The sequence below is a fragment of the Aplidium turbinatum genome, chromosome 10, assembly GCF_918807975.1.
Source record: "Aplidium turbinatum chromosome 10, kaAplTurb1.1, whole genome shotgun sequence".
Classification (NCBI taxonomy): Eukaryota; Metazoa; Chordata; class Ascidiacea; order Aplousobranchia; family Polyclinidae; genus Aplidium; species Aplidium turbinatum.
Genome location: NC_137481.1, coordinates 3942178 through 4014266, shown reverse-complemented (window position 1 = coordinate 4014266; position 72089 = coordinate 3942178). Strand labels below are relative to the sequence as shown.

Sequence of the window (72089 nt, the reverse complement as noted above, 5' to 3'; positions counted from 1 at the left end):
TTCATGATGTTGTGCCCCTGTTGTTGTACAATGTGTTATTTTTGGCCTGCAGACACACAAAAATCATATAAATTCAACTTTCAGTTTTCGGAAAAATTATTGTGGCTGTTGGCCCCCGAACACTTATTATCAAATCTGGCTCGCGTGGGAAAAAGTTTGGACACTCCTGAATTAAATGCTTGGTTGAACTATTTTCGTTGCCTGTAGGCCTATTGTGTGTTTACAAAGCTTTCTAGACAAAATAGTTTGCCTCAATGGCATTTTTGCTGCAAGTGTAATCCAGTGATTATATTGATGATTTTTACATTGAACGAAGTTCTTTTCATGCTGAGGAAAGTAGGCTGATTTCAGCTTAACACCAACATGCAACTCAAGATACAAATTAGTTGTATATTTGCTAAAAAACATTATGGGTGCCCATTTTTCGTATTGTTTCCGGACCAGTGCTGACTTCTCTCGGAGGCCCTGGTCTTGGCAACACAAAGGTATGTGCTCCAGACGCCAATTAAACCGAGGTCCTTCCGAATGTCACGTTGGTGTTTCCACTACTCACCCGATCAGTAGACAGAACACTAGACCTACCATCTTAGAAAAGTAGGTCTATGACGACTTAAGTGGTTGTAATATTCAGTGGCGCACGGTGACGATTTTTTTGGGAGTTGCTTCTTTTAGCAGACTTTAAACACACACCAAGTTTGCCATTTTCTCAATAGCTGTTAAGATCTTATCAAAATAAACTGACATGATATAATCACTGTGCAAATCAAGCATATGATTGAAGCTTTCTAGAAAATATGAACACCCAAAAAATAGTCATCATACGCCAATGGTGTGTTTCTCGGCAGTCGAGTGTAGCAGGAACTCAGCGATAGACACGTGTTTCGCCCATGAGGCTGGGCTCATCAGTACCGCACCACTAATTCCTGCCGCATAGTTCTCAACCGCTGCTTTAGTGGTGCGGTACTGATGAGCCCAGCCTCATGGGCAAAACACGTGTCTATCGCTGAGTTCCTGCTACACTCGACTGCTGAGAAACACATGTTTTAGGAAAAGTCTTGATGGCTAGTGTCGAGGCTACACCGGTATGGTTAGCGAAACACAATGCTCGCTGTTCTATAGTGAGTAGTCAGGTAGTGCTGACGCCAGGAAGATCGCTCTTTTTCAACACATACGCCAATGGTGGTAAGCTTATCCCAATTAAGACGGCAAATATTTCACGACATTTCATACTTAACTTTCACATCAAGTCAAGTCAATTTATTTGTTTCAATGAATATCAGCTTACTTACCATGCTCGGTCAGTGAAAAATAGTTTGTATAGTGTTTTAGTTGAGTTTTTTTGTAGTGGCTGAGATTTGAGTGACGTAAAGTCATATTAGGCTATACCCAATTAGTTTGAGTCAAAGAGTCACAGTATACTCAGTAGCAAAAATATCGACTTTTGCTAGCTGGGTAGTTCAATGAAAGAAGTTTGGGTTATATGTACAACAATGGAAGACCTGAGTTGTAGAAATAATTAAGTCACATTTTTTTGAAATTGAGTTATTGCCAAAAGCATGTTATATGATAGTCAATGCCTGTCCCCACCCAAAATCTGATTTGATAAACGGCTTAATTTCGCTATAACACACGCTGCTGGTTGCATGGAAAGAAAAGATTAAACAACGTTGAGAAAACTTTAACTTGCTTTTATGTCAAAAGTCGTATTTTGGACTTACGTAGTTCTTCAACTCAGGTCTCCAATCAGCATTGTTCTTTTCAATTGAATCAAACTTACTTCTTTAGAAGGATCACAATCACCGCAATGAGAACAATCCCACCCAACACAGCAAGCCCGATCACTCCATTCTTTCCCAAGGAACCGAATTGATCGTCGTCATCATCTTCATTGTCAATGTCGCCTAGGTCTATGACGACACAATATTGCCTTGTCGTTGTTGTTACACGATCGCTTATTATTACACAACAGTTTTGGTTTCTGGCACATTAATAACAAAATCATAAACAAACCGACATAAGCTGAGGCTTTCAATAATGCTTATCAAAAGCAATAAGATTATGCATCATAGATGATGCAGCTTTCAAAATCGACACCTTATTTTCGATGATGCCATTTTTGCACCCATATGATCACAATTCATCATGCTGTATACGGTACAAAATGTTTCTGCTCAACCCGAACTTAGTAGTGTAAAGTCTTTCAACTTTGCAGTATACAAAATTTTCTGAATGTTTTTTACAGTGCACTCCAGTCAGTTAGAATTTTAATCTAATTAAAAAATACAATGAAGAAAAAATTGGTGATTGATAAGATTAAAAATAAGTTACAACAAAAATTAATACAAAGCTTTTTGTCTCCAGTATTTTGCATTTGAAGAAGAATGCTTCTAAAAATTGCCTCAATTTATCCAAACTGGCGTTATTGAAACATTACCATGCAAACATGCAATGTAGAAATATGGCTGCAAGGCTACGACCAGATAGTTATATTAGAATAAGAAAAATATGAAACTATTTGCAAAAGCTAAAAACTCGCTTTTTAGCACCGTTTATCAATATTTTTACATAAAAGCGTAAAAACATTCAAGTGGGTTTTCGGTTTCCTGAATCCAGATTGGATGCGTCCCTTGATAGAGCGTAGGCTACTGCATATAGGATAAAGTAAACAACAAATGGATTTTGTTTGTTTGTCATATCTTTATCCTGCATTGCGGGAAAGCGGACGAGCGCTATGCACTGGTGTACGCCTTCCGACGTACACCTGACCCACGCTGCAGCCGACTGCAATGTCTGTTTCCGGTTGTCTACTCTACTTATGACTTAAATTTGGTACTACCCATTACTCGAAATCGATCACTGGGTAGAGGCAATTATCGTAAAGTTTCTTGCCCAGAGAAACAAGAAACTTTACATAACTAACTGTGCGTAAAATAGAAAGAAAAGGTTTTGAAAATGTTTATTAAGTTATTGCATCTTACCTTTTCCTTTGTTCCGTTTTTTTCCTTCCTTTTCGAAGTCAGTTCCTCTACATCAAATAGCGAGGATTCAGTTTACAAAAACTGGTTTTGAAATCAGGCGATCATGTATAGCGCACATTTTATTACTCACAGTTATGACAATTGAAGAAGGAATCACTGTCGAACTTTTACTCAAAATAGTTCTTAAAAATTTTCAAAATGAAATGCTATCATAAAGTTAAGAACAAGTGCTTCCGGAATTTCAATTTGTTTTAAAGGTCTAAATGGTTTCTATTTGTAAGTTATATATACAGTATAGTAATCTTTAGACTTCAAATGCGAACTCCCTGTTTTTTGCAACTGTTTTGGCTTATTAAGATTTCTCATTAATAAAATAATTCTGTCTTCTATTCTTTTTAAAGTTAAAATCTTTTATGGCCTACTGTATACATGGCTAGTGAGAGGATAATTTGAGTCCGGTACAAACGAGATCCTGGGATCTCAAATCAAGAAACTTAGGAGAAAAAAGCACTGAATCTAAAGAATAACCTGTGACTTTTTCAAGCCCCCTGGCCCCTTTGGAAATGTTACGGGCCCCTTAAATCACCTGCGGCCTAGGTCTAAAAGTAGCCTACCCCCTGGACCTCATGTCAGTGCTACTGAATCTACCGTATATGTTCAACTAACCAAGCGATATACTTACATTCCAAAGCTGTTGGAGGGAGGATGGTACTTATCGTAGGCGATCTTTTGTGCTATGTAAGATCTGTTAGAACGAAAAAAATAGTTGTAACAAAAGCTATTTGCACAGTAAAGTGGTCACCTGTTCAGCTAAAGCATAGCTCAATATGAACACTGTTAAAGCTCGGTTTTGGCAGAACTGATAATAATAATAATGTTGTAGCTTATTTATTGTCGCTCTACAACTGCTAAGATCTTTCAACGACAAGGCTCATGTTTAATTTTGCAGCATACTCACGATGTCACCACATTATTACCCGACTTATTTTCACTGCGTTATGCAAGAAACACAATCGATTCCGCTTTTAAAGTCTGTGGTATGACCCGACCTGGAATCGATCTCAGGTCTACCAGCACCAGAGCGACATCTAAACCACTCGGCCACTGAGCTGGTGACAGAGGTGGCATCTTTCACTCCTCGTTTGTTTCAGTCTACGAGCAGCCGTTTCCTCTCGAGACTTCGTTTGGTAGGCAACTTAAAGGGATAGTAAAGGAAAAACCTGACTTGGCGATTTTCCACGTTCTTTGTGTTTAACATGCTACCACAAAACGATTTTCAATAAAATTTTGCCCCATTGCGGTCTGATCAGCATTGCGAGCGTGCGACTGTACAGTCTACGTCACTATAGTCTTCTAGCAATCAGTTGATCGCGCAATGGTTGTCACTGGGAGCGATTTAACTGTAGGCTATGTATGTATGTACGTCAAAACTGCAGATTTCACCATCAAAACATCAGACAGTTTGATCAAAACATCAGATCTGATGTTGAAACATCAGAAGTGGTAACGTGGCTGTTGTTATTGCTGTCGATAGTGACGTGTTCTCGAGCAGTGTTTCCACTTTTTGGTCATTTTGAAAAAAATTAAAAACAAATGAAACATTGGACTTTGGGCCTTGCCAGTGCTATTAAAAACAATTTTTTTTTTTGGTAATTTGTTTTGAAATGTATTCTTGAACGTTCAGTTTTCGCACTTTAATGCTTAATTCCCGTTTGAAAATTTCATTTACTATGCCTTTAACATAGGACAGCTTTCCGTGCGAACCAGCTACCACCATTGCGCCGCGGCGCATTGGTTAAGAAAGGTAGGACAATTTTCCTTATAAACTCAATTGATTAGGCTACAGTCATTAAGATCCTTCTTGCACTCAGTTCAGTTGCAGAAGAAAAAAGAACATTAGCAGAGGGTGGGAATCGAACCCACGCAATCGAAATGATTATTCCCTTGCCCTAACCTTAACCCTGCTTGTGGCGATACATTTACTTAATTTTCTTTGTATCAAAAATCTTTCGAGTACATCATCAGTCAGAATATCACGTGCTGAGTCGCATGACTGAAATCAGCTGATTCGCAAGGAAAACTGTCCTATGTCAAAGTGCCTACCGCTTCGTTTGGTGCAGAACTATTGTTTCCACTCACCAGCTCAGTGGCCGAGTGGTTTCGCCTTCGGCTCTGGTGCTGGTAGATCTGAGATCGATTCCAGGTCGGGTCAAACCGAAGACTTTAAAAACGGTACCGATTGTGTTCTATCCTGCGTAGCGCAGTGAGAATGAGTCGGGTGATAATGTGATAACATCGTAAACCAGATATAAATTGAAAATGAGCCCTGTCGCTAAAAGACCTTAGCTGTTGTAGAGCGACAATAAATAAAACCATAACATTATTATTATTGTTTCCACTCAATAAATTAAAATTCAAAACACGACGCCCGACAAAGCTTGCACTAAATACATCTACAGTAGGCTATATGCTTTGTTTATATCAATGTCCTCACAATTTCAGCGTTAGTTGCTACAAAGGCAAACCGCGCGGAGATAACATTCTTCAAGGTCCACACTACTTGCGTGTTGAAATGCGTTTGTTTGAACGTTTTCTCTTTAAGGCTTTGTGGTCGTTTGATATTTTGATGGCAAGCGATAGACGTGGTACAATCTGTGTATTGCACAGGCTCAGGCATAGATGTTAAAGTATCCAACGAGTATTGCCTCTTTGGTACCTTTCTCCAGGCAGTTGTTTCGTAACTCCCCTGTAACTGATGATAAATGGATTCTTTCCTTTCGTTCGGACAAGATTAGCAAGTCCTCCTTCCCCCTGGACGTCCAATCGAACGTGGTCACCTGAACACATCTTTAATAACTAACAATAATCGGTCCAGATTCTATTAATAGTGTACAGTCTTTCAATCTTTGTTGAGCCACGAAACACTTTATTCATAAAAATAATCTTGCGAAACACTATACCAAGTTATAATAATGATAGGCTACAATAAAACTGGTAACACAACAAAAATTTATTCACTTTCAGTTTTTCTTAGTGCGATATCTAGGCCTGTTTGGATAAACACAAAGTTGATATTCGGGCAGAAATTGCAGAATAACAAACACGAAGCTTTTGTGATTTTGATTTTCGACCGTTGTTTCATGGAATACTAGTCTAACTAATAAAATTCTTGCAGAACACTTGATGATTTTTTAGTGCTCCGCGGAACACCTGTTAAAAAACATTGGTCTACACCAGGGGTCACCAAACTTTTTTCTCTGAGGGCCGGATTGCTGCGAGATTAACAGCTGTGGGCCGGATGCAAATTGCGAAAAGATATACAACTATTTAGAATCTTCATTGACTTGAACTGAGCACTATAAATAACAAAGTCAGCGGTGGAATAGCAAAGTTGTGATGAAAATCAAAAGGTTGCTGGAAAAGCTATCCCCTGCTGTGATGCACTACAGGGCATCGTGCTCTTGAAAAAACATTACATCTTTCCAAATTTGGCCTGGGCTGTCCCTATTTGTGGTGGCCTAATGATAAACAGCAACGTCAGTCCTTTACAAAAGTTTGGTAAATTTTTTCCCCAACAATTGTAGTGCAGCTGTTATTTCCGCAGGCCGTAGCGGGCCGGATGAAATCAGTTCGCGGGCCGGCTCCGGCCCGCGGGCCGTAGTTTGGCGACCCCTGGTCTACACTATACATTGACAATAATGAAATGCAATTATGACTAACAACATCACAACAAAGAAATATGTGACCAGTAATAGTCATTAAAATGGTAGTTATAGTTATGGAAGAAAGTTGCACCGTGTTCATATCGTTCACATCTTAAAGAATTATGCCTAAGTTTGATTTATTGAATTATCTTTTGCAAAGACACAGACCATACCTATAGTGACGTAATCTCCCGGTTTATGAAAATCACAGAACCTCCCTTGAGTCTTTCCGGTGTCTATTATCTAAATAGATGCCACAGCTGTGATTAATGACGTCTAATAGACTGCGAAGAGATACGATTTCATTCATATCTTTGCCAAGATTGGGTGTGAAAATTGTTAAAAGTATAAATAAAATATTCATATACCCTATTATGGAAAGCGCTTACGCGTCTCTCTTTACTTATCTTGAGCTTGCTGCAGGAACAAACTTTTTGTCAAAAATTAGTGGAACATTAAAATGTCATACTGTGCCAAGCATAATATTATTAAAAATTGAACTTTGCCTTTAAAACAACGTCAATAAATATAACTTTGTGTATGCATTGAACATGGGCTATAGAAACTATGATCGTGCACTAATCTTTTATAATAGTCTTTCTATCAATCGTGATTGACAACTTCTTTATTCCACTTGACTTCTGTTGCGTTTACAATAGATAGTTTGTTTATCAATAGAGAGATAGATAACTATATCTTCTTGGTTCGAAATTTGTTTATAGCATGTCTGCAAATACAAATTAATATTCAAAATTCGAAACAAATAGAACTCACAGCAGTGGCCGATTGTGGCTATTTTTAATGGATAGGTTGCAAAAATGTTTTACATTGATTTACGTTACATTTACATTCACCAATTTTGCGAGGGTAGGCTGCAGCCTTGCAGTCTATTAGGACGAGCCGCCACTGACTCACAGTGGTCGCCAGTGCAAACACTCGAAGGAGCAAACACTTTTAATCACCAAATGAAAATTTTTGAGAACAGTTAAATTTGTTTTTTAAAAGCATTGTTATGGATAAGCGAGGTTAATAAATTAGTCTATTTTTCCACAGGTCTCCCTTTGTCGTTCCCTACTTCAGTAAGCCCGGAGTCATGGGCTTTCTTTTGCTAGAAAATACCTTACTTCTAAAAAGTTTAGTCTGCAGCTTTTGTCTTGCTTGTTTCCCAGGGATAGTTTTCGAACGGAAATCTGAATCTGCTGATTTGCTGAAACGGCATTTTGCTCCAACGAAATCCTAAAACAACAAACAATGAGCGTTTATGGACCATCCCAGACAGCCAAAGCCGTCATCAAACAAAATCTAGAAGCAAAGAAAGAGCTATGGTATAGAAACGAATTTGGGAAAGGGGGTAGTTACAACCGAGTCAAATAAATGTTGCAGTGGTGAGTTGATACGTAGTTCTGAACTACGTAGTTTAATACGTAGTTCTGAACGTCCCTTTTTGAATGCATTGCAAAAATTTTAATTCTTGAATTTTATAATTAGATGCAATAAATATCTTCAAACATTTAATTAATTTCATGTGATTGTAATATATTGTACCTCTGTCACTCACTAGAGTTAAAAGGGGCCTTAATCTATTGGTATCTTTTTGATAAAGAAAGACATTGCAACGTAGGCTAGTGTACTTACATTGTTAGCCACGTTGTACTGAAAGAATCAAATGCAAACAATATGTTGTACTTACATCCACGTACACTGGAATTGTGTTGTTTGGAATTTAAAGCCTTGAGAAGAAGTGATTGCCCTCCACTGGCTCGTAGCTACGACATTCCTTATGCAGTGAGTCCCTGGAATGAAGACAGAATAACTTATTCCAGATCTCTTTTATGGCTTCGTTCATAACTATTAGGTTGATCTGACTTAGCGTTCTATAGAAATTGATTTTATTTTTCAAATATATTACTGAACAACACCATCATGTAAGCTACACTGCATCCCGACACCAGCAATTTTTCAGCTGCTTGCTTCTAATGTACAATTGGCTTGAACAACCAAGTGAACAATTTCACCATCTCAATGGTGGAATGGTTGTGCCTTCGATTTTGTTTGTAATGCCTGTTGTCTCCAGAATGAGGAATTATGCAAGTCAAAGCAACGTAGCCTAATTGATAGTAATGCTACATAATATCATTACTGTTTAGTAGCAAGATAATATTAGGGCTTACCTTACACGGTATTACATGATCCGAAAAGGTTATTACTTAATGCTTTTATTACTGATTCAATTCGCATAACTTCAAACAGGTCTCAAGTGGGGTTTTGAAGCTATGAACCCCTCTTGGCTGCTGCTACTGGTAGCCTGTACACATGCAGTTAATCTAATATGTTACACAATTAAGAAAACTTGGTAGGTCTATCTAAGCTTTCCCTGCGGTAACAATTATTTAGGAACTGACAACCTAATTTGAAAACTTGTTTCAAAACACTAAACAAATAATCTAAAACTGAACAAAATTAAACGAATAAACAACAACCCAGTTAAGCTACTTACAACCAGGTGGGGGAAAGTAAGGCTCCTGCTTCGCAAGTCTGAAAGGAGGACGAATCGAAAAAGGATTTCTCACTGAAAACGAGTAGAATAAAATTTAATCACACTTAACATATCTTTCTTTTTATTTTATCAGCCTCAAACTTACAACTTTGTTTATGTTGTAATCTTATCAAATCCGATCAGTGTATAAGAAGTTACTGTAGACCTACCTTTCGATCCAGCTCGCTTGATGCGGACATTATTTCCACTTTGAACCAAATATGCTAAGCAAGATATTAACAAGCTTAGCCTCACTAGTTCACCCATACTTCAGTCATCACACAAGGCTGCAAAATTGTATATTGTCAGTATACTCGCAGTTTGTTGTAGGTCATGTTAAGTCTGACGTTGCCTCAATTTCTATGTAATCTAAATTGACTAGCCGGATGTATCATGACCCCTGACCAGTGCATTCGTTGATGAATTAGATACTGAACCTATATACATCCCTCAAAGCTCTAGTTGTCGTGCAGTGTCTCGAAGTATGTGTGGTCTACAAATTGTTTTTTTCTTGAAAATTTACTGTTGCTAAAAGATAACTTTGCGTTAATACCTAATCTATTTCGTATTTTGAATGTTTTTTTTTATATTTTTACTTAATACCGAATTTATTTTGCGTTTGTTAACTTGCCTCTCATAGTAGGCCTAATTGTTTTTTGATACAAACTCGCCTTCATAATTATGCAAATTGTTATTTTTCACTTCAAAATCACTTCTTTCCTAACTTATGCATTTATGCAATCATGTTGCTGTGCTTATTTCTATGCAACACTTCAGCACAAGTGAAACAGCTAACAGCACTTTGATGAAAACTCATGCATTGCCTGAAGGGTTTAGTTTGAGTTGCTTAGCGGTCAACTGTGATCCATTGTGGGCAACGTGGGCTAACTGTTGCCTGCTTTGTTCATAACGTATTTTTGAAAGTTTCATTAAAACTGCGTTCAGATCCATGAACAGATATCGACGGTCTCATGCAGCGCGAAAGCGACCACAAGGTTTAAAGTTCGATACTCCCCTAAAGTATATTGCGATGTTTTGTTGGAAAGGGGTTGCCGCTACTCTGCAAGCGTGCGATGGTGGTCAACCAGCTCGGTAGCTAATAGATAAGTGGATCTCCCATTGCTTCTGTTGGGATTGTGTTCGATTCCAGGTCGAGTCACACAAAAGACTTCTCAAATCATACCAAATCTGTTCTTTACTGCATGAAACAAGCAAGATATAAAGTGTTATGGCGATGTCGTTTAGTTAATCTCTCGTATACGAGGAAAAGAAACATCACTGAATATCGTGAATTCGACCACAAATGTGCTACAAGCTGATAGGAAACAAGTCGCCCAAGAACCTTAATGTTAAAAAAGTTCCTGTCCTTGATATTACTTTGTCTATGGTTTAATATGACCCGCTGACCAATCAAGTTATTTGTCTTTAGGCACAAATGACTTCAGCAAGTCACGTGATAACTGAAAACCGGTTTTTGTCTCTCTTTCTAAACTAACGTGGATCATCACCAAAGCTTTGTGTAGTTTGCGGTTTATTTATTAAAGCTTTGACATTTGAAGCAATCACTTGCTTTCAAACGCTACGACGTTTCTGTTTTCCCGTATAAATAAATGACTTTTATCATAAAAAATCTCGTATAGTTTTGTCATTAAGCAACTAAATTAATAAAATTTACGGATGTTGATTTGTTTTTTGTTGTGCAGTTTGGTTCTTTTGAGCAGATTTTCCCTCCACATTAAGATGGAAGTAGAATAGATGTGTAGATGCAATGATGATGATGATAATGATTAATAATGATATCACCATGATTTGTTTAATGTTGCCTGCTACAACTAAGATGAAGGCTAAACTTGAACAAATCTTTGTTGTCTTCGGTAACTTTGAATGAGCAATGCTAGCTGGCATTGTGAGCGTTCATAAGGCTTGTCCTGAAAGTCATAAAAAACATCTTATATAAGCCTACTATAAATTCACAGCTAATGGTCAATTTGGTCATGCTATGAATTGAATATTTGATAATCGTTTTCAGTTTATTTTTGTTGGAAACAGGATTAACATATTGTTAGCATAATTAACATATGATAAGTGTTAACATAAACATTTATCTTCAATATCAATTCTTTTTCTCTTTTAGTCTTCTTCTTTCGCGTGAGACAGGGCTGTTTAGATTTCAGGGCAGGTGATGAAAAGCCAGGTGAGTGTAGCTTTGTCCAGTTCTGCAATACTATGCATTCCATTTGGTGCCTTGTGAATGAGACATTCAAGAACAACAAGGTCAGCAGTTTGTTCCTCTGCGCAGCATCTTAGTGAAGAATACTGATAGCCTACCAAGTTTATCGGTAAATACTTTCGTTGCTTTTCATTTCGAAATACAAATAATTTTGTCTTTTTGTGAGGTCGAAACGAAAGCGTAGCCTACATGGTCGGAATACAGAAACGCCATAATTGCGTGAAAACCGGCAAAATGAGCTCGTGGTTTGAGTACCCGCTTCTGCGCCGGTAGATGTAAGTTCGGTTCCACATCGGGTCATACTAAAGACTTTTCAAAAATAGTACTAAACTTTCCTGCTTGCATTTTGAAAAGAGTTGGTTTAAGATACTAACGTACCAACCACTGAGCAACTTTGCTCTCGGTGTCAGGAAATAAGCCCGCTCCCCTGCAAGCTGAACAAATTGCGTGCGAACAACAAAGAGAATCCTTTCAAAACCCAGTAGTTGCTTGCGATTCAGCACCTCTCAACGTTAGTCCTGGGAAGAAACTCAAACTACTCAAGAAACACAGAAGCAAAAACGTCATGAAGTTTAAGGTGACATGACCTCGAGTAGTATCAGTGTTGCCAGATATTACAAAATAAATTTCTCCACAGCCGCTTAAAAAACTTCTCAACCATATTTCATTGCACAGAGTATTATCATATCCCCTTTGCATGTGTTCTTGTGCTTGAATTTTTAGCTTTTATTTTATTTTTTTGTAATGATGCAAATTGCTACCTAACAATAATTAATCAATAGTTAAGGTTAGCCATATTCGGGCAAGAATTCTTTTTCATTTCCACACACTAGCCTACCTCTACTTCACTATGTCAATCTCGGTAACCGGCCCTGCGTCAAAAGCCTTTACAAGTATGAAGTATGCGAAACTACCAGGCAGTGGCGGCTGGTGGCCTCCTGAATTGGGGGGGCTGCAAGGCAGCATATCCAAGAATTGTTGGAGGGCGATATCAGGCGAACCTTGCGGGCGTGTCGCCGAAGGCGACACCCACGGCGGGGGGTCTGGGGGGCCTCCCCCAGAAAATTTTTTACAATTACATTTAATTTGGTGCATTTTGAGAGCATTTTCAAAAGAAATTTGGGAGTGGAATAACAGTCAAAAATGCTGCTGTAGAGCTTGAAAAATACTAATATTTCAAATTTTTATATTCAAAATCAGTGCTAAATACAAATCAAACTATGTTCTATGCACTTCGTCGTTTTCTCAATAGTTCGCTCAGTTTGTTGTCTGCAAATATTTATTGTCGATCGCCGGCATCGGACACGATTGTCCACATACGATCCACACAAAAAAATACACAGAAACAAAAGACAAACAGAAGTACATTCACAGGAATGACGCTGAAGTAAGCAATAAATTTATTAATCAATCGTCCATTTCAGATCATGCGATCCATATCACACAAATTAAACATGCGAAACAAAAATCAATATTCAAAATGAAATATCATACTTAATCTGTTCAAACACCCAACTATAAAAAGAAATTTAAACTTTATCAATCGATGAATGTTGATATCACTGCTGTGCCATAGCAGCCATCAAGGCTAGGTAACGGCATAGCCTACATAGTGGTATTATAATGAAGGAGGTAGTTTGAGTTACGATAGCAGTCATACCTTATCAGGGAATCAACAATAGAGTTTGACGATGATTCACATTACCCAACAAAAAAAAGGCCCTTTTCCGTTGTAATGCATCAAATGTTATATGACATACAATGTTACACAAGACTTGATGTTCACGTAGCCTACGCTATAATGTTTGGGCAAATGGTGAATAATTCTAAATGCATTATTGAATGCAACACGCAAGCGATTAATTCACGTTGGTGATAATTTTCCCATGGTGACATGCATACATTGGGGTACAATATGAACGGAAGAGAACATTTTTAACTTCACTGGAGCTCTTGTAAAATTTTAATTTATTGGTAAAACAGTATAATGATCGTACTTGTCGGTTTATATCCTTGTCATCACACATTGCCGTGTCAAGAAATACACCCAAGTATCTGACGCTATCTACAGATTTGATTTGACTTCCGTTGAGCCGTGAAATTGGATTTAAATTTAACTTTAAGTGATTAGTTAGAAAATACATAGCAAACGACTTTTTGCAGTTAAAAACGATCTCATTACAAAGTACATAATCTTCGCACACACACAGTATATTGCAGTATACATGTAGTATCACCGTAGCTACATCTTTTTATGGAGCACCCTGCATGTATGCACCCACTGCTCCAGAACTAAAAATGCTTGGAAGTTAACATTTTTTATTCTTTCCTACAAAAATTATCTTTTGCCAGCTGAAGCCAGCTAGCAACCCTGCATGTATCACAATACAGAAGGACAAAGACAAAATCTCAATTCTATCACAAGTATAAATGCCCACTGGATGGCAAGTATAATTCAGTTCAATTCAAATTATTTTTCTTTGACAGAATGCAAAAGAAATGATATTGTAAAAAAGAAATACAGTAACAAAACCAACAAAAGAATCAGTCGCCTCCTCATTCCAGAAACAATTGGAGCGCCAATTCTTAAAGCAATGAGAACACGACTGAACCTAACATTACAAAAACAAACAAATACACACACACATATTGTAATTATAACCATTGATCTCGCTCAAGCCATAGGTGCCACATTTACTCTTTGCTACACATTACTGAGCATCACATATAAAGGACAGCGGACCTTTATTTATAGATGAATTCCATTCGGCGACTTTTTGCCATGGCAAAATGGTCAATTACCCTCTCGTTGAAATCTTTGGTTTCAGTTATTAAGCGATTTTCTATTGACACCATGGCTAATGCAGAAAGTCTTTCAGTACACATGGTGCTGCGGGAAAAGGTTTTAATCCTTTTCAGTGATGAAAAGCAACGTTCTGGTTCTGCTGTTGACATTGGAGTGGTAAGTAGAATTTTAGCTAGCTTTATTACTTCAGAAAAAGTTGATTGCATTCCTTCCAGGTTTAGCAACGAAAGCAGCTGCACAAGTCCACTCACTGAATGCATGTCATTTCTAGAATAGAGAACAGACAGCTCCGGTTTGAGCTTGTCTTTGATTAACATAGGGTATGCTTCACAACATTTTTCTAAAGCTTTTTCTGGAAACTGTCTTGCATATTGTGAAGCATTTTTCAAATTAAATAAAGTGCTTGCTTCAAGATGATTAGTGAACTTGAACCTTTCTTGACACTGCATTAAGACAACATCACATACTTCTTTAGCATCAATGATTTGGGATTCAGGCATTCTCCGTGTGGGTGAAGGTGACTCATTGTCTGCAGCAATGCCTTCCCTTATTCTTTGTATTGCTGACAGAAAATTATCCAGAGAGCACTGCACTTTGAATGACTCAAGCTCCACAGACTGCAGCTGAGCAAACAGTATGTCAACATGAGGCATGATTTTCGAAAAGAAATCTAACCAAAACACAAATTTTGGATCTATGAGCATTCGTTTTATACCAGCAGCAGCAAAGCCAGTCACATTCACCGTCCTGCTTTTAAAATTCCATCGTGTTGCTGATGGGCGAGGAATACGCCTTTGAGCAACTTGGTCCAAAGCAGCCATTCTTTGAGGAGATTTGGAGAAAAAACTTGGGATTCCCGAAAGACTGTTAAAAAAGACTCTGACACTGGTATTCTGCGAAGTGGCTTTTTGTATAACCAAGTTTAGCTGGTGTGCATAACAATGGACAAAGTGTGCATTGCTATATACTTGCTTGATTCTTGATTGCACACCATTTCTTGCACCACTCATAGCAGCAGCACCATCATAAGTTTGTGCTACAAGTTTGGATGTATTGCTCCCAAGCAAAACTTTAAGTTCCTGAAATAGGATTGAAGACAGAGCTTCTGCTGTCTGGTTAGCAGGATTAAAAAAAACCCAAAATCTTTCAACAGGCTTCCCATGACTTTCATACCGTAGTACAATCACCATCTGTGTCTTCTCTGAGATGTCAGTAGTTTCATCACACATGATTGCTACAAATTCAGACTGTGATATTTCTTCTTTAATTTTGCTTTTGCAAAGCTCAAGAATCGTTTCCAAAAGCTCATTTTGAATAGTTTTGGATGTACCTTTGAATACCTTTGCAGAATTAAAATGATTTTGGAAGCGTGAGTCAAGATTGGAAGCAAAATCAATTAACCCCATGAACACACCAGGATTTTTTGAGCCTTGACTTTCATCATGTCCCCTTAATGGCAATTCAAATCTGCCACAAAATTTTATACAATCTATAATCTTTGACAATACTGTTCTGTTCTTCGTTACTTCTTCATTATGTTTAGTAATGGAGAGTTGATATCCAGAATCTATAAGTGTAGCAATATTAACTCTGCCAAGCACTGAAAGACTCAAAGTATTGTTCATGTGGAAAGTTGATCTACTATGCTTCTCTGTCTTTCTACTGAGATGTTTCAGGTCTTTCACACCTACTTTGGTCCAGGAATGTTCTTGATCTCCACCAAACAGTAAACAGGGAAAGCAAAAGAAAGCATTTTCACTGTTGCAGCCACACAGCCAGTCATGATCATCATACACATTTCTGTTAAACTTCCTTGCATAAGGGTTACCTCTACTGGTGGATGATTGGGAAATGTCAAGGTTTGGAGTGGGTCTTCCTTGTGCTTTGATGCTAAGTTTTTCTTGCAGAGACAACTGGGAAAACCTAATTTTTTTCAATGACATTACAGAATTATCCATTGTATATAAATTGCAAAATGTTCCAATTAAAGTGTAAATTATTATAGCATAAACCTGTTAAGACAAATGAAATCATTGTCAATTTTTTTAAATGAAGGTAGATTCAGAGTCAAAATAAGAGTATCCATATATATATGATATTTTTTTTTTATTTATTTGCATCAGACTCAAGATGAAAGTAGAAACAAAGCAGATACTCAACTCCGAAGAGCTGAGTCGTAATGTACCAAATACAAAGATTGAGTGTAACAGTCTGTTCGCATTAGTTCATATATCCATTGGTTGGAAGACAAGTTACAGCGGGTTACAAACTGATATAATTTTTTACAAATGAAAGCTTGAAAAATGGTGATATTGTTATCAACGAATGCAGAGGTAATGCTGCATCGTCTCTGCAGATTAAACAACATTCTGTAACAATTATTGTATCCAACACGTAAGCGATTACTACTGGATAGAAGATAGTTACACCATAGTTGACAGGCATATAAAGGCATACAATAGGAACGAAACAACACATTTTTAACAGCAATCAAACGTTTGGAAAACCTTGCTTTTAACATGTTTTCAGAACAATACAATGACCGTAATTGTCGTTTCATGTCTTTATCATCAGGTAGAAGCGTTAATTATTACTCCAATATATTTCAAGGGTCTCAAAGCAGATACGATTTTTATTTAAATACCGTATTATATATGATCGGATTATAGCCAAATTTCAACATCTAGGCTTTATATAAAACACCAACAGTTTTGTTGCAATTAAATATAATGTCATGAGAAACTACATACATTTGACAAACATTGATGAGTTTCTGGAGTCCCTTGACACTTGATGCAAAACAACACAAGCCTTCAGCATACATTAAATGATTGAAGACAGGAGTTGCCAATGCAGCAGCCAACAGAAAGACCGTTTAATTCAGAAGATAAATCATTCATGTAGATGCACTTCTGCAGCATACCGGTACTAGACCTAGAGGGCAGACACTAGTGAAGCACCTAACTTAACTATCTATCACTCCTGACGGATCACTGAGTGGAAACAATTATCGTTCCTTGCCCTAGAAAATACTATACCAACCCTCAGCAGCATGGAGTCACATGCAAAGATCAAAACTGGGCAAAGATCAAAACCCTAACCTTATTCCTAACTCTAACCCTTACCTTAATTAACCCTACCTAACTTTAATCCTAACTCTGGCAACACCTGATTGTAACTATGGCAACAAGTGTGTAAAAATAGCCACTTTGTAATAACAATAATAGGATGGATAAAGAAAACCGGACATAAAAGAAACCCATCCTCAGGCAAAAGCAGGTTTCGATGTGGCCCAGGAGAGCAGGTGTTGAGCTCTTTTTATGGTCAGACTGCACATCACAGTCACACAGTAGCCTAAGACGATTGAGGTTCGAGATCCAGTGTAAGTTATTGTTTCTTGTCCTAGCACTATTGTTTCTTGTCCTAGCACTGTTGTTTTCTTGCCCTAGTACCGGTACATCCTATAACCTGTTGAATACCCTAATCCTACAGCTATCACATTTACAGTCATGTCTCATCGCTACTCTGCGAAACAAAACTTAACTTTAAAAAGTCTGTAGAATTATTCGGTTAGGGGGGGGGGGGCTGTTTTCCATGCAGCCCCAACAGATTCAAAAATTGCTGTTACGGTATGTATTCTGTAAAATACCAAAAGAGGTGGAGCTTCAAGGATATTTTTTAGCCAATCAGAGCACTTGAAATCCAAAATCTGGGGCTGCAAAGAATGTTGTCCCAAAGCCATGTTTCCAAACAAATTTTTAAATATTTTAATTTTCAATCCGCAATCCATAAGTGAAAAAAGTAATCGGGTCGGACAAACACAGAGGAAAACATATCTTCCCTTTTTTCTCTTTCTTTCAGGGGGGGCTGCAGCCCTGCAGCCCCATGGCACGAGCCGCCACTGCTACCAGGAATAATCTATAGGCTTTGTCAGTCCGAGGATAAACATTCAAAACCAACCACTAACCCTTCCCTACACCCATGCACAACAGGCAGCTCAAAGCAGCGAAGGGCCATGTAGTTGTAGACTACATGATGTAGTCATCGAGTCAGACACTTTAAATTGTTTTGGTATTTAAGTATGTTGCAGAGTCACAGCCGCGTGCTCCGGTGCGGTGTCGAACCGATGTCCTTTCGAACGTCGCGCAGACGTTCTCATCACTCGGCCAAGCAGCCGAAACACTTTTCACACAGAGTCACATCATGTGTAAAACCAGTCATTTAAAAGTATTTATTTTATGAAGCAAACCATGCTGCAATGCAATCAATTTTTATAAATAAATATTTAAAATCAAAGGTTTTCTTAGAAGTCATGATCAAGTTGGACCATCTGACATGACAGCATGCTTTGCAAAAGCTCTTGCTCTTTCATGTGGCCAAGAGTTTATCTATTCTTGATGTAATCGATGGATACTGCAAGAATTTACAGTTTTTGCTATAATATTATTTTTGGCCTGTAAATTTTGTCTTCTTTGAACAAACGTTTAATTGCACTATTTTTTTTTAAATATTTAGCCTTGATAAAATCAAAAAAAAATTTATCCAAATTTCTCAAGTTCTATTAGGCTATAATTTGTAAGACTTGCCTGTCACGTTTCCACTTAGACATTTTCTTGAAAAGCTAAACAGCGTTTTCCCCTTGTACAACAATATTAATTATTGATTGTTTTCGATTCAATTTTCATTTTGTATTCATCACCTTCAACGGTAACAAAGTGCTCAAATAAATATATTGCATTGTAGGTAGACCATCCTTGCTACCTGCTTGTCGAAAGAGCTCACCCGTGAAAACCAATTATGACGTCACTTTTAATATAAATAAGAAACACAATTACCAATGACGAAGCAAGATGGTGACGTCAATGGGAAAACATTATGCTCCTTCAGAATGGATCTAACGAGCACACTTTTGATAAAAATGCCCATTAATTTATGCAAACATATTTATAACCCAACAAACAGTGGTCACAGCGGTAAACCACAATCTCTTCGTGGGAAAATTGTAACATAAGATTCCCAGATCCGTTCGTCTGTATGTAATGACCAAAAAGAAACACTCTTCAGGAAACGTCTATTCGAGAATTGTATTTCTGTAAAAATAGCCTCAAAGCTGTCAAAAATGGGGTGCAACGCAATACACCACTAAAAACTTGTCACTACAGAACAGATTACTTGGATAAAAGACGGAAATTTTCGTCCAGCTGACAAGCACTAAGCAAAACAGTCAAACATGCGACCAACCTCTTCAAGCAACAATTTTAAAATGACTAGAATAATTTGCGATATCTCAAACTCACGTAAACAGTAACTGTGACGCAATAATCAAAGACATTGTCACGCAATTCAAACAGGTGTTCAAAGGTGGTGATGCCATGTTTCATGTTTAAACAGGTTTGACACAAGTCTTACGAACGATGGTGCAATTTTGGCTCATTTTTAGGAAAAATTCCATGACGTAATACGCTAAGATTCAGTAGACCTGAACGGTTTTTATATGACGTTTGATTAGGTGAACAATTGTCTGGAACAAAGAGGAGCCTAAAGATTATATGTAGCCTTGCATCAGCCATTTCATGTTTGTAACACTTGACGAGGATTTATTCATAAAGGATTGTTGTTAACATAGAAATAAATCTTTTATTGGTGAAGTTAAATGCAGAAGTTGTTTACAGTAAAATCAGCATGATGTAAGAGGATAGGCGTTTGATTACTAAAGAATTACGAATAAAAAGGCACTTTGAATATCTTCTATCTTTTTTTCTTTTGTAGCATCATTTTGAAACTGTAGTCAAATTTGATTTTCAAAATAATCTAACAAACAAAAGATCATTGTGCAATAATGGCTGCTTCAACATAAGATCAACTACTGTAAATTTCACAGCAAAAAAACAAATACTTGAATTTAATAAATCGTTTTGGTGTGACTTTGGAAAAGCAACCCTGTTACAAATTGGTCACAGCGGTAAACCATAATCTCTTCGTGGGAAAATTGTAACGTAAGATTCCCAAATCCGTTCGTCTGCATGCAATGACCCAAAAATAAACACACTTTCGAAACGTCTATTCAAACAGTGTATTCCAGTAAAATTAGCCCGAGGCTATCGAAAATAGGTGTAACGCCTACACCTCTAAAAAAACTGTCACTACAATACAGATTAATTGGATAAAAGACGGAACCTTTGTCCAGCTAGCAAGCACTAAGCCAACAGTTAAATGAGCGGCCAACTTTCAAGCAATCATTTTACGAATGAATCAGAAAAGATATCAATATCTCAAATTCACGTAGAAAGTAACTGTGACGCAATAGTGAAATCAATTGTCACGCAATTCAAAACAGGTGTCCAAAGCTAGTGAACCAATGCATTCATGTTTAAACAGGCCCAAACAAGTCCTAACAAGTTTGACACAAGTCTATGAACGATGGTGCAATTTTGGCACATTTTCTAGCAACTTCCATGACGTAATATTCAGTAGACTTGAACGGTTTTATATGACGTTTGATTTGTACAGAGATTGGCCGTAACACAAATATATAAGTCGACTATGATGCAGTCACCAAAGAAACTATCAGAAATAAAAACATCTATTGAATGGCGCTGAATCACAAGAATCAATCACTTTCTTAGCACCACTTATTATATCACAACAGCAGTGCATAATTGACGATGTCATAATATTATAACAGTAGGCCTACCTAATCACGACAGCAGGCATGTGTTGGTTGGAAAGTTTTTTCAGCAACTTTGTGACAATCACACAGTTCAATTCAGTTTTCATCAAGAAGGAATTGAATAGGATAACAACTTTCCACAGCTCAATATTATAGTTGCAATTTTCAAGTTTTGTATTTTGTACCACCAATCAACTCAATATTAGGAGCGCTTGAGCAAAAAGTTTAACTTATCTCTTTCAGAATTGTGATCGACAACGGACAACTATCAAAATAGCTGCAATTTCTGCGTGAGGGTTGCCCTTTCAAATCCAACTGTCTTAAATTTGTGACGTCATAATTAGTTAACCAAAATTGAAAGTGAAAAGGTTGCAAGTTGAAGATGACCGAAATATCTTTTAACTTGTAAACTGCAGCTCTTTACGTCACACTGAAGTTTGCCTTGTATCAGTACCAGTCGTACAAGTAACTTCGTCGTGATTGGTTGAAAGAATACTCTTCGTCAATCTTTTTGCACTTGCTCCTAGAAATATAAAAAATCTGTAAAGTGAATAAATTAACCATAAGTTGTATCTGAAAACTTAGAAGAAAGGCCATTTCCATCTTTATTTATTGTTTTAAAATGTAGTGGTTGGCCGTTTGATAATATTTTCACTCATGCATTATCAGTACAGAAAAATTTCAAAACCATTTTTGTAAAAAAACAAAAAAAAACATGGGTACAATATGTACATGCGAATTATAATCCACCGACTGATAATCTCAATGATCCTATTTCAACCAGTTACTAGAGCCCCTCTGCAGTGATTCCCCAACATCACACATCTTCACATTTCAGAGGTTGGGCCCCTCAAGGACACAACAGCTCTGGTTTTGTAAGAATAAAACAAACCCTTGAAGTTCTTTTAGGGCTTATACGTTGTTTATAAATATTTTTGAAAAAAGTGGAAGCCTGGTTGGTGCATTTGAATCTTTATTCTCGGACTGACAAAACCTTGAAAAGTTATTCCTGGTTGTTTCTCATAATGCATACTTGTAGACTTGTGGAGGCTTCTGACACAGGGCCGGTTACCGAGATTGGCAGAGTGAAGTCTCCGATTGTTGAAATTTTGTTGCTGGGTAATTGTTCCATCCATTAGGTGCCGCTGAATGGAGAGCAGTCCTGAAATGCGTTGCTCAAGAGCACACCCCAAGGGTCGAACCAGCGCCGCTTGATCTTGAAGCTTCTTCAAACACGAAGTCACGCGTTGAGCTATAAGGGCGATCTTGCTTGATAAAGTCAAAGTTTTCTAACAAACGATAAGGTGCAATTTTTCAGTTCTTTTTTATTTCTAGATGAAATTTTGTTGTTGAAGCTATAACTGCAATTGCGGCGAAGTTTCTATTTATTCACCGACGCTTATATCTGGTGAATGCATTTTCCGCATTTTATTGCATAGAATGCATTTTATTTCTCAATTTTTCGGTTTGAGGTTAACTCAAAGCAGAGATACCTCTAAGATTGGTTTATTGAAGATATGAATAACCACTAACCATATTCTCACAACCACCACTGCTACTGACACCAACCCTAACAGAATAAACGTCACCAACAGGGGAAGTCCCATATCGTCGACCGTCACTGCAAACAAGATAAAACTTAATTAAACTAAAAATTGATGTAATCTTAAAAGTAATAGAAAGTTGAGGTTAAATGTGATGAAGATAATCCTTGAATATTGCATCATAATGCGTCATCTATTTCTATTGATTTAGTTCTCGAATACTAAAACGTTCATCGTGACTCGATTATAAAATCGATTGTAAAGTTAAGTTTTATGGTAACTCCAAACAGATAATCACAATGAAAGTGCTTCAAAGCTTATCACGGAAAACAGTTCATGCTGAAACCAAAGAATGGCTGTTCTCTTGCAGCCTTCCAATGTAGTCCGGGAACATCGTGAAAAACAATGCTAAAACAATAGACCCTTGGCATCAGATGCTCATACGACAACGACCAGTGTTGCCAAATATCTTTCGAAACTTTGCTTCAAATTGCATTAAAAACGAGCGAAAAATAATCCGATATGGCCGAAAGGTCAGTTTAACTTGTCAATAAAAAGGGTTTTCTCCTCAACTGTCATTCTTCTTCTATCCAAGATCAAGTTTACTCCTTTTTGTTAGATCTAAACGCGACGAGAGAATCTGGTATATTTTCATCACAAGACTCACAAAACTCAAGTTGGTAAGATTCGATTTTTGTTGTTGGGCTCGAACCATGATGGGTCGACTTTATGATAATGGGTCGACTTTATGAATTTAGCAACTTAGAAGAAAACTAAAATTATTTAGAATTTACTGCAGTAAGAACACACTGAGGTTGCAATCACAGAAATGCACGAGCGTAGCCGTAAGCTTCTAAACCAGGGGTGCACGCACCACTAAGGGGTGCGAGACCTGTGCCTAGGCGGTGCGGGGATGCTGAATTATCAAGTAATACGACGTGAGAATCAAAGTTATTTTACCAGGTTTCAATAAAAATTTCGAACTGTATAGGCGTCTATTACTTTTCAGCCAATCCTAGGAGGGGGTGCGAGAATTGATTGGTAATTTCAAGATGGTGCCGACAAGTCACAAGGTTAAGAACCGCTGTTCTAAACTGAACAGAAAAACGTCATGTTTTGCTGAATGCAAAATTAAAATCGATGGAAAGTTATTGAACTTGAAAACAATGGAAATTAAAAACCTCAAAGTTGCAGCATCAAATACGAAGAGCTCAAACGTCACTGCGGATTTGAAAAAAAAAGAACAAACATTGCTTTTTGCAAAAATAAAGGAAACGTTGCTACGTCGAAATACTGTAATGAAAGACCATTGTCAAAGAATTATTATCCTTGTAAAACTCAAACTCTTCCATGTTGACCATAAGTAGGCTAAAAACAAGTTTCAACTCCAATGTACAAAAATTTAGTGTTTACTGTTTATTACTTTACTTTTCCTAAAATCCATGCATTCATTTATTTCCCTTTCAAGTTTTTTGAGAACATTTTGGGTAACCATGGACCCCAGATTGTGAACCAACAAAGTGAAAATCGATTTAGTGAAATGCTGTGTTTTCACATTCGAAGAAGTGCCTACCTATGTGACTTGCTTCCATACCTGTCACTTTTGAATCGAGAGCGGTGGCATTGTCTGACACATTCATCGAGTTTTTAGTGACAAGAAAATCCTCTGCTGCTGGTGAAGACATCATTGCTTTCCCTCAATTGTTCATCTTCAGTTTTATAACAGAGTCATTTTCATTATTCGGCTTACTACAGAAAAATTTACCTATGCTACAATTAAGCTGCAATTAGCGAAACAAAGCAAACTAAACAATTTTAAACACTTTAACCTGATCGATCTACTTTGAAGAATCTCATACTTTTGTTTGCTGAACTCATGACAGTCAACTGGTCGATAGGATATTTACTCGTAAGTGGGCTATAGCAATGAACATTAAACATAGGCTTTCAGTTACTTCATCTCCAGCTCTCAGCCCTCAGAGAATCACATTCTAACAAGCTAAGCTGCTACGTATATGAAAAACAAAATAACTCTCTTGTTTATGAACTGCTTGTAGTCCATCTATAATGCATGACAGCAGTGGCGCGGGAACTATTTTTCTCTAGGGGGGGCTGAAGCTGTCGTAGTGTTGTGAGCTTCTGGGGGGCTTTGCCCCCCAGACCCCCCTTACATGGGGGGACATTTACAACTGGGCATTCGGTCTCCTCCTGTGCAGAAAAAAATCGACGCTAAAACACACACATTGCAAATTGTAACAAATGAAGAACGGCAAACAGCAAAACAGCTGTTCAGGAAATTAAAATGAAAACGAACAAATTAGAAAGTTATATGAAAACGACAGTTTGTAGAAATGAGCTCTCACGCGCTTCCGAAGATTGATTTTCGCTCAGGTGTTTTCTCTATAAACTGTGTCATAAGTTCTTTGACATCAACAGTGTCCAAAATGTTTTGGTGGACAAGCATCAACGCAAGATGAGTAGGCCTACCGTAAGTCGTTTTTGTGTCATTGAGCTTCTCAACCACGCTTTCAGGCGTCTTAGAGCAGAAAAAGAACGTTGTGATGATGCAACCGAAACCGAGAGGCAAAAGCAGAGCTCCACGAATTTTCACGTTTCTTTGAAAAGATTTAGTGTTTGAGGGTTTAGTTGCAATAGTATCTCAGCAACCTTTTGAACGGAGTTTGCGGTTTTTCCACTTACAACATCGCTGAGCAAAGTAGGCTAAGTTCCGTTTTTAGGCTATCTTTTCTGATGGCATTGGGTAAGCTGATCTCAGTATCAGATCTTTCCTCACCGTTTGCATAGATCAAAAAGACCTTCTCTCTGTTGGCTGCTGTAAGCAGATCCGCCTGGTCGAATCTTCGATCAAGCTCAGCTTGAACCAAATCAAGGGCTTCGATGTATTGCCGTTTCTACGCTCCTTCTCCCGCAGACGACAAAGCATCCGATTCCTCTGTGTTTCGAAATCTTGCTGGAGTTTTTCTCACTCGGGGATCCTTTGGCGTCTTTAGGTTATTGACAGACGCAAAGACGTTCGCTGCTTCCATAAGCTTGGAAACGGATTCATCTTTTCTGAGATTTTTGATCCGTTCGCGGAGAGTGGTGATTGATTCCAAAGCTGAAGAAGCAAAGATCTTTGGAGCTGTCTTGCGACGGCTTCTGCTGGCTGAAAAACTTCCCCGCTGCAGGTAATCGCAAAATAAAGCCGCGTCGTGCGTGCTTGTTTTACCAAGCCGAATATGTTTGCACGAGCGTTTCCTCTCATTGCACTACGCAGCGTTTCTTAACCGGAGGTGCTAGCACCCCTTGGGGGTGCTGGAATAGACTGTAGGGGGTGCTAAATGCATGCAGTATAATATCAAAAAATGCCATTTTAATTTTCTGCATTTTTTTGTTATTCTGCCAGTATCAGCAGTTGGCATATCAGTGATTGCTGTTTCGAAGTAGCCTACATGATTTCAATGATTTGCTGTCATTGTAGTCATCTCCCAGTCAAATACTCAAATTGATCCTGAGTAGATTGTGCGAACTTATCTGGTGGGTGTTTTGTTGTAATATTGTTGCTCACCTCTCGCTTCTAGAAACCACCATGGCAAAGTATCTAGAGTGGATACAGCAGCCTTCTTGGCAGACATGAGTGATCATAGGCTAATAGACTAAAGGAGGAGCTATGATTGAGATGCAGGTGAATCAGAGTTGTGGGACAAACTTTCGTCCTTCCGCTTGCTGATTTCTGGTGTGACCAGTTGACAGCACATCCTGCATTGGCACGAGCAGCAATGGAATTGATCGTCCCATTTCCGACTAACTACCTGTGTGAAAAGGCGTTCTCCACCATGCTCCAAATGAAAACAATTGGCCGGAGCCGCCTTCAACATGGGTTGCTCCACGATATGAGAGTGGCTTTGACAAACACGAAGCCTCGAATAGAGAAATTGGTCACACATAAGCAACAACAGAAATCACATTGATACATGTGTAACTAGATACCCAGCTGGGTAACTTAAATATGCTTAAGTTTGTCCATGTTCTTTTACTATTCTCGGGTTTTCCTATTTCTTTTATCACCAATGACGACAGTAGTTTTGAAGAATATACAAAATGATCAATTTGTACTTCGCTTTCCTTTCAATAGTGCAGGCCAAAGTTTAATGGCGGCGTCGAAATTTTGACATGCTATTTGATCACTGGCGGTACATTCTGTATATTTTTGTCGCCTAACAAACGGTGCTGTTGTTTTAAGAGAGTTGATTCACTTACATATGGTTATAATTGAATTTCTGTTGGTGAATGAAAGCCAAATACCAAATCCTGAATCAACTTCGTTAAAACAACTGCTCAGTTTGTTAAACAACAAGAGACTTCATTACAAAATATATCTCCAGCGATCTGAAGGCATGTTAAAATTTCGGCCTGTACTAAACTTTTGGTCGGTACTGTAGTAGTCTTATGTCAATAATAGTTAGGGGGTGCTAGACTGGTCAGGCCTGTTTACAGGGGTGCTAAAGTCAGAAAAGGTTAAGAAACGCTGCACTACGGTATCTTCTGTCATGTCGGTCAGACTTGACAAAGCAATATCATGTATTATTGTAATGTTCAGAAGTAGCCTACGCATGAAATGTAAATATTGCAGAATGATGTCCAATAAACGATGTACCGCCGTGTTAGTAGGGAAGGTGGCTAGCACCGCCACTGAGAGGTATAGCTCCCTGTGATTGACGACTCTTTATTGCAAATGATGAGCGCGACACGTAACAGGAACTCGATTCATCGTAGCAATTAGTGTTCGAAAAAATTTCTGAAATTATGTTATGTAGGCCTACCTTAAATTGTCAGAATTTTCTAGGGGGGGCTGAAGCAATTATTAAAAATTCCAGGGGGGGGATGAATTTTCTCTAGGGGGGGCTGCAGCCCCTTGAGCACCCCTACTTCCCGCGCCCTTGCATGACAGCATACATAATTTCTCAAACGGCAACGATAGAAAATCTTTTACATTTTTTTTCGGTAAGTCCTTCTCTGGAAGAATTTGAGCATACTGTACAACTTTGATATAATCTCTAAATGAAAAAAGATTTGCAACAAAAGTGAATCAATTTGGAATGCTATACCACAACTTCATGTGGGAAATTTTACCATACAAGTGACGAAATGCATGACTTTAAGTTGTTCTTGATCAGAGTAAGATGGTAAAAACCTATGAAAACTAAATCCCTTATAATCTGTTTATAAAATATTTAAATTATCTGATAAATTTTGAAGCTTGAGCAGTTCAACCGCACGACGTTAACAGCTATTCTTTAAAATACACGAAATCTGCATTAAAATTTCAGTTTCTTTGTTTTTATTATGCATTATGCATTCGAATTTCGGTCACTGGTATTTGGAAAACTATCTGTTTTATGGCTTTAGATTTCGAACTCTAACGATACTCATGAAAGCGATGCCTTTATATTACAGTACGGTACTAACATAGATTGATCTTGAATCGTGCATTATTTGAGAAGTGTTCTCAGAGCCCTTGCTGGTTTGGAACTTTGCATTTTTAGAAGTTAATAAGTGGACGGAGTCGGAATGCAAGTTTTATTGCGCCATTGCATAACTTTTCTGTCCGAAAGAATTTAAAATACGAAGATCCCTAGACCAGTGCGACTCAAACGCCGGTACGCGTACCGGTGCCGGTACGCGAGCACTTGGCTGCTGGTACGCGGTCAGTTAGGAGAAATTGTAAATTGAGTAATTTGTTTTATGTTGATCAGAACGTCTATATAATAATTTTTAGGCAAGGATAATGTTCAATCTGCTTTCAAAGCTATCCAGTGGTTCCCAACCTTTTTGTTGTCACGGACCCCTTTAGACAAATTATTAATTCTGCGGACCCCTACCTACATTTTGCCTGAAACTCAATTAACATACTAATGACTATTGCAAAGAAATTTATTTTCACACGAGTCAGTTCAATCACAGTAGGCTACTATTGACTATGGTAATAATTATGCTACTCAACTACTGTGCTGTGTCATGTTGCATTGCCGCTATGACTCCTGCGGCAAATATCAGGTTAAACAGTTGCTCAAATAAGAAAATGAATGAATTGTTCAAGAAATGTCAGCAGTAGCCTATTTGAATATTAAGGTGACCCAAAGTGCCATGCCGAAACTTTTTCAAAGTAAGCAAATTTAATGAGATGGTTGTTGTTGCCTTTCCTGAACTAAACGACTGAACTGCGGTTGAGTTTTTGACAATGCAACACGCATGTCATCTGCAACGTCCACTGTCCAGGCGATTTCGATGTTGTTTTTATTGTAATAAGAGCTGAGAATTCTGCCTTGCAAAGGTTAAGTGGTTATGAATGGTAACAAAACAATAATCGCTTGCTTTGCCAAGATAGGGTAGGTTTGCAGTTGTGAGCACCAAATTCTTCCACAGTTTTTGAATGAAACTCAATGCGTAATAACTCTTTTGATCTCAAATCAATTAGGTCATCTTTACTGAGATCGTCATCGCTAATGTTGTTCAAGTCAAAAAGAAAAATATTTCGAATCCATGTTTCAAATTCGTTCGGCAGGTGTTCTAAATTAAAATAACGTTGAAATAAGATTTGCATGGTTTCAAGTGTGCGCAAAATTTTTCTCTCATAGAGGTCAAAAGAGTACATTCTCTTTGAGTTTCATCCATCAAGATAAGATCTTCTAACATTGGAAAGTAAGCGTAATTACCTGCTTCCAATCTGCGTTTCTAAACCGGCAACTTGGCTAAAAACGCTTTCAGTTTTTCAGCTGCATCAATTATTGTCACACCTGGTCCTTGAATGCCACGATTAACATTGTTAATAAGACCGAAAATATCGGCTAAGTAGGCTATGCCGTATAGAAAACTTTTACTTTAGAACAATTTTGAGAGGGGACTTCTTTTTGCTTTCAAAAGACTTGATACCTCATGTTTTAGCTGCTGGGATGGACGACAAATGGCTCCTCGTGCCCCATCCTGTGAGTACCATCTGCCTTCAACCAGATGAGAAACGAAATTTGTCAACATAGAAGGCTACACAACAAGCAAGACCAAAGTTGTGGAGCAGCTTGCCCATACCAATCGGGCACTCGTCATCCTCCTCCAGGAGACCCACTGCACTTCTGCAGATAGGCTAGCCATTCCCAAGTACACGCTAGCCGGGTCTACCTTAAGCAGGAATCACGGCATTGCCACGTTTGTGCATGAGAGCCTTAAGTGGACGTTTGTCGACCAATCTTCAACTGATGCCGAGATTGAGTGGGTGTGCATATGTATCTCAGACTACAACATCGTCAACATCTACAAGCCCCCACCCTCGCGAATGTTGCCATCATCCCTTCCAACGTTCCCCTCCCCCAGTCTCTACGCTGGCGACTTCAACTGCCAGCACATCGACTGGGGCTACAACAACACAAGCAGCGACGGAGAATTGCTGGCTGACTGGGCCTCTACAAACCATCTTGCCCTCCTATTCAATCCAAAGGAACCAGCCAGTTTTCACTCCGGCCGCTGGGGAACAGGGACAAACCCTGACTTGGCCTTCGCGAGTGTCGACAGCTCTCTTCCAGACAGACGTGTGCTTGAGAAGTTCCCGCGGTCCCAACACCGGCCGTCCCTCATCATCGCCCCAAAACTTGTGGCTCCTGTCCCGGGTTCACCGGTGAAGCGATGGAACTTCAAAAAAGCCGATTGGAATCAATACAGCCTCCTGACCAATGAGTCTGCTGCAAAGTTACCACCGACTGAAACATGCAACGCAGACGAGGCATACCAGGACTTCTGCAATGCCATAATAACTGCGGCAAAGGCCACAATACCACGTGGCCATCGAACCAGCTATAAACCATGCTGGGACTCTGAGTGTGAAGCTCTCTATAGCTCATACCTAGCCGCCACAAGTGGTGCTGCTTCTAACACCGCCGCCACCAGACTACTTGAGCGGGTGGACACAAAGAAGCTTGAGCGGTGGAACGAAGCTGTCCAAACCATCGACTTCTCACACTCAAGCCGCAAAGCATGGAGCATCATCAACAACCTCACTGGGCGCTCAGCAAACTCCCCTCGTCAGTGCCCCGTTTCTGCTAATGCCATCGCTTCCCAGCTAGTGCAGAACGGGGTGTACAAGACAAAGGACCGCAAGGCATCCCGCCTTGTTGCCAAGGAAGTATCTGCCCTATGGCGAGTGGAAACACCACCAGAAGAAACAATCTCTGGAGACTTCACTCCAGAGGAATTCGCCACCGCCCTCCGCCTAGTGAAACCACACAAGTCTCCAGGGCCCGATAAGATCTGCCCTGAGCTTGTGCTCCATGCTGGCCATGCCCTAAAGTCCTGGTTACGTAGATTCCTCTCTTCCTGCCTGCACCACCTCACAATCCCAAAAATCTGGAGAAGAGCTTTAGTAGTTGCGATCCCTAAGCCTCACAAGCCACCAGAGGACCGAAAGAGCTATCGTCCGATATCCCTCCTCTGTGTTCCTTTCAAGATCCTCGAAAGACTGATCTATGCCCGCGTCAACCCAATCATCGACCCGCTCCTTCCAAAAGAGCAAGCTGGGTTTCGGCGCGGAAAATCCACTGTAGATCAGGTCACACTGTTGACCCAGGACATCGAGGACTGCTTTGAGGCAAAAAAGAAGGCCGGCGCTGTCTTTCTAGATCTCATCTACGATACTGTATGGCATCGCGGCCTTACTTACAAGCTGCTTCGCCTGCTTCCTGACCGACATATGGTCCATATGATCATGGAACTTGTCAGGAATCGAAGCTTCACCCTCACCACCGGCAACCCACGGCGAAGCAGACTGAGACGCCTGAAAAACGGCGTCCCACAGGGATCGGTCCTGGCTCCACTTCTTTTCAACATCTACACCCACGACCTGCCAACCACGGTCTCTGCAAAATACGCTTATGCGGACGATCTGGCAATTCTCCACTCCACAAAGTCGTGGGAAAATCTAGAAGACACCTTGAGCCAGGACATGCAAACCATCTCAGCTTATCTCCAGAACTGGCGACTGAAACTCAGCGAAACCAAAACTGTGGCGGCAGCTTTCCACCTACACAATCGGGAAGCTGATCGTGAGCTACATGTCCACAACAACGGAAAACCTCTGTCCTTCTGCCCCGAGCCAAGGTATCTTGGGGTGACATTAGACAGATCGCTCACATACCGCCACCATTTGGTGTCACTGCGCAAGAAACTGACATCCCGCGCTGCATTACTGAAGCGCCTGGCAGGCTCTAGCTGGGGAGCGAGGGCTGACACTTTGCGAATAGCAGCCTTAGCCCTTGTCTACTCTACAGCAGAGTACTGTGCACCTGTCTGGTGCCGCAGTGCTCACTGCCACAACATCGACACTGCCATAAACAGCGCCCTGCGCACAGTGACCGGATGCCTGCGTCCCACACCATTGGACAATCTCCCCATTCTCGCTGGCATCCAACCTGCTGAGCTTCGTCGCGAAGAAGCCACTCTGTCCCTCGGTCGACGGGCACTGGAGCCTAATCATCTTCTCCACCACAAGATCTCTGCCTTCCCAAACGGGCACCCCCGCCGACTGAAATCAAGACACCCATTCGTGCCAGCCGCTCGGCTTCTGATCAACGAAGCTGACGAACAAGACATCTCTGCGGCTACTTGGGCGGACCATAAATGGCATTCTGAATGGAGGTCAAGCACCACCAGACTCCATTCATTCATCCCCGACGCCGACACGCGCCCCATCGGCCTGACACTACAGAGACAGGCATGGGTGCGCCTCAACCGTCTCCGTACGGGCGTCGGGCTTTTCCGCTCAACCATGCACCAATGGGGAATGGCTTCTTCCTCCTCCTGTGAATGTGGTGCCGAAGAACAGACCGCAGACCACATCATCAATGACTGTACCATCTTCAAGCCACCTAACGGAGTGGAAGGTCTGCGCGTCATGGATGATGAAACTAAAGACTGGCTGCTCTCTAGCAGCCTTCCAGTGTAGTCCGGGAACATCGTGAATCTGGGGTGGTAAAAGGATAGACCCTCGGCCCCAGAAGCTCAGACGACGACGAGCTGCTGCAGTCGTTTTAAAACTTCTTTAGATAACCAACGTACCTCAGAATGATACAAGGCCTACTTCGTCATCTGACCCTACTTCTTAACAGAGCGCTTTAAAAGTACGGTGGTTTACAGCTCTGCTTTTGATGAAATTAACGACTTTCACGCAATTCGTCAGAATTTCTTTGAGAATCGCTAGTAAAGTTTTTACTGCTAAGGCGTACCTGTGCAAGAAGCAATGGGTAACAACCACGCGAGGAACTTCGTTTTTTACTAAAGCAGCAAATCCGGATTTGTTCCCGAGCATAGCTGGTGCTCAATCCGTGCATATACAACAAAGTTTTTTTTTCCAAAATTCATCAAGGTAATCACGGACCCCCAAATGCTTTCTCCAAATGAACCCCAGGTTGGGAACCTCTGCTATAGACTGTTTGGTGGCCTGCTACTACGACGACTTCCAGCTACGTCACAAAGAAATGTTATTTCGTAATTTTTATCCATTATTTCAACAAAGTATCGCAATGTTCGATGCGAGATGATCATCCTTTTTGTGTGTTTGTGCTGTATCCACGTGCTTGACTATACCTGCAGCGTCCAGTAACGAGTAGAGAAGTGAGAGGCTCAATCGATCGGCCACACTCTGACTTCAAAATATCAGATGATTGTAGTGAGCTGAGCATGTTTTTACATAGATTTGTTGAAGCTATAAACCTTGTTCTTTTTTAGAAAGTGAGTTAGCTGTTAGCCTATATTAGCATATAAAAAGTATAGTTTCAGCTTTGCATTTGCACCAACTGTAAACGTAGAAGAGTTAAATACAAGTGTCGATTTAAATGATAAATTATTGGATCTATCTGCTGATGAAGGTTTGCGAAAATCTTTTGAATCAAACTCCCTGGCAAGCTTCTGGGTCAAAATAAAAGCAGAATATCCGAGACTGTGTACCATGGCTATTAAAACACTGCTTCCATTCCCTTCTACATATCTATGTTAAGCTGGCTTTTCTACCATGAGCTGTTTAAAGGGAAAACACAGAAACGCGTTGGATATCCATGCTCTTCTTCGAGTAGCATTGTCTTCCATTGAACCGCAATTGGATAAGCTGGTTGCAAATACGTAAGCGCACACTTTGCATCAAAATTCGAAAGACCATTAATAAAAGTGTTTTTTACTTGTTTTTTTGTGTATTTGTTACAAAAGTAATAATGACTTTGCTCTTGTCTTTTTTTTCCAAATTGACCGGGACGCCAAGTGATGAAAGGTGGTGAGCCGGTACACGGCATAAAAAAGTTTGAGTAGCACTGATCTAGACAACAAAGTCCGTCATTTTACGGCATTCAAAAATGACGAATTTTGTTTTTTGGGTCCATACAACAAAGTGGTTACGCTCTGACTGGTAAACACGTGCCTTAAAATCGAACAAGTTATTATGAAGAAATTGCACTAATTACTGGTTGATTTCCCAAAGGCAAGTGCGTAGCTGCTGGTAAGAAAACTTAGCTCTTTACATTGGCAAAGCGCCACGTTGTATGTTAAATATTTGAAAGATTCCGATTTTGCAACGAAAATGTTTGTTTCCTCTTTGTGCCATCAGATGCGGTAGAACATCAAAAAGGAAGATTACAAATGGATAAATATTTGACCCAAAACTTTATAAGAGTTACCAAAATGTTAAAAAACGTTGTCAATCCAAAAAAAATACTCATTTTTGATCCTAATGTTGTACAAGGACATGGAAATGTTCTTAGCTGTCTTTACAAGATAATTAACATGGTAGTCCACGAGCTAAGCAAAATATAAATATTTTTAGTCACTTTCAGTTTGTTCTTGTGATTATGAACACTGCTCTCTGTTTCGCAAGCATTATTGTTCATTTCATTATTGTGTGTTTTGTTTCGCGCTTTCTTGACTATTCATTTCTTCAGTTTTGTTGTTGCAACATTGCGCAATGTAGCCAGGAAATATTCGTGTGTTTTTCACAGACGTAGGCTAGTTTCCTTTCTATCTCAATTAATTAATGTGAACTCACTGTGCCTGAATCAAACTTTATTTCATAAACGCTAGATCGCCCAAAAAAAAAAAAAACTTGCAATAATCTTGATCTCATAAACTGAATGCGAGGTGCATGGATTTGTATTGACGCATAGATGTCTGGATGATGATATTGGTGATACGACGTATCGATTTGTGATGCTTTTTATTAAAACATCAACCGATTACGCCAATACATGTGTGCGCGTTCACTATAAGATATTCAATTTCTATCTCCGCTTGAAGCAGATCGCGCATCAACATGGGTTATCTGTTTTCAAGAGTCACTGTTTTTAGCTAGCTCGTTCTCGTCAAATTGGGTTCATGATAAGATACTCACATAGTATCATCATCATCATTATCATCCGTTCGAGCGTGCGCGGACACAATCAATACAGCTTCTCCAAACCTTCCCGTCCCTCAACAAATTTTAAAGTTCGTGTTTCTGTGCTCCAGCGTCTTCTTTGATAAGAAAAGGTTTTTGCCTGTCAACCATTTTCCTAATGCCATAGTTTTAACAATTAACAATAGTGTCTTAATTTTCTCTATTCCAGGGACGTAAACTGCGGGTGGGCTTGGGGAAGCAATCGCCCTCCAAAATTTTATCTTGCTTTTCTCCCACTTAAATTTATTTTTAATATTCTTGCAACGTTTTAATAACATTGTATTACATGTTGAATGGCATTTCATAAATTTTTAGCTGTAGCTACATTTTTCAACAAACGTTTTATTTCAAGCACTAACATATTTACCTCTCAACTGATGTTTTTGCGCCCTTAATATTTTCTTTCGGATTAGTTTCATAACTCAAATTATTCTTTCCAGGGTGGCAACTCACTAGTAGCCTAGACCGTATGGTCGTTTCGTTGTCTCCCAATCAATAACAAAACCTAAACATTGTATGTATTATTGTTTTATGACACTTTTGTGTTTAGTTTTTTGATAAATAAACAATCGATTGATTGATTGATTGAATTCTAGCTACGCCACTGCTATGTTCGCTCGCTTCCCTTATCTTGTTCACTCCATTTTGTTTATTGCCTACTGTAAACCTTCCTTCATATGCATAGCCTAACTTTCTTTGCTGAGGACGAGATTTCAAATACCTTTAGCAGACGCTTGCATTTGAGCTTTGTCAGTGAACAAGCAGTGGTTCAAGGCAATGAATGAGAAATACAAACACAGTTTGAAGAAAATCTTTCCTGATTCATTTTCCTTTCTACGCATGAGCGTTTCCCACGTCTAATGTAGCGTGAAAACATTTGGACCATAGAAAATCTTCTCAAATTGACAGCAATGACGCGATTGCTTGATGGTTGTTTGAATTTTTGTCCTCGGACTGAAAAAGCCTCTTTGCAAGCTTAATTCTGCCAGATTTGCAGAATTGTAAAAACTTTGAATCACTGTCACGGTAGCAACTGTAACATGTCAATTCTCAGTAAGACCCAATGACACCGTCAACCAATCAGAACATGCTTAAGTGGCTATCGTCAAACTGTGACCCTTTTAGCACACAGTCAGAGAATTGATCCGTGCTTTAAACTTTGTTCGGTAATTACAGAAAAAAAAGAGGTATAACAGTAATGAGAACCGAATCCACGTCATCGAAATGTATATCTAAGTCCTAACCCTCTAGGTCATGCTGGCTACGGCGGAACGTTCACTTAATTTACTTTCTATAATAACTGCTTGCGTTTTTTTCTGTTCTTCCTCTAACTTCTGATTGGTTAAAACGCTATTCTACCTGTAATTTTGATTGGTTGATTGCTTCTAAGCTTTACTGGTTCTTAGAAAAGTTGTTATGTTTAAGTGGCCACCCACTGCCACAGACCCGGTCATTGAGATTGATAGAGTGAAGCTTCCGCTCATTGAAGTAATCCATTCTTGTCTGTGAATTATTCTACCCACTAGGTGCCGCTGAGCGGGGAGCTATTCTCAAAATGCGTTGCCCAAGCGCACACCCAGAAAGTTGAACCAGCTTTGTATGATCTTTCCGTTTCTTTGTTTACAAAGTCAGGCTCTTATTCAACTGAGCTACCGGGATTGAGTTAAAATCATTCTTCTCCAAAACGCCCGACTTGATCAGGGATGGATCCAGAAAGTAGCTCAGGGGGAAAGGGGCGATTTTAACAAAATGTAATTGTGTAGGTCTACACTCTACATTAATCTGACCTTGCAAATTCACTGTGAATAAAGTTACTTTTTGTGTTTTAGGAGTGGGGCGATCACCCCTCTTTCTGGATCCGCCAATGGACTTGATGTAGGCTACACATTGGCGGTCACTTCTCGTCAACGTATACGATTTTGAGTGTAGTTAAAAATGTAAAGTGTCTGGGCTGTAATTGAACCGGCGCACTGATGCCTTAAGCCAGTGCCTGTCGTGTCGATTCCATTGTTCACTGTTGGAGAAATTACGTTTCTGTTTCCATTTCAGTTTGTGCAGGTAGTAGTGAAGATGTTGGTTTAGCTGGGTTGGTGTAAACTTTGGATTGTATTGTAGTGTGGTTATTTGTTTTACAGAATTGAGTTTTAAGTTTAATAAAGCCAAATCATGGTTGCAACAGTGTCGATTGAACTCCGTCGCGTTTTAATTCTATTATGAATTTTAACCGTTGTCAACGTTTTCCCCGCAATTCTTTTATTCTTCCAGCATTAAATATTCAAATTCTTTTTTCCTTGCTACGATTGATTTTGTTTTGCTGCATTGAATCGATTAACCTCTTTGCACACTCTCTTTTTAAACTATCTAAACTATCTATATCCAAAATTTCGTCTAATTCCTTTTCAGATGCGACTATTCGTGTTGTGTCGTCATTGAAAGAATAGCCTACTGCTACCGAAACAAATACCGAAAGTTACTGAAATTGATTCATCCAAGTTTCACTCCACCAACATCCTATATATTTATGATTATTGTGGCCAAAATTACAAATTATATTCGATTTTGTCTGCTGTAGGCTACCGCCCTTTGTTACATCACTTAAGTGCTTCCCAACTTTTTTCAATTTGCAACTTACTTTTATTGTCTTTTAGGTGATACAACTCACAATGAGATATTATGAATGAATGAAAAACAAATTAATATATGAGAACTAAAACACTGTATCCTCAATTCTCATGTAGCTAATTTTAAGGCAAAACTTGAGTTTGTATATTGGATGTTATCCGATCAAGACAGGACCTATGTTGGTTGGTTGGTTTGGTTTTAAATCCTTATCCTCGAACTGACAAAGCCTTGATAAGTTATTCCTTGGTAGTTTCGTATACTTAGAGGCTTTTGGCGCAGGCTTTTGACAAATATGTTACACCTAGTAGTAGTAGGCCAAATGAAGCTGCAATTAATAAATAAACTGTGCTGCATATTCTGACGCTGCTTCAAATTGAACTGAAACAACATGTTGACTCCTTTCATGACAACTGGGAAGTCTTCTAAGATCAAAACTAAACAAGCAAAAAAGTCGTAGGCTACTAGTGTTTATCTGCTATTACGCAGCACGGAAACTATGCAGAGTTTATGAATCTACTTCAACGTTTTGAACAATGAAACCGAATGATAACAAACTCAATGAAAAGTGGAACTTTGTTGACTTTTAAAAATTATGATTTTCATTTTCGAGGGGGCAGGGAAGGCAGAGGGGATTCTGTCTTTTTTTATCATGTACAAACTCGCATTCTTAACATTTTATGTTTTCTAGTGTTGACAAGTTGAATATCTGCAAAGATGTAAAGAAGATGTAAGATTTCTGAACTGCTTTCAAACCTACAGTAAAACCGGTATAACTTCCAGAATGACTATAGAGTGATTACATGCTTCAAATAACGCTTTAAGTTTAAATTGTAACTTGTGTTAAAATGGCAATTATTTTATACCTTTTGTTTTAGCTTAGACGAGGACAGGTTTGAAAACGAAGAAATAAAACTTTAAAAGGTTGTTGAAAGTGGCAATAAGAAGGAAAAGAGCTACTACAATCGCAGAAAAATCTATCAAATAAAAAATAGCACAATTTTACTGATTGCATAGAATTTTTCACACAGTGCCGCTCTGCTAATGTCAAGTAGTTAAAATTTTGTTAAAAATGTGGAGTAGAATAATTTGCAATCATAAGTTAGTTGTAGATTGCATGAATTGGACATTTTTTGCAGCCAATATTGTTGCCTGGCCAACAAGACATACAGTATTTTTCGTTGAAAGTTGGTCTGTTGTTGTTTATGGTCCGAAGAGAAAGCTTCTGGTATTTATTTTGCATTGGCATTAGAAAGCGGAAAATCTGCTTTCGAAGAAAGTTCTCGTTCGCTTGAGATTATATTTATTCTTTTGTTTATTTTCGAATATTCAGCTTCGTTTCTAGTTTATTAGCGACTAGTCTAATTGTAAAAAAAAGAAGAGAAGCAAGGTTAAGAAAGCAAAGCTGTCTTGAATCTCGAATTTTTTATGTAAATTTTCTTAAAATGACTGTTTAATTTCAGAGCAATTTTTTACGCAAATTTTCAAAATATTAAAAAACTTTTGAATGTTTTTTCATTTAGCGCTCCATATTATTTTGTGTTGTAATTGGACACTTTAAGCAATCGAACTTCTTTGCGGCTATGCATCCTGTCTTACGTTTTCGCCGATTTCAAAATCGCCAACGTTTGATATGGAAATGTAAAGGTTTTACGTTACTCTATGCTTGCGGCTGTATATAAAACATGAATAACCTGTTTTGTGCTTTTATGTTTAAAATAATCATTTACAATATTGTTACGGACAGCCAACGTAATCGTATTATATTGTCATAAACGTTCGATAGCTGTTTATTGTTTTTGTATAACACTTTTAGATGCGTTTTTGTCTGTCAGTCAAAAGCTAAGCTTCTATAACGCACTAATGTCATAGTTCTAGAATTTTGCATAATCAGGCAGTCTGTTGTTGCGTTTTCAAATCAACCGGTAGATTGTCAGATAAGCAGTACAGTTGGCGTAAATGTGGTGAAGACAAGTTTAAGTTATAATTAAAACTTTGCCTTTGCAGTGCAAAGGGTTAGATTGAATACAAAGGTATCGCAACTTATCTCATTTTTTTTATAGTCTTTAAATTTATTTAAGTATTGAAGTTTTTTTGCAATAAGAGAATGATGTCGAGCCTTGTAAATTTACTGTTACCATAGACAAATAAAGCCTAACAACCAGACGGCATTTAACATTAATAACATGAAAATAAACTAAAAATTACAAACGTTTTCGGCCATACTCATGTTAGCCCTTTTCAAGTAACCAACTGACCCTTGTAAATTATGGTTTTAAAGTTTTCACATCTTAATTTAGTACGAACGTAAAGTTACAAACGTAAAACTCTCTAAATGCCTCATAAAGTTCTACTTTTAATATAGAATCGGTACAACTTTGCAGACACAGATTTGTTTCTGAAAAGCTGTTTTTATAATTAAAAAAACATCTATAGGTTTAATACATTAATTCTATTTGAATAAGAACCTTCTGATGATCCGTTTAGGTTAGGTGAAACAGGCTGTCAAGGGTTTAGGTAGTAATAACTATATTTGGATTAGACTTAATACAGTAGTAGGTTTACCAGGGATTCATATTATAGGGATCGCCAACTCGGCTGGAAATCCGACAATCGGAGTGTAAAAGTGTTGCCAGATAGATTTTATATTTTTAGAAAAAAATATTACTTTGGCATTTTGTAAAGTAGTAGTTGCCCAAAACTTGCCCGTAAATAAATATTTTAAAACTAATCTAAAGCAATTTTATTCTTCACAAATCAAACTATTATATTTTTGGCAAATTTAACCTCTCTTGTACATAAAACATATTACTTGAAAAATAATTACCGGCTTCAACATTTAAAACATGAAGCTCTTTATTCCTGATGTGTATTTTTAAGTTTCTCAATTTTTTTGTTCTTAACTGGTTAGTATAATTTTTTTAAACTTGCAAGTTTTATTTAAGTTTTGCACATAAATTCAGCACATTCTTATTGCAAAGTAACACAACTACAAACTACTTTAACTCAATCTTGTGCAACTTTAAACGTCAGGTTAGTTTTAAACGGACAAGCTTTGGGCGACCACTAATCTTTAAAAATGCCAAAATAACATGTTTTCTAAAAATATAAAAAATATCTGGCAACACTTTTACACTCCGATTGTCGGATTTCCAGCCGGGTTGGCGATCCCTATACTATGACTCCCTGAGGTTTACGAATGCTTTTATTTCGTACTAATAATCTTGTATAAGTGTCAGATACTAAAAAGAAAAAGTGCTATCTGTTTCATTAAAATCAGTCCGTGTAAAAATCAGTGTATTTATAACTAATTATCTGGCTGAAGGTATATTTGAGTTTAAGATAGTATAAAAAGCATGTTGCTAACAAACTCCTTCATGAAAATAACCCACAGACGCACGCATTATGAGCACGAAATTAAATTTCTTGAAATGTGTTGTGCATATGTTTGAACCAAGTCATTCAAGATTGTTTATTTCAACTACGCGTAACATACAAGTGATGAAAAATGCAGTTTGCCTATTTGCTTTATAAAATATGTTTAGACTTAAAAATCATTATTATTTTGAAACTAGCCAAAGTAAGCCATGGACAAAGCAATGGTTGTGTTTTTTATGTTTTTTGCTATACAACTGTTTATTGTAACACAAGATGTTAACGCACAAGTAACTTCAGGTACAATATATTTCTACATGTTTGCCCACTACACGTGCATTTGTAAAAAGCTACCACGTTCCAAACAGTAATTGGAACATTTTGAAACTCATTCTACTAGTGTCTTCACTTTCTTAAAATTTTAAACTTTGTGAAATTTACCTGGCAACACTGTAAATCGACTTTACCTTACTTTTTACCGAAAACCGAAATCGTTCTTGTTCGAGTATTGATTCAAACATATTGAAAAACATTATTATTAGTATAATAGTTATTACATCAGTTTAAAATCATCCGTTCATGCTAAGTATCACACTGACGGCATAGTTTGTGAATATGCTATAGATTTTATTCGTTCCATTTCATTGCTATATTTCATAAATACCAGCAATTAGTGTTTCATTAGATAAAGAATAAAAGTTACTAAAGCATAAGATTTATTCTTTTTATAAAGTTAAAAATTATTACAAATAATAAGATAATAATAATTATAATCATAATTAAAGTAATTATATATAATAACTATAATAATAACTATAATATACTAAATATAAGTCATAATTATAGTACCGTAATTATGCAAAATTACTATAATAAAATATAAAAATAATTGTAAGATAATTAGATATAAAGATAACTTCATTGTAGGCGGTATATTCCGGATGTCACCTTGCGTTCGCATACTGTCAAACGGTACAGAAGTTGTGGAAATGTACGACACCTGTACCAGCTTTTGTTGTGGTGACTATCTCATTGTATTTCACTGTGTGGAGAAAAACGTTTTGAAACCAGTCGTGAAACTTTTTTAGAACATGAAGAGCAATTCTTAAATTATTAACACTTGCAATAAAAATAAGCTAATCAACTCGTTACAAATAGAAGCATATGAATTGATGGTACCCAGACTACCAAAGCCATCATTTTTACATTGATTCAACGTCTGCAAGGCGTTGAATCAATGTAAAAATGGCCAATTTTGCTGCCTGGATAGGCCTACGTTTTTTTCGGTGTAAAGGAACATTTTAAAATAATAATTTGAGGCATACTTTCTCAAATGACCAGTGGAATTGAAAAAAAGGATATTTTAAAACATCAATCAAATAAATATACTCTTAGATGTTAGAAAAAAAAACATGTAAGAAAAAAAGGCAGTCACCTTTATCTCTAACTTATCTAGTGCGGTGATAAATAGATTGTTAATTGTAAGTGCATTCCAAATGAAATACAGTAGTATCAGTACAACAACCTTAATTTTATTGGTGAAACCTGCATTTCGATTTTAAAGCATCACCACCCTTCGTGTAGCTTTTCAATAGAAGCAGGTTGCTACAAAGCGAACACGTTCTGTGATGCCAATGAGTTGGTGTTTGTGTTTTTGTTGGTGTGAAAACTGACGTTTTCTTCGTTTCTAGGAGGAAATGTTTTCCTCAACTCCACCAGGTTGGAATGCTGCGGATCAGTGGCATTTGGATCCGTCTACAATCCAAGGTAAATCTGCTCTTACTGATGATGCTTAAAACCCAACCGCGTGCGATGCCCTTTATAACACAAACCCTTTTTTTATTCACTACAGTCACACGAGACAAATCAAACTATATTTTCATAGGCCTTATTGTGGTTAGTAAATAGATTTCTATTTTTGCATTGATTCAACTTCTACAAACCTTGGATCAATAAGACAGAATGTTTTGTTGTCCGAGATATTTGCATCTAACACACACAAACACAACAAGTGGTATAAAAACACCCGCTTGAGCGTAGGATAATCGTGACCTGCAGTGACCCAGACAAGAAATCAGTCGTTTTTTTACATTGGTTTAACGTCTGCAGACGTTGAATTAATGCAAAAAATATGTTGTTTCAATCTAAACATACATGTCATAGTCAGCACCAATTGCTTCAAAATAAAATTGAAAGATGCTACATTTAGCTTGTAATACTTAAAAAAATCAACGTTAGTTTACATCTCTATTACATTGATATTTATACACTAAAGATATGAAGGATGCTGCGAATGGTGGACAGGCCACGGACAAGGCCATGTTCTAAGATATTTTGGGGAACGACTCAGTTGCTGTGGCACTCACCGGATCACTTGGGGGATCCAATCCTGTTGCTATGGCTACCCAGATCCTCCAGAAGTATTTGACTTCCGAAAAGATATGTGCTGCAACTCACACAGGGTTGGTTTTTATAGTTTTTTGCATAGTATACTGTTAATATTATTCATATTTAATTTTCTAATATGTATGCATATTGATCTAATGTACAGTATATACTGTATATTGCAATATATTATTAATTGTCATCATTGAATGTTTATATACAACTTTTATCATACGTTTAATTGTACAGGTATATTGATATTATATACAATTATATATATTGTAAAATTTCTGTGAATTTCTAATTGCTTTAATGCCTAATGTATTTATTTAATTAATAATATATTTAGTTATTATATATTTACTTATAAAACATCAAGCGTTTCTCTACCAAGGATGCAGGGAATTGAACTTTTTTCTTAAACATTACTATTTTGAACTCCTCCACTTTTTACACATAATCCTGACGTGTCTTCCTATCTGAGTGTGACGAAGCATTTGAGTTTTGGCGAATTCTTTTTTTGTTCAACCACTGTTTGCATTAAACTTGACCACTTTACAACATAACAAGTTTTCAAAACTTCAACAAGATTTTTACTTTCGAGCATTCAGATGCTGATTGAGTTAAAAATATGTTGAGACGTTAATTTTTAAAGATTTACTTAAAAAGCGCATTCGGTAAACAGAAAGGAAGAATAAATTCGATGAAACCGGATAGTAATAAGTTGTTCAGAAGCTCCATTTAACTCTGAGAAAACATATCAGCGATATATTTCATAAAAGATATTAACTACCTTGATACAATCTTCCAGTGAGTAAAATCTGTCCTTGTGACATCGATTCAACGTTTGGCAAAAAAAAAGATTTGTTAGCTGGGCGTTTATCTCAAGAGATGTTGGATAGCGTATCAAGTTATCAGGCGCTTGTGTCATCTAGTACCATGCAGCGGTACGTCATCATATCTGTTGTTATGGTTACAGGTTCGTTTGGCTCCAGGAGTTCTCAAAGAAACTGCTGCTTGTTGTGGGGAGCGCGCAGCCTATGACAAACGATTCCAATCGTGCCCGTGTGAAGATGGACAAGTCTTAGACGTCGCCGACTCAAAGGGCGATTGTTGTGAAACAACTGAAGGGCTAAAAACCCCATATATTCCAGCTACACAGTTTTGTTGCAACGGCGAGGTAAGAACTTAGATTTAAACCATAAGATTTTAATCAGAAGTAAATATATAATGTATATAGTTTATGTAGGTTTTGATTTGAAAATGGTTGATTGTAGCGAATAACTTTTCAGAATATTGGTTCAAGGACTCAAGGCAAACAGTCGTAAAACTTTTAGAAACCAATTAAACACTTTAGCTAATAATTCAAGTGGAACAATATTTCTTTTAGTAGCCTACAGCAGAAAAACACTTCGGCTAAACTGAGCCTTGTTTTTTAAGGATGCCTATGCGATAAACTGCTAACTTCACAACTTCTGGTGTCATTACATTTTCTACAATTTTCGTATCTTCTATAGGTCGGAGAAACTGGCACTAACTTTTGCTGTGAAAGCGGAGGGGGTTTGGGAATTATAGGAACCAATGTGTGTTGCGATGGAAAACTTATTGATGTAGTTCCCCCAGACGTCGCAAAAACCGAATGCTGCAATGGGGAGCCATTTGACCCTACGGTCAATCTATGCTGTGACGTAAGTTAGCAGTAGTAGCAGTACGACACAATATGAAAGGACAATTTGTTGTGACGGATAGCCGTTGAAACATAAAAACGTTGATTGAAACGGTATTTCGTGCAACGAATAGCAAAACTGGTCTTGGCCTAGTCATAGCCTCGTGCGCTAGTTGAGTATCAAACCGAGATCCTTTCGAATGCCGTGCAGACTCTCATCACGTGGTCAAGCGAAGTCGATAATACCGACAAAAATGAGTTAGTTATTCAGCTCAGTTGTTAGAGCAGGGGCTTTCAATTGCAAGTTAATTTGTCTCTGGAGAAAATGTTATCTTCCAAGGCAATAAATTCAAATTTATGAAGCGAATGGCAACAACCACAGACCGCAACTCACATGGCACCTGGGGTGGTAAAAGAATAAACCCTCGGCCCCGGTGTCCAACGAGAGAAATCCATTTAATAAAAAAGAAGACTCACACAAGGTATCAAAGACCAAAATTTTTATCTTACTGTAAAATGATTGATGGGGAGTAAATTTATGTGTTAGGTAGAGTGAACTTGTGACAGACGATTTAAACTTGATTTACTTCATTAACAACTTGATCAATGCTGTTCTGAAAAGTTGTATATAACATCTACAAAGTTAACAGCTCAACAAACAATCGCTTTCTACAGGACACTGTAATGGAAATTATTGAGGGTGCAGATCAATGTTGTGATGGGACTCCATACAGTCGAGAAAAGTCCATCTGCTGCGAGACCAGACTATGGAGTACCGACACGCAAGGAACTGAATGTTGTTCTGCTACTCCATTTTTCCCAGGAAAAGGTGATTCTTGCTTCTTCGGTTTAGTTCTTAATAAAGATCGGTCACGGACGCCTACGTAGTTGCATTTGAATTGAAAAGTGACCGGCTTTGTTACGCAGTGCCACCCACAGGTCATCTGATCCCGTAGGCTACTGGCCTGTCAAGCGGCATAGACTTATATTGGTATAGTCTGCCATCTCTCAGTATTTATTTTCTTACATAGCCTATAACTATTAACACGATCTCACAGTAAAAACGAATAGGCTACTGCTGGACCTAACAACTGACATTTTCTAGACCTAAAAACCAGACGTTTTATCAGAAAACCAGATGTTCCAAAGAATCGGTTGCTTCAGTTGAAATTAAAAACCTTTTACGGTCCAAGTGCATTCCTGAGAAGCAAAATAAACTTACGCAATTCGATCTAACGCCATTGCTGCGATGTCTGTACATCACTGCTCAATAAGGTCCAAACAGACCGCTGACGGAGCTTGTGCAAAAATATATTTTTTATCAATTTTAGCCTTGACCAAATACATCCTAAAGTGTTATAGAAAATTGAGGTTAGGAGTAGAACCATACACCCGGAAAAAAATGTACTTTAAAAGATTAATTGATTTAAATTTCTTTGCAGATTCGTTTTGCTGCAATGGGGATGTTTTCCTCAGTGAAGAAGCCGGAGGAGACAGCTGCTGTGGCACAGGTGCTTCAACAACTTATTACTTCAAAGAGGAAAATCAATTTATTTGCTGCGGGTATGTCCATAACACTAGTTCTCTTGATAGATAATAATGCCTGTTTGCAATAACAGCTTGTGGAAGAGGATGGTCACGTTATGGTGATACTTGACTACAAACATAGCCTACTACAAAAAATCAGCACTTTAGCGAGAATAATAAAACAAAACGCTTTTTGCTTTTATATACTGTATAACATATATTTTTGAACACTCAGGAAAGTAAGTCTATTGTTTGGTACAGATCAGGTTTGAATTCAAATAAGTAAGCTAATTACTTGAATTGGCACAGAATGTTCTCGTATGTTTCATTCTAATTTTTTATGATTTATTTTACTTTAAAAAATAATGCATTTGCCATTTTATCAACCATTTCTCTGTAAAACCTGTGCGATTAGCGCCTGTCTTTGCTGCTACTTTCAATTATTTTCATTTTTATTGTTTGGCGTTTGGCAAGAAACCTAATGGCAGCCCTAATTGGAACGCAAAGATAATAATAATAATAATAACATTTATATAGCGTCAGCTTTTTTTCCTCCTGCAGCGACAAATCAGTTTTTGTCGCTACAGAGAACTACAAATTCAGACTCCTTTAAATCAAAGCCAGAAACAATCAGCATTCAGCTACTTTTCCAAAAATCTTTATCAGTATCACTGCCTTGTAAGGCAATTTTTCATTGTTTTCAACAGTGGAGTTTTGAGTTTTGTTTCCTCCGGCGACCAATGCTGCGGCACCAACCCCTACCCAGGCATGTCAGAAATTTGCTGCGATGGACAAGTCTTTGCGAGGGAGTTAGGTAAGTTAGTGACGGTTGTATGAGTGCATTTGTGTGATTGAAATACAGAAGGATTGCGTAGGAATAATACTTAACCAAAAGACCTTTTCTGACTATACTAGTAGTTTTGAAGCTTTATATGACGTTTTAACATTGACTCTATTTTTCGTAAATGTGCAACGCAACTGAATACGAATGAACAGTTGTGCTTAAGCCTGCTTATTGTTGCCCCACAACAACTAAGCTCTTTCTGCTTCTGTCCAATTTTGTATTTATGGAAACGTTGGGTATCTCAACGAATGTACGCAAAATTTGCTGATTGAGCTGCAATTTAGAATATTTTCTTCTTTTTACAAAAAAATTGAACAAAGCAGTCTTAAAAGTCCATATTATGTCTGATTGGGATTCAAACGACGTTTTGTAAAGTAGTGGAAGCAATTGTAACCAGTGGAGAATCTCTAAAGATACTTGCTTAAAAACAGCAAGAGTTTCTACAACGCAGGAAATCTTTTGTGAAAGCAAACTGCTAATTCAAACCTACTTTTTGCGTTTTAACATCGTCTTTTTCCTTAGGAGACACTTGCTGTAACGGAAACCCTTATTTCATATCGGATCAAACAATATGTTGCGAAAGTGGCCCTTTCGGGCCCTTTAGAAGCCCCAAGTGCTGCGGTGGGGAGGGTTTTGACGTGGAGGGAGGGACGGTGTGTTGCTCAGACAGGGTCTTCGGAAAATATAGGTTTACAAAATTGTTTGAATATTGTGCTGTATTTGTAGTTGAATTTTATTTTTTTAAATTATTGTTTATCAACCCATTTAATGTTAAGACTTTATCTCATTCACTCTGTTATTTGTGGGGCAGTTGAAATGTTGTGCGACGCAGTAGGAGATTATCGCTACGTCTCATTACATTGCTAAACCCATAAATTGGTGAAAAAGGTCATATCCATAAATTTCATTATTGTTAGTTCTTTTTGGTATAGATAAAATTGTGTAAATAATAAGTAAGCTATAATTAGGACTATAAAAGTGCTCAATGCAAAAAACAAACAAGCAGAGTAAATTACATCAAATTTAGTTACTAATCTTTAAAATCCTTTACAGGTTGTTTCACCCTTGTTTGGGATCATAAGAAGATTCTTATTCAAATAGACTTATCCACATTGATTCTATTTTAAGTATAACCTTCTAATGATTCCAAACAAAGGTCGAACAAAATTCCAAAACAAAGCTTCGTTCCTAAACTTTTCATCAAATTTTCCTATAATTCAACTGATGATCCACTGGGATGTGCGGTGTGACAAAACATTTTAAATAAAGTAAACAATATCACACCAAATCAGAAGAATCAGTTTATTCAAAAATAAAGCTTTCGCGTGGCTTCTTCAGTATAATCTATAATATATAAGTAGCCTATGTAAGTATTTTATATAGTTAGTATATTCAGTATACAAGGTCAAATAGCCTGTAAATGGTTTTAGAGACTAGTCACTGAATTTGATGTAGATAATTATGCAGTGTATATTGAATTACACTTCTTTTGAACAAATTTATTTGTATAATAACTATTTACTAAATTTAGCATAACCTCTGCAAAATGATTAAATTTTCGAAAATCGGCTGACAAGGCTGGCAAGTGTGTTTCAACTCTTCGTACTTTTAAAGACATAACCGAAAATACATTTTGTTAAAATATATAATATCAAATAACCAGTTTTGCAAATGTGTTGCTTTTATCTTCCAAGAAATGGATCATTTTCGAATAGTCTTGCACTTAAACATATTTGCTCTTAGATGGCCAGCATGTTGTGTTGATGAAGGTTATGATGCTTTTACTCATGAGTGTTGTGACTCAACGATCCTTGAAATCCCGAACGGGAGCAATCAGGGAGGATGCTGTGGGATCAATGCTTACGACAGACTGACACAGCTGTGCTGCTCGGGAGAAAATGTTACCATACCAGAAGGTAACCCAGTTATCGTCTTATTTATCATGTTTTTTTTATTTCCGACCATCAAATCAAAAATATATCTCTTGTCTTTACATAGCAGAGGTTTGGAATAAGGTAGAAGCGATGTATGTTTTGATGTAAAAAAACGTAGGCTATACTTCCAGGCATTGCTAGGTAACAATAAAAGGGGTAGGCGGTGAGAAAACTAAAACTTAAGTTTTGTCTGCCAGGTAAGATACACAAGGCTGGTTAGACTTGATTAATTGAATCTTTATCTTCGAGTTGAAAAAGCTTCTTTTAAATCTTCATCCTGACAGTTTCGCATGCTTATAGAAGCTTTGAATCACCGGTGCAGGCCCGGTAACCGAAATTGACAGAGTGAAGTTTTCGATTGTTGTCCGTGAATTATTCCACCCATTAGGTGCCGCTGAATAGAAAGCAGTCCTTGAAACTCCTTGCTAAAGCGCACAACCCGAGAGTCGAACCAGCGGCGCGCCAATTTGATTTTGTAGTTTCTTCGTTAGTAAAGTGAGGCGCTTAACCAACTGATCTATCCGGCGACTTTAGAAAATGTTTGCTTTTTTTCTGAGCTCATTGGTTCCCACTTCCAAACGTTTTTGATATACTCCTCCATTCCAACTTGTTCCTCCCCTATTACATTAAGTAAGCAGCATATCGTCGAATTGAAGCGTTGTTTTTAGAAATCACTGATACTGAACTATCATTGTTCGGACGGGGAGACAAGGAAGCCAATGTTTGTGCTGCCCACCTTCTTCAAGCATATCTTTAAGTGTCATGCCAAAGACACAGTCGCATGCTTTTGAGCGGTGTCGAACCGGCGCCCTTTCGATTATATTTCCAGGGCTCTCACCACTCGGCTGCGCAGCCAACTCTAGAATCTGATTAAAATATAATGATACGTTCTTTGTGTACCATTCCACGAATAAAACAAACATTTAATTCTTTTAGATATTCCCTTAAGTCGAGCAGAATGCTGCAACTTTGACATTTACAACACGGACACTCACTTATGCTGTTCTGGATTTATTCGAGAAAAAACTGACCGGTTTTCCACGCAATGCTGCGGAATTGCGTCTTATAACAACACAGAACAAATTTGCTGCGATGCGGAGGTAATGCTAAAGAGCTTGTAAAAGCTGCTACATTATCAAACATTGTATTTTGCATCTATCTTAACAACTTATAATAGCCTACAATATTCATAACTGCATATGCAAGAAGACGCTGAATGTTGTGAGAGCTTATTAATACCGTTGTCGAGCTAGTTTTTCTTTTTGGCTTGTGCTTCCAGTGTTTTGTCATGCCACAGTAGGCTACGTGTTGTCCGTGCTCTTAAGCGTAATCGAACCGATGCACTTACGAATGTTGTGCAGACGCACTAACTTTCGACCACGCAACCACTAATAGAAGTTAGGGCCGCAAATAAAAAGTAACGTGTTTTCAACTTTCAAAAGCGTTTCGAAAAGTTGCTACATTTAATACCTGATATTAGGCTACAAATGAGCGTGCAAACTGGTTTAGCTTTTATGCTTAATTGGGGGCCCTTACCTTCTATAAGGAAGTGAAATATGCTTCTAAGGTTTAATCTTGGCAGTTAAACATTATTGCAGGATGGCACTGAGCCGATATTGTACGATTTCATGTACGGAAGAGAAAATACAAGATGCTGCAGCGGAATTTTATTCAACACAGAAGAAGAATTTTGTTGTGATGGATTTTTAGAAATGAAGCAGTTTGACCTATCGGCATGTTGCAATGGCGCCATATACAATAGGATGGAACAGATTTGTTGTGACGGTGAACTGAGAGACGTAAGTAGCTACCACATCCAATACGATTTGTAATAGTTAGTCTACAGTTCAGAAATTTGCAGCGTTTTGGTTTCACCTATCAGCTTTGGAAAATGCTGAAGGAATTACTTCAATTAAAACAATTGCTTGCTCACGATAATGGAATAGCCGGCAATCTTTGTTTTAAGTTTGTTTTGTCTTATCCCGGTTTACATTAGTAACTGAAGACCGGCAGACAAGGAAGCCAATTTGTGCCTTAAAGCACTTTATTAAGTGTCTTGCACAAGACATAGCCACGTGCTACGCTACGTTCTTCCAATAGACGTCGAACCGACGTCCTTTGCGCATCGCGCAGGCACTCTCACAGCCGGTGTTAAATTGTTTGTTTTTTTTACATTTCAGATTGGCCGGGTGCCGTTTCGAAGAGCAGAATGCTGTGGCACGGAATGCATGTTTAGGGGTTTTCAGCGGTGCTGCAATGACCGTGTCTATCGAAGGAGCATCCTCTCAAACGTCACTTGTGAAAACTTTTGATACTTTTATGCCAACCCTTGCTTGCACATAATAAACGCAATTGGTACCTCAAGCATGATGCTGTATGACTTGCCATCTTTTGAAATAGGAGCTCTCTTGAATATGTCAATCAAGTTAGATTGTTATCAAGCGAAAAAACACTGTTTTGAATTATCAGACTACGTTCAATATAAAAAAATCACTTTTTCTCAGATGAGTTTCAGTGAAAAACTAAAGTGGTGATGTTTTGTATGGTTTCATTTGGTTGGTTGAATTAGCACCAAACACAATACTGCTTTGCACTTTTTTTACTGACTTCGTTTGACCGAAACTTGGTGATACTGTAGCCTATGTCGAAATACATCTAAACGTATGGACAACTGCTTTCTTCATTTTGCAAACCAAGGCGACTAGGCTACTATTTCCCTAAACAAAGAAAATTTATGACTTTTTTGCTTTTTGTTTTCGACTGTGACGACAAAACGCCAACATATTGGTCCGACCGTGATTGGTATGAAAGAAAACTAAGCTATTAAGTAATGGCTGCACAGAAGACTATACAGTGTGAAAACAATACTACGGGTAGAAGACAGAGGTGGGCAACACCGAGTACAATTGTACCGCGGTACTGTACCACGGTACTTTTTGTGTACCGGTACCGGTACCGCAGTACTTTTTGAAATTTGTACCGGTTGCCTAAATACCCAGTACTTTTTTGGTCTAAAATACCCGGTACTTTTATCGGTACTTTTTTTTCAACAATGTTATCTAACAATATCGTTGGTGTTTGCTTGCCGTTAGTGACAGTTTTGATAGAAGCCATCCAAACAAGATTTCATCACGTAGGCTACTCCGCAGCACTGATCATCAACTCGCCATGGCGTTGCATCCACATTTTCGGCTCTCGGTGATCCCACAATCGAACATGGATGAACGATATTCATTTCTTTCGGAAAGCATATAGCGAAATGCATCAAGACTCAGATGATCAGCAAGCTTGAATCTTTGCTTGAGCAAGAAGGTCAGAATGAAGCTGAAAGCAGCAGCGACGACTTAGAAGAAGTTGCTCAGCAAGACGAGTTTTTCTGTTTTTTGTTTGATTAACCGAGAAGCCGACGACAAAGTGCATCTAAACTGGTTGATGAATTTCTCAAAATGAGTCCTCAGAGATGCATCACAGATGCATGCTTTTAGCATCCGACGATCGAAAGATTGATTATTAAAACAAACACTGCAATCCCTTGAAGTGCTGCTATTGAAAGAGTTTTTTCCACCGCTAAAGACATTTTGAGGCCGAAACTAGCTGGATTAAGTGACACTCATTTTGAGATGCTACTGTTTTTGAAAGCGAATGCCTAGAACAGGCTTGCCCCAAACTTTTACTAAATACCCGATTAGTTATAAAGTAATTACTAATAGGCCTATAACTTTAGGGTCTTATCAATTTTTTTTTTTAAGTGTTGGGGACTGTAGCCTACTGCAATTCTTAAAAAATTTTAGTACTTTCTTTGCTTTGAATTGTGTGTGTTAAAATAGGAGTCCAATGAGGATTCGTTGTTTTGCGGTTTGCTCCGTAGGCTAGGCTATGTGGCATAATTACTGCTTTTCAAATGTTATGGGCCTCTGTTTAATCTTTAGAGCAACGCGTATTCTAAGGACTGCTCTCCATTCAGCGGCACCTAGTGAATGGAATAATTCCCTGGCAACAACACTTCAATTATCAGAAAACTTCACTTTATTAATATTGGTAACCGGGTCTGTGTCAAAAACCTATCAGAGGCTTTGTCAATCTGAGGACAAAAATTCAAAACCAACCAACCCCTGGAGTTGGTTTGGTTTTGAATCTATATCTTCGGACTGACAAAACCTGAATAGGATATTCTTGTTTGTTTCGCATACTTGTAGAGGCTTTTGACGCAGGGCCGGTGACCGATTTAGACAGAGTGAAGTTTTCGATTGTTGCAGTGTTGTTGCCAGGGAATTATTCCATTTACTTGGTGCCGAAGAAGAAGAACATAATAACATTTGGGGCTGGGAAACGCAAAACTAAATCAGTTACATAATAAAGTTTGTTTCTTTTAAAAGGTAAAATGAAAATGCTAAGCTGAGACAAAATAATTCAAAACTTTCAATTATTTTCAAAATATTTTTGTTTGAATATTTTTAAAACTAAACCTTGTCAAAAATGAAATCTGGCTATGCTGGTCAAACTGGCAACACTGTTGTGATTTTTGTTGTTCTTCATTGAAGAAATTTACAGCTTGTTTTCGGGTGTTATCTGCCCTATGGGATGGGACGTATAGTACTCAATGAACTGTGATTCCAGTTCTACTGAAAAACTACTTCTCCCTTATTTACATTTCAGGTAAAATGGCATTATCAATTAAAAATTTAAAGTCAAAATTCTTGCAAGCTTTTTCCAATAGTGCAATTGTACTAGCACGAGGAAAGAAGAAACAAATTGCCTTCAAGCAGTTTCGTCGAAGAGAAGACGCAGACGAAATAGCCAAAGATTATTTTGACACAAATTATAGCAAATTATTTAAAGAAGAATGGCCTTCAATAAGGTGTGCTTTGCTTTCAAGAAAGAAGTATTGTAGTGTATTAAACAATTTTGCAGATATTCATGAACATGAAAACAACTTGATACAGTCAGGTGCTTACAATTTCATTTCTAAATTACATGGCAAAGCAAAGCAAAACATCAATGAACTGAATAAAAAAGTTCAAGAATTATCTGAAGCACCAAACGGTTTTGCCCTTGAACAGCATGGTGAAGTTAACCAGATGCTGAATGATACAGACAATCACTATGAGGTTTTAGAAAATTTGAATGATGAGATTTTGAAGTATAAAGCCATTGAAACAAGTTGTGTTGGTGTTAAAGCCTATGTTTACCCAAAACAGAATTTTTCAGAATTTCCAGAAGAAAGTGTCAGCTCTTTGCATCAGAATTTCTTTCTTGATGCATCATCGGTTCTTCCAGTTATTGCGTTAAATCCAAAACCAGGTGACCATATTCTTGACTTGTGTTCTGCTCCTGGAGGAAAATTGAATGTCATTCTTCAAGCTTTGGGAAACTCAGGTACTGATAAAATTATTTTATCATCAACATGTTTTGATTATACAAACCATAAATTAAACGTAATGTTGAGGGTGTGACTTGTTTGTCAAGAGTGAAGTCTTCCTTTCCATACTTCGCAATTTATAACAATGTGTCGTATATTGTTACAGTTCTTCTTTCAATACAAATGTGTAAAATAATATCAAGAAGTAACCTAAAGTATTTGTATAGCCTAGGCTAATAATTCTTCAATGTACAAATTGTGTAAATTTCACGTTTAAACAAGACAGGGGCTATTTGACCTGCTCCGGTCTTTTAATCTGAAACACTATTTGACCGGTCATGACATCACTATATAGGCACTTTTTTCTTTTTCTCTTTCAAAGCAAAGAAGAAAGTGCCTATAGAAGTTCTAAATTCAACAATAATATTCAACTGCATCGGTGGCGCGTACTATATTTCTCGGGCTGGTGTTTCAGAGGGAATGAGTTCGATACTACGCAGGAGCATTATTTTTGTTTAACTGAATTTTGACCCGACGTGACTCAATCGTTAAGCTGCTGCATTTTGTGGTCAATTTTTAATTTGAGTAGCCTACAGCCCAATTTTTTATGTCTTTTCAAATATGAGTAATAAAGTTAGAGTTTTTTTTAATTTGCTGGAATTTGGGAATTTCTCTACATAATTTTCCGTTTGTCATAAGAGGATGTGACCGTGTTTGCCGAACGACGCATTAAATTTTTTGCTCTCAACAAGTTAGTTTGGTGGCTGTAAAAAGTTATATATATACAATACTTCTTTAAAAAAAATGGTTTCATCAATGTCAAGTTTACTTTTAGGTAGTGTTTTTTAGCAGGCAATTTAGTTTGAAGTGAAATGCTTCTGGGTAGTATCCAACTCATACCCTTGGGGATACCAGGCCGAGAAACATCATACGCGCCGCTGATTCAGTTGAATAAAACTATTGAATTTCAAACTTGTTGAGAGCAAAATTGTAATGCGTCGTTCGGCAAACACGGTCACATCCTCTTATGACAAACGGAAAATTGCCAGAGGAATTCTCAAATTCCAGCAAATTAAAAAAACTCTTAACTTTATTACTATTTGAAAAGATATAAAAAATTGGGCTGCAGCCTACTCAAATTAAAAACTGACCACAAAAATGTAGCAGCCTTACAATTGAGTCACTTCGGGTGAAAATTTAGTTAAAAAAAAAACGCTTCCGCGTAGTATTGAACTCATTCCCTCTGGAACACCAGCCTGAAAAAAGAATTGTACGTGCCACCGATACAGTTGAATATTATTGTCGAATTTAGAACTTATATAGGCACTTTTTTCTTTTCTAGTCTTTTGCTTTGAAAGAGAATAAGAAAAAAGTGCCTATATAGTGACGTCATGACCGGTCAAATAGTGTTTCAGATTAATTCAGATTAAAAGACTGGAGCCGGTCAACTAGCCACTGCCTTTAAACAATAGTTTTAGATGAATGCAAATTATGGAACTTAAAGATGTACCGTATTGAGAAATGATACGATTGTGAATAATTATTTTGTTTCAGGTAATATAGTTGCAAATGACATAAGTTCGCAAAGAGTTGCACGAATAAAGAAAGTTATTCGACAATTTATTCCCAAGGATATGGACTCAAGAAGTTACCTTCGAGTTGTCGCCCTAGATGGAACTAATTGGGGTGATGTTGAACGCCAAGCATACACAAAAGTATGCTCTACTTTTTGAGTATTTTATCATTTTATTTTATATTAATTTGGTTATTTATATAGAATAACAGACCTCTAAGCTCCCAGGGGCCATGGCTGCCGAAAAGTTGTTAAATGGCCTTCGAAACTATCATGCTGGTAGGCCATGTTTGGTTGCTGGCTTCCACAAGCCAACCCCCTGTTGATACTTGATAGTTGCATTTTTTTCTTGCATTTGTATTTCAAACTTTTTTCTCATCACTTACATTCACAATCTGTTAGTTTGACAGTCCCCTATAAATACTCAAGGACTGACTCTACACCTACTTGAGAAGCCATGTATTTTACAACTGCAAATATATTCCAAGGCCTTGTTTATGTTGTTCTAACCTGAGTGAACGCAAAAACACGATATTAACTGATTTTTAAAAACACAAATTTTTAATGAATTTTTTATTTTGGCTGCCGGCGCCATAATTCGGTCACCGTGAAGAATCTTGTAGGCCATGCTTGGTCGTCGGAAAAATAAAGGAGCCTGGAATAGCTGTATTTGATACATGATACAATGTACAATTCAGTGTGCAATCAATGAACTAAATATAACACTTGGCGAGATGCATGATGGTTGATTTGCATGTTATTAAATTGGCAATGCTGATTATACAAACTTCCGATGATGTATCATATTCATGATCTTGTCTAACTTTAGCTGTGTTATTTTTTGTATCAGGTCCTGGTTGATGTACCGTGTACCACAGACCGTACATCCATGTATGTACCAGAGCGTGATTTTGACAGTATTTTCTCACAACACAGAAAAAGGGAGCGTGCACACTTGCCTGAAGTGCAAGCAGCTCTTTTAAGGTAACTGACCATTCATGATAGCTACTTAGTTTTAAATTGTTACCCAGTATAGTAAATCAACTGTTTTTTACATTAATTCAATGTTTAATGTCTGCATCAATGTAAAAAACTGTTCACTTTTTACTCTCCACCTAACTATGATGCTTTGCCTTATATTCTATAGTTGTTTTGAGTGTGACTATTTGTCAAATTATTGTTTGGACTGTATAGGCCTATGCACTATGCAATACGTTGAGTTTCTCTTTTAGCAGCATGATTATTATATTGCTTACTTCACAATGTAGATACTAACGACCTGTTTTAGCCTGATGCTGCGAGTTCGCTGTGGTAATAACGATTTGCACTAGCTTTCGAAACTCTGTTCTCTAGTCATATGCTGTGACACATGTTGAAGTCGTTGATTTATGCGATTCTTTTGTTTGGCTTGAGGCTGCTGCCTGTTGAGTTTATGTGTTGTCAGGCGTTATCGCTGTAAAATTTTGTCTAATCAGTTTATTCACTGATTAGATGAAATTTTGAGGAAAAAAAATTATATATATGATATAAGTTTTTTTTAAATTCTTTTCAAATAAGTCATTATTGTTTTTCCAAAGGAATGCAGTTTTGACTTGTCGTCCTGGTGGGACTGTTGTGTATTCCACTTGCACTGCCTCTCCTCTTCAAAACCAGTTTGTTGTCCAGTATGCCGTTCAGGTATTTTTCAAATGTTGCAAGCTTACTGCATATTATCATTACATAGTAACTATAACCGCTGTCGAGAGGAAAAGTGTAGACAGTGCTTTGAAAACTTGAGTACTAAAGAGAACTCTTTAGTTTCTCTTTAGTACTAAAAACTCTTTCATCATTTTAGAACAACTTGGTTTTGGTTTAAAATAAAAATTGTATTTGATTCTCAAAATAAGGTCCACATAGTCTAGTTCCATTTCGTGACATTTACTTTCGTGTTTTACTCTAAGAGTGGGGGTAAATATAAATAATAACCTTACCCTAAGTTCTTGGTGTGGAACAGTTCTAAGTTTATTATTCTAACCTAAACAGCAAACACTAACTCAGTTAACGGAATCTTGCTTTTGCTTGCGTGTCGTAGTGGTTACGATCAGGGCTGTTGGGTCTGAGTGATTGTGCCGTGCCGGAATAAAAGCATGATTATCGGAATCGTTAAAAAGAGGCCAACTCGGCTTAATACAAAACAATCAACAGCACTATTTTTTTTGAAATATATACCCTTAATCCTTATTCAAAATATTGTTTCTTGTTCTCCACATTGCGCTTTAACACTTCACCAGAAAATTGGTTCTTGTCAGTTTTTGTCAAAGTCGTCGTTTCAATTTTGATCACGACTTAAGTGAACTTAATTTTAAAAAATGAAAAAGAATAAAAATTTACAGCAATCTGGCAACACTGAAGTCGGATTCGGCGATCAGTTATTAGTCGGATTCGTACATTTTTCGCTTGACTCCACAGCCTTGGTCACAATGGCAAATATACGAAAGTCATGAGCGCCTCAGTTCGATACCGCCCAACCGCTTTTTTTTTACAAAACTTGACGGTTTAAAACTGGCATGTTAAACCAACAAGGTTTATATTTGTTGAGTTATATTAGTTATTATTCTCATTAATGGCTGCTAGTTACCAATTAAAATAATCACTACGCTTGATAACCTTATTGATTGGGCATGCGCGAAATGCAAACGAGAATAAAAAGTTTGTTGTTTGCTGAAAACAGCGCTCTTGAGTCTTGAGCAATGTCTCACTACGTTGCATCTAGGTGTTGCCACCACTGTACCACGCAATCCTCCTTGGACTAGCGCGTACGCTATTGCTTAATCAACTTTCAATCTCCATGTAATAACACCGGATAACATACCATAGCACCCGATGAAAAGCTAACGATGTAGACCAAATCAAGGAAATGTAATGATAAACTTGTTTAAATCGTCGTGTTTCATTTAGCCGTGCTCAATTATAATTTTTGAAGCACTATTTACCAGTTTTTTATCTGCAGTGAGGACTGGGTATAGTTATTATACGTGACAGAAAGTTTATGAAAAAGATTTGCGTTCCTGAAATGTTGTGACGAAAATTAAAATGCTATAAAGTTGTCTATTGAGATTCCAAATCGCTATCACTTAGGACAACACTTCAACCTCTCCATTCCAGGCTCTCCTCCAAAACTACAACATTACCTGTGAAGTGGAAGATCTTCAACCTTTGACTTCGTTATTAGAGGAAGAATTCTACTTTCAAAAGGATCTTGACCTTGGAGTACTCGCATACCCTCGTCTTGATGCAAACTTCGGTCCGACTTATTTTTGTAAGCTACAAAGGAAAACTTGAATAAAGACCGGGAAGTAAAAAGTTAGAACGAAATAGTTCTCGCGAATCCCTAGAAGGAAGGCAGAGGTAGCAAAGGAACATAAAACTGACACAAAAGAGGTCCATCTTTGATAAAGAGGAAATCTTTTGGTTTGTTGTGTTGTGTCTCTAGTCGCAGTGTATTGTATGTTGTGGTAACAAACGTAGGCCTAAACGAAAACATGGTTGTCATCGATATCAAATTTATCGGCACTTATTATGTTTCAGCAGTAGGCTGCTATTCAGAGCACGATGCTGTATTATTATTATGACGTATCACAGTTCGCCAGGTGAGATTTAGAGTAACTGGACGAGAAGACAAGAAAGCCAATCCATGTGTCCATCTTCAGGCATTTCTTTAAGTGCCCTCCCAAAGACACAGCCACATGCTCTTGAGCGGTATCGAACCAGCGCCCTTTCAAGTGTCGAGCCAGGGCTCCCACAACTCCGCTTTGTAGCCGATTAGCATGGTGGTTTGATATTTATGAGATTTCATCATAATCCATCGTCGGTTTGTTCCCCACTAGTGGGGGTGGCCGATTGTTTCCTCGCAGCAATTGTTTTAATCCCTTTTCTCCATTTCACTCTGTCCCTTGCATCTTCCTCCTTCAGTCCGACTTTTTTAAATTCATCCTTCACTTGTTGTTTCCACGTTCTTCTTGGACGACCGCGTTTCCTCTTCCCATCCACCTTTAGATCTAGTGCCTTTCTAAGAAAACTTCCTTCCTCCCTCCTTATCACATGTCCATACCATCTTACTCCATTTGCCCTTGCCAGTTGGTCTATGGTCTCTCTCATCTCTAGCATATCCAACAATTCTTCAGTCCTTTTTTCCCTTCTCGTTTTCACCCCACACATTGCTCTCACCATTGACCTTTCCGTTCTTCTCAGGATTGCCAGTTCACTCTCTCTCAATATCCATGTCTCGCTACCATATAGCATTGCATGCCGCACACAGCTCCGATATACTTTCCCTTTCATCCGTAGTGAAAATTTTCTGCCATACAACATTTCCCCACATTCCCTGAACTTTGCCCAGCCCAATCTTGCCCTTAGAATTTCATTCTCAAGAGTGGAACGTTTCAAGTCGAAGAGTGATTTGGCGGCAAAGTTACCAACAAGTAATTATGTTCGACGTGAAGGAACAACCTTTATTTGAGCCTAGATCAAGCTGCAAGCTCACAAATTACAAGACTGTATTTTTGTAGAGTTAGCAAAAGGATGATGCTATAATTAGGCCTAGTAGCGGAATTATTAAAAAAAAGCTCAGCAACAATACATTTAACATTATAACACAGAAAAAAATAAACCAAAAGTTTTCAACTATACATATATAATAGGGTGTCCCACTTTTAGGCGACTTTTCAGGAAAATTAGGTTCGGGTCAAATTCTGACTGGATTTTCGTCACTGATTTTAAAAATGACTTTATTTTTTTCATGATGACGTCATCTTGATGCGCCGGCTAGCGGATTTGTGCTATTTTGGCCTTATCACAAATATGGTAAGAGCTAGAGAGTTGGAACATGCGCCAAAATGACCGGAAGGGACGATTTCCTATCTGTTGTCAATACAATATGAAACGCTAACTGCAACAGAAAAGGAGTTACTTTGAAAAAACATGTTTTTGCTTATTTTTGGCCAAAAAAATGAGAAACACGGCAATTTTGCTACAGTGACGCCTTTATTTCGATTTTGAAGTTGCTGTGCGGCGACACATTGTTTAACAATTAAGTACAGTGGTCAGTGGTAGTAGTTTAGCATATTTTAATTACAATTGATTACCTCAGCATTGATTTTTACATGCATGTTGCAATTACTAATACTAGCTAACTTTAAATCCTTGATCATTTAGTTCAAAGATCTATCAAACAATACCACCATATCAACAACACAACACAGTTCAATGGGATTATTTATCTCACCATACTGTGCAAAGCAGCACAAATGCACAAGTATGTTTTGGCCAAATTATCTTGGTCATCTCAAATCAAGCCGTTCACAACGCATTTCAGTCTGCCAATGAAGCGCTCTGTACGCTAAAACACTGATGGAGATGAAAAACATGCCATGCATGGAGCCATCTTACTTTCTTCGGAGAAAAAATCACGTAAGTTGCCACGCTTCAAAAGCGTTTGCTCGATATCAACTTTTCTGTCTTATACCGCATCAGCAGCAAAAGGCGGAGCTTCAGCGTGGGAACTCAAAGCAACGTTTTTAGGGCCCAACCATTGGGATGCATGCTTAACGAAATGTTTCACAACAGCGTTACTGGTTCATCAACAGATTTATATGCAAGTAATAAATCTCTTGTAAACAGTACAATTCAGGGGCCTTCAACAGCGGAAGGTTTAAGATGGATGACTAAAAATGTTGGCAAATAAACACAAACAATGATAGAAAACTATACGTTGAAGTTTAAGGACATACTGAGGCTCAACACAATACCCAAAAACCAGCATTCTTACGTAACCACTCGCTGTTGTTATTTACGCGCATGGGACACGCCTTCTTGACGATAAAACAGTAGGGGTTTCAAATTTCCTGAAACATCCATCAATAAATGAGGTGCCAGAGCAAGAAGACACATATGGTCGCTCCGAAAAGATGAATCTTTAGCTTCTTTCTTGTCAGAAAACCACAGGATCTTGGCTTTTAAATGATTTGGGGTAGAGCTGAGATGGAAACTTTACAATCTTGTCGGATTTTCAGATTACTTAAGCTTAAGGGTTACCATCACTCTTAGATTTACTGCTAAAACTGTATTTTGTAATGCTTTGCCAAACAAAATTTATGAATCTTGTATGCAAAATATCCCAAATAAAAATGATGCAACATTGCATCATTTTTATGTTCGGATCTATAGTTTATGACATAACAATCGGAATAAAAGCGTCATTATATCTATTGTTAAACTACTACCACTGTGCTTAATTGTTAAACAAGGTGGCACAGCTTAACAATCGAAATAAAAGCATCACTGTAGCAAAACCTAAGCAAATTGCCGTGTTTTTCTTTTTTTTTTGTCCAAAAATAAGCAAAAACATGTTTTTTCAAAATAACTCCTTTTCTATTGCAGTTAGCGTATCATATTGTATTGACAACAAATAGGAAATCGTCCCTTCCGGTCATTTTAGCGCAAGTTCCAGCTCTCTAGCTCTTACCATATTTGTGATAAGGCCAAAATAGCACAAATCCGCTAGCTGGCGCATCAAGATGACGTCATAATGAAAAAATAACGTCATTTTTGAAATCAATGACGAAAATCCAGTCAGAATTTGACCCGAACCTAATTTTCCTAAAAAGTCGCCTAAAAGTGGGACACCCTAATATATAGGCTAGTCCTTTTGAAACCTATAAAGGAAAAATGATTATACAGTGCATAAGAAAATACAGAAGAAACACAGTAGGGTTCGACACCGCTCCAGAGCAGGCTGTTTCTAGGCAAAGACACTTAATGGCCAGCCAAAATAAGGGGAGCAGCTGACTAGAAGACTATATGTCACTTCGCTGCTTCCTTTTGTCTGTTGTATCGCATAGGCTATGTAATCGCAGTGTAGCCTACTGTAGGCTATGTCGCAATGGGCGCAAATAAAAACACGATTATTATAGAAAAAAAATTGTTTGTGATCTAAACATTGAAAGACTGCTTAGCGTACTCACAAAATGATTACACAACGGATTAAGTTCAGAGGAGAAGTATCCAGGCAGATTACGCAAGATGGACTAAAGTACAAAACGAGATAATTGCACAAAACAAAAGCAACAATGAGTGAAACACACATGTGACAATTTAATCAAAGGCAGTTATAAGAGATAGAAAGCTCCGTCGGTAAACAACTGCTTGTTAAGTTGGAAGATTTAATAATTAAATTATAAAAATATTTTGGGAAACGTCAAATTTTTCAACGAAGAATGTGGTAGGCCTATAGGCTAAGTAGAATGTAAATGTCGAGATCCGAAAAGCTAATTTTGGAAAGGGTCGTGTTTTTTTCGGGTCAATTTTTGGGAAACACGTGACCAAATGCCCCTCCCCCTGGTTCAGAACAATGTATAGGGACAAGGTTTATTTCTACGTGACTAAATGTCTAAGTGACATTGCTTTTGCAACTAGATTGCTTCGTGGATGGCAACAGGCCAAGATCAAGTCCTCCTGTAGGTTTAACTACGTCACTGGTATGGGCCACCGGTGCTGGTATGCAAGCAGTTGATAGCACATGTGCGCCACGCAAAAACGTAGCTGTAGGAAGGCTTTGAGGGACAATTTTCCCCTCCAAACTTTATCTTACTCTCTCCTAAAAGATACTTTTAATACTTCTGTCTACTGCACTGAGGAGGGTGGAAGGCCGAAACGGTGTACAGTACACTGTCTGCAGTTGTAGACGCTCTTGGCGTATGCCGATTGAGCACTTTACTGGAGGCACCTTGCCGTGCATTGCGCAAAGCTCACTGCTTGCAGTTTGGCAAGGTTGGCAGTAGTACCATTTTTGGAGCTTGGGTTCCACAAATGGAAAAAATGTCACACGGAGGTGTATATCTCCGTGGCCATACCCAGTGTACCTGCTGCACTGAGGAGGCTGGAACGCCGAAACGGTGTGTAGCCTACTGTCTGCAGCCATACAACGTCGGTTACGGTAGGATGATGAATGACGTTTCATAAATATTTAGCTGCATTCAGTAGCTTTATTTTTAAACAAATTTTTGATTTCAATTATTAAAATGTCTTCTCTCCATTTTATTTTGTCCTCTTACAACGTTCCTTCTAGCTACATCGCTAACACCACCTACAAGAAAAGTGCAAGCTTAGGCTACTTACCTACTGTTGTTTCACAGTTCGGCAGAGCGGTTTTCACACAATTATCAGAAAACGTTTTTCACGAATAGATTCCATGCACTTCGTTAGGCTTCTAGGGCTAGTCTACTTCTGTAGTAGGCCCATGAATACCTAATAAGGTTCTATTGACATGACTACAAGACCAACACAACATTTTTCTAATTCCGTTTTCTAATTTTTCTAATTGAGCTTTTGTGACACCTAGTGGCGACAACGAAACAACTTTTGTTTTGTTTCAGGATTGCAGCGGCCAGGTTGCAAAATTGCAAGGTGGTTTTCGCATCCGTTTTCAAGCATTGAAACTCTGTAGGCTACGTCATCGGTGACATTGCTAGCCTAATACTTGTATGCCGCAAACGCTTTAAATAACAGGAAACAAGATGAGCTTGCTGAAAGTACCAAATGAGCTATTCTATTCGTGTCTGAAAACTCTCTCCTGCAAATTAGATCAAATCATATATCAAATTAACGCCAATGTAAAAGTTGCCAAGCTGTTTGATTCTTGTGGCGCTGGTGAAAAAGAATTTGGAAAAACACTATATTGACTCACCAATCACAAACAAGTTACCCAATGTGAGTTACAGGTTAAAGTTTTGAAAAGACCACAGCAGACAAAGTAGCCTAAATCAATTTCTTTTTTTACAAACATGTTGACATTTTTTTCCACTGTAGTTGCAAGTGGTAGCCTGTCGAATTAAATTACAAGAAAGTGAATTGTAGGCTAGGCCTTGAGTAGGCTAGTCAAGATAATTAAGTCATTCCAATCATATGCGTTTACAATTGAAAGCTTGGGTTGGGGCGGGGTTGGGGCCATAGAATGTAGGCTACTTTGCCAAAATAGTGTAGACCTGACCGTGTTTATTTCTACCACGTTCACATCAAACTAACAATCGTTTCAACGACATTGCTCCAACTTTCAAAGCCTACTGCGTTGAGTGAGAGGTGACACCAATCAAAGAAATTAGTTTTAGGAACAAAATAGTTGAAACTCCAGTTCAAACTAGGCCTAATGTAACATGAAAAGGCCAAAATGTGGACACTAAATTCATGTTTAGCAAAAGTTTCGAAAACTAGATTGCTTTTATCTTAAAATAAAAACCGTCTGGTTTTCTTTGTTTATGTTAATCTTTTTTTTTTCTGGATCCGCTACTAATTGCAAATCGTGTAAGTTACTAATAGCCTACAGGTACTCTGCTAAACCCAAGCGGATGGTTCAAGTGAGATGACCTTTGTGTGACCAACTAATCAGCGCATGAAACTGAAGATGACTGCTTTCCTGTGCGCATTCGTTGATAGAGTTTATGGCGTCATATTTGAAAGTTGCCATAACAATGTCACTCTGTTGCGTAACAAACCAACAATGCAAGCTGCTTTTACTTGGACGTTTGGCCTAATTTGTCAACAAAATTTTTCTTAAGATTCTAAATCTCAATGGATCATTTCAATCTGATTGATTTATAGCGCTTAAGCCGTTACTGGATTAAATTACTAACTGTCTGCTTCAGCTGTCTCCAAAAAAGATTAGACTAAAAGTAAGGACGAGAAGTTTTCATGGACGTGTGATTCTGAGCTGCACCCTAGAGAAATAAGCGTAAGAAAACAATCTTTAATAACAATTCATTACAATATGATGTCAGGAGGCAGGTGTCTTATACAGCAGTATCTTGTTGCAGTTTCCGTGACCTTTCTATTGTAATTATATAAGTTTTTGATTGCTTTTTTATCAACCAAATTTTAAAGCAGCAGGCAGCAGTGGCCGAGTGGTTAGCGCGTTGGGCTCGCAGTCGAGAGCCTGCATGTTCGACTCCAGCCATCCGCACTTGCTGTTGTTTCTCTGGGCAAGAAACTTTACGATAATTGCCTCTACCCAGTGATCGATTTCGAGTAATTGGTAGTACCAAATTTAAGTCATAAGTAGAGTAGACAACCGGAAACAGACATTGCCGTCGGCGGCAGCGTGGGTCAGGTGTACGTCGGAAGGCGTACACCGATGCATAGCGCTCGTCCGCTTTCCCGCAATACAGGATAAAGATATGAAAAACAAAAAACAATAGTCAACAAGACGAACTTTTAAAACAAAACTTCGTTCTTAAACTTTTCATCGAACTTTGTTAAGTTCTAATTCAACTGATGATTCAATAGGATGCGCGGTGTGACAAAACATTTGAAATAAAGTAACTAATATCACACCGAATCAGAAAAATCAATTTATTAAAATATAGAGCTTGCGCCACACAAGTGTGGCTTTTTTAGCATAATCTCACAAAAATAGAATATACTGAGTATAGTTTCTATTTGAATAAGATAAACCACACTTGTGTGGCGAAAGCTCTATATTTTAATAAATTGATTTTTCTGATTTGGTATGATATTGTTTACTTTAAGCAGTGACGATCGGTGAGGGAAAGCAAGGAAAGCAGTGCTTACCTGAGAGAAAACTAGGCAAAGTAGGTTATAATGATTGAATTCTAGGTTTAACTTCTTATTATTTTTATCATGTCTATTTTAACTTGAAAATTACTGTATTCGTGACTAGAATTACTCGTAACGCTTGTGAGTAGTCTAAATCCTCACCAAACCGCATGTCTTGCCTATAAATGCCAATTAACGCAAACTCTTCTGTCAGAAACAATCACTGAGGCTCTAGGTAAGCAACTATCAAACTTGCTTACCCAGATTCAAAAATGTCAAAAAACGCCTTCGTTTTATCCAATCATCACTCGTTTTGCAAAACGTCACCAGCTGCTTAGCCAATCAGATGTGTTATGGTGAGACCAGGTGAGTCTTGCTTTCCCAGTGACGTCAATGCATACATTCGCTAGAGCGGCTAGACTAACTCGTCAGAATGGTGCTCGTCACGGTACACAGCACAAGCATCATAATGCCGAAATAATTGTTGCTGTTTTTTGATGTCTCCTCGCCATGTACTGTACTTTAGCCTACTAACTTTCATAGTCATGCCTTTGCCCTTTTTACAGCGTTGATATAACGTTACTTCGCCAATGAACGTTCAGGTGCGGCTGCAATATTTAGTTTGTTAAGCTTCTATACTCAGGAGGCAAACTTATCCAGCTTTTTGTACAAATTGCTTGCGGTTGTAATGTTTAGACCTAAGTGTTAGTTTTTGTAGTGTAGGCCTAACTGAATATCTGAGAATGAATGAACATTCATGACGAATTAAATATTTAGACAACTATTATTCCATGTTTAACACTGGATTTTGGTCCTGCAATGTTAAAATTAAGATTGTTCATGACTTCTAAACATTAAATGGATGTATGATCACGACATAGGCGAAGCACAATTTGACAGATTTTTATGTTTGATTTGTTTTGAAAATGCTCTCAGAGCGCACCAAATTGGAAGTGTTTTTCAAAAATTTCTGGGGGACGCCCCCCAGACCCCCCGCTGGAGGTGTTGCCTTCGGCAACACGCCTTCGGGCTTCGCCCGACGGTTACGCCCTTCGTGCCTAGGCCTACTACCTTGCTGCAGCATATTTACAAGTTGCTTTCCCAACGGTTTAAGCCACCGAACGTCACTGACTTTAAGAGTAAACAGTTTAAGACGACCTTGTCTGAAAGTTTGAATCTAACTTACACGTTCATTTTGTGCATTCAGAGTTTCCAGATTGTAACTAAATTCAAGGATCCTCAATGTCACTTGATTATAATTACATTTTAGGTAAGCTAATGTAATAAAATATAGAAATCCGTTAGATGCTTTGTTCATCCATGACTCGTATTTAAAAAGCAAATAAAACAGACAGCTCTCTATCTCACTTTTTATTAACTTAAGCAGGGCCCGATTAACCATGAGGCACACGAGGCACAGGCCTCAGGCCCCCTGGTTTTGGGGGCCCCCATTTTTTTTACATTAGTAGGGAAAGTACTATAATTTGGACCACCTAGATCAATTTAAAATAAAAAATCTTAATATTTTTAAAAAGATCCACAACATTGGGGTGCAACTAACTTTATTTGATTAGTTACAGGCTAGTTGGTTTGCAAAAACAATTCCAATCAAAAAAACATAATTCTATTTGTAATCAAGGTATTATCTCTAATTTAGAACCTAACAACAATAATACATGGATCAGTGTTCTGTTGGAAACAAAAAAAAAAACATAACACAAACAAAGAAAACTACATTATTATTTTTTTATATAGTGGTCCATATTATCAACTCAGTTTCTAAAATGGACTACCCTGTTTCATAATATGGACCACCATACTGTAATATGGACCGTTGTCATGTGAAAGTAAATATATCAAACTTCAATAGCACGAAATAGAACACAAACAATCAATAAATATAAAAATAGTCTGAAACGTTCATGATAGTCATCTCAAACAAGTTTCAAATCATTGATCATTGGCACAGTTGTCACAATAGTAAAAATGAGCATTTGATATATTAGCACAACTTTCATTGGCCAATTTCTTGCACTGACAACACTGAATCCAATCCTCATCAGTGGACTCGTCACACACAAGACAAGTGCATGCAGAAGCAGCATTGCTTAGAATATATAACTCTCTTTTTTGAAGACTTAAAGGTTAAAGCCTTTTCTCACTTGTTTTGCTGGTTTAGCTTTTTCTGTGAACTTGATTTTATGTTTGTGTGGCGTACCTGTCAGCACAGTAGCCTTTATAGTTTTTCTACGTTTTCTTCCCTTCGTAACTTGTTTTGGAAGTGGGCTTATGTCCTCGACAGATACCCTGCATGAAATGCTAACTGAACAAGGTTGTAAGTTCTTAACACTCAATGACGATGGTCCTGGTGCTTGTGAGATTGCTTCATCATCATCATCATCATCATCCGTTCAGTCGTTTACGACTCTCGGTCACTCTATACGTCATCTTTCTCCACATCTCTCGATCCCACGCAGCCTCCTTCAATTCATGCACTCCCATGCCATAAGATTGCTTCATACGGTGCATAAGCTAAAGTTCCAGCATTTAATTCTGTTGACATGATAGAACTTTTTGCCACTTTCTCAATGTTTACCACATCTTGTGACAAAGGTGAAATGTTTCGAGAAATTGCATCTTGAGTAGACATATCTTGATCATCAATTATCAGCAGTGATACATTGTTTGGAGAGGTGTCTACTTCATGAGGCTTGTCAGTAACTTCAGCTGAGTGAAAACCACTTTCATCAAATACAAGAGGATTAATGGGGTAAATTCCTGCTTTTTTAAATCCATTTTAAATCCAATTTCCATGCTTAGACATGTCGTCAGAACTTAATCAAATTGTTTATAATATCAAAGTGATTATGCAAATTACTGGTAGTAGCTTTTATCACTATAAGAATGCAAGCTACAAATATATTTTATGATGCACTCTAAAAAGTTTGAAAAAAAATGCATAAATCTCATGGAACTTCATTTCTATGCCTGTCTTCATTACTGAGAAACAAATTTCTACCAATTGACCATAACCTGGACCACTGGTCCATATTACCAAACAGTTAGGTGGTCCATATTACAGTTAGCATAATCTTATGTTGCTTGGTGTCATTTAGAATTAAACAGTGGACATTTCTTCAAGATTTTGGCAGATAGTCATTAGTAATGCCTCTCCTGCAGATTACTTTTGTATAATGTTTTGTAACTGTAGCAATATTTGAAAAATTCTCATAGTTTAGACCAGCAAAATAACGTCGCAGACCCCCAAAACACAAAACCTCTAGTAACAACAAAGAACCAGCTCAATCTCAATCCTTTGAATCTGAATTCTGAAATAGTAAAAACTAGGTCAGTAAGAAAGGTTAATTCAAGCTGTTCACAAACCATGAAATTATTTACTTCAGTCGTTGAAAGAAAAAACAGCAGTGGTCCGAATTATCAGCCGGTCCACTTTATAGCACTTTTCCCTACCGTAGGCGTAGGTGGTGAAAGTTGTTGTGCCAGTGTGTGCACACTTGTTATTTTTGAGTAACAATTTCAAACTGTGTAATGATTTTGCAGTAACAGTTGAGCACTTCTGCTCTGCATCGAAAGCGATTGCCAATAGGGGCCCCTAAACTTAGCTGTGCCTCGGGCCCCCGTGAGCCTTAATCAGGCCCTGAACTTAAGGGTTAATAACAACAAATCATGTTTTGCGAAAACAAGATCATTCAATTTTGAAAAAAAATTAACACATGTGAAATTTTAGCTTAGGAAATAAAACCAGAGTTATGTTGAGCTACATATTTTAATGCAAGGGCGTTTTAATGCAAGGGCGTTTTAATGCAAGGGCGTAAACGGTTAAACTACTTTGGTGACATTAAAGCTTTTTAAAAGAATAAGTGGTTAAAATATGGCTTTACTCATAGTGGTCTATTTTTATATGGAGTTTGCGTAAAAAAATTGCCTCAAAATAAAAGGCTGTTTCTCTGATTGTGTAACTTGTCAACTGTTTTTAAAGACAACGCAAACGTAACTTAAATTTCGTCATAATCAATATCACGTGTCTTGCTCAGTTGGTATTGTCTTTGTCACAAGACAAGCGATTGCAAAAATCACAACCTTTCAGTGAACCACAGGCAGCAGCACAGTTTTAAACCGTCTTACAACAACATCGCAATTTATAATGAAGTTAACTTTCCTGGTAAGGTGTTTGTAGAACTAGGCTCTCTAAGAGCAAAATGGCCGGAACGCCTGGTCAATCTAATCAAAAAATAAAGAGCTCAAAATGTAGATAAGTTACTAAATTCATGTTCAGACAGTTTAGTTTTTGAAACGTTTGCTGAACATGAGCTTAGTGTCTACATTTTGGATTCATTATAGTTTTATTAAGTTTTTTTTTTCTCAAAGTTTGCATCAAATCTAAAACGTTAGCAAAAAACGGGATTTGTTTGAGTTTCGAAACGAAACGAAATGAAAGCGAAATATACAACTAGCTATAACATAGGGCAGGGGTCACCAAATGGCGGCCCGCCACGCCATATCGCTGCGGCCCGCAGAAGGTATCAGCGTAGGCCTACAAGTATAACCAAAAATACTTTTCTTGAGGAGGCAATGAGCATGAAGGTAAAAAATACTTTCCGGGAAGCATATTTTCGCTGTGCATACGATTCCACCGACCGACCATTCAGATTGTAGTTCTAGGTGGGGGTCGCTCAACGTTATTCCAATGCGATGTCCAGCCACGCTGTCCCAGTGGTTGATTAAAACGTCTGTTTTCGAATTTCGAAATTGTCTGTGAGCATAGGGTTGCTTATTTTAAGTTTGTAAGTGTCATGTAAACACTAGTGTGCGTTTCACCGTTATTGTGTTTCACAAGCATTGTTCCCTTTAAGCAAGTTTTTGTTAGCAAAATAGGCCGGTGTGCCAACTCAATTTATAATAAATTGGCAAGGTAAGCTTATTATATATAAATTTAAAGACATTTTCTGGTGGTATCAAGAAAATGAAATATCTTCTCACAGGTATTGGTTGTAGGCCTATTATTTCTGGTTGTATTTTCACAAGACAACTTCTGCTTGTATTATGAAAATATTTAGTTCGGTAGGCTACTGCAAAATTTTGTTAATCAACAATTCTTGCCATGCTGATAAGCACTGCAAGTGACAGTTGTCTAATAATCAAGAAATACGGTTTTATAGACTCTCACAAAAAGATGAAAAACCAACTCATTGCTTTTTTAGAGGGAACACTGTTCATGAGTTACGATAGAAACGTTTTTTTAGGTGATTTCTACAAGCGTTTGTTTCATGGTGC

The 72089-nt window shown here is 38.0% G+C and overlaps 3 protein-coding genes and 1 long non-coding RNA gene across 5 annotated transcripts in view; 2 read left to right on the top strand and 2 right to left on the bottom strand.

Annotated features, from left to right (window-relative positions):
- LOC145778358 (uncharacterized) overlaps nucleotides 1-9507 on the bottom strand; it is a 14598-nt gene extending 5091 nt beyond the window's left edge. Inside the window, exons 1-9 of the mRNA XM_082589829.1 lie at nucleotides 9389-9507; nucleotides 9180-9251; nucleotides 8373-8475; nucleotides 7807-7918; nucleotides 6856-6925; nucleotides 5695-5815; nucleotides 3661-3723; nucleotides 2979-3025; nucleotides 1778-1907 (exon numbers count right to left, since the gene is read on the bottom strand). Of these exons, the coding sequence (XP_082445955.1) occupies nucleotides 1778-1907; nucleotides 2979-3025; nucleotides 3661-3723; nucleotides 5695-5815; nucleotides 6856-6925; nucleotides 7807-7918; nucleotides 8373-8475; nucleotides 9180-9251; nucleotides 9389-9485 (815 nt within the window). The 5' untranslated portion in view covers nucleotides 9486-9507. The remainder of the gene's footprint in view (nucleotides 1-1777; nucleotides 1908-2978; nucleotides 3026-3660; nucleotides 3724-5694; nucleotides 5816-6855; nucleotides 6926-7806; nucleotides 7919-8372; nucleotides 8476-9179; nucleotides 9252-9388) is intronic.
- A 9618-nt stretch (nucleotides 9508-19125) lies between these two features.
- LOC145778760 (uncharacterized) lies at nucleotides 19126-24241 on the bottom strand. The gene is made up of 3 exons (XR_014290462.1): nucleotides 24063-24241; nucleotides 22458-22545; nucleotides 19126-21447 (listed from the first exon to the last, which is right to left on the bottom strand). It is a non-coding gene; the product is annotated as an uncharacterized LOC145778760 (long non-coding RNA).
- A 15312-nt stretch (nucleotides 24242-39553) lies between these two features.
- On the top strand, nucleotides 39554-51911 carry LOC145778806 (uncharacterized). 2 transcript variants are annotated; one of them, XM_082590389.1, is made up of 14 exons: nucleotides 39554-39580; nucleotides 41850-41942; nucleotides 42614-42689; nucleotides 43198-43384; nucleotides 44287-44487; nucleotides 44825-44995; nucleotides 45649-45802; nucleotides 46416-46536; nucleotides 47208-47314; nucleotides 47867-48032; nucleotides 49088-49260; nucleotides 50215-50378; nucleotides 50877-51077; nucleotides 51459-51911. In XM_082590389.1, exons 2-14 carry the CDS (start codon nucleotides 41864-41866, stop codon nucleotides 51588-51590), a joined length of 1932 nt encoding a protein of 643 aa, XP_082446515.1. In that variant the 5' UTR covers nucleotides 39554-39580; nucleotides 41850-41863; the 3' UTR covers nucleotides 51591-51911. The 2 variants fall into 2 exon arrangements, with proteins under 2 accessions (XP_082446515.1, XP_082446514.1); XM_082590388.1 differs by lacking the exon at nucleotides 39554-39580 and adding an exon at nucleotides 41118-41222.
- Nucleotides 51912-53843: 1932 nt separating this feature from the next.
- Nucleotides 53844-59796, top strand: LOC145778339 (5-cytosine rRNA methyltransferase NSUN4-like). Its single transcript, XM_082589808.1, has 5 exons — nucleotides 53844-54654; nucleotides 56192-56352; nucleotides 57061-57194; nucleotides 57788-57887; nucleotides 59355-59796. The coding sequence occupies exons 1-5, from the start codon at nucleotides 53940-53942 to the stop codon at nucleotides 59529-59531; spliced, it is 1287 nt and encodes a 428-aa protein (XP_082445934.1). The 5' UTR covers nucleotides 53844-53939; the 3' UTR covers nucleotides 59532-59796.
- The last annotated feature ends 12293 nt before the right edge of the window (nucleotides 59797-72089 follow it).

Coding starts and splice junctions, on each gene's coding strand:
- LOC145778339 (XM_082589808.1), top strand. CDS start 53,940: ATGGCATTATCAATTAAAAATTTAAAGTCAAAATTCTTGCAAGCTTTT. Junction 54,655..56,191: donor TCAAGCTTTGGGAAACTCAG/GTACTGATAAAA, acceptor ATTTTGTTTCAG/GTAATATAGTTGCAAATGAC. Junction 56,353..57,060: donor AACGCCAAGCATACACAAAA/GTATGCTCTACT, acceptor TTTTTGTATCAG/GTCCTGGTTGATGTACCGTG.
- LOC145778806 (XM_082590388.1), top strand. CDS start 41,135: ATGGACAAAGCAATGGTTGTGTTTTTTATGTTTTTTGCTATACAACTG. Junction 41,223..41,849: donor TAACGCACAAGTAACTTCAG/GTACAATATATT, acceptor ACTTCATTGTAG/GCGGTATATTCCGGATGTCA. Junction 46,537..47,207: donor AATCAATTTATTTGCTGCGG/GTATGTCCATAA, acceptor TGTTTTCAACAG/TGGAGTTTTGAGTTTTGTTT.